Source organism: Felis catus, chromosome B1 (assembly GCF_018350175.1).
Source record: "Felis catus isolate Fca126 chromosome B1, F.catus_Fca126_mat1.0, whole genome shotgun sequence".
Classification (NCBI taxonomy): Eukaryota; Metazoa; Chordata; class Mammalia; order Carnivora; family Felidae; genus Felis; species Felis catus.
In genome coordinates, this window is record NC_058371.1 from 149,254,323 (window position 1) to 149,326,331 (window position 72,009).

The 72,009-nt window shown below is 36.5% G+C and overlaps 1 protein-coding gene across 2 annotated transcripts; it reads left to right on the forward strand.

Moving 5' to 3' along the window:
* The first annotated feature begins 11,403 nt into the window (after positions 1–11,403).
* LOC101088329 (transmembrane protease serine 11E) lies at positions 11,404–54,413 on the forward strand. 2 transcript variants are annotated; one of them, XM_019829425.2, is made up of 11 exons: positions 11,404–11,540; positions 26,669–26,793; positions 31,313–31,434; positions 34,009–34,076; positions 36,557–36,720; positions 38,547–38,591; positions 40,134–40,172; positions 42,520–42,697; positions 44,118–44,377; positions 44,967–45,109; positions 50,785–54,413. In XM_019829425.2, exons 1-11 carry the CDS (start codon positions 11,533–11,535, stop codon positions 50,944–50,946), a joined length of 1,314 nt encoding a protein of 437 aa, XP_019684984.1. In that variant the 5' UTR covers positions 11,404–11,532; the 3' UTR covers positions 50,947–54,413. The 2 variants fall into 2 exon arrangements, with proteins under 2 accessions (XP_019684984.1, XP_019684985.1); XM_019829426.2 differs by lacking the exon at positions 38,547–38,591 and having other exon boundaries at positions 11,419–11,540.
* The last annotated feature ends 17,596 nt before the right edge of the window (positions 54,414–72,009 follow it).

The following is a 72,009-nucleotide window of genomic DNA, read 5'->3' on the forward strand; positions in this document are numbered from 1 at the left end:
TTAGGCCCAAACAAACTAAGAGTCACTAATAGGTAGAAAAACATATTACTATAGTATATTAGGATTTGGGTTCGTAACAGGAAGTTGTGGCTTCCAGAGATCAAAATAGCCTTGTTTGTGACATTAAAAGGAAATCAAAAGAGTTGTTCATCTTAGGTCAGGTTTTAAACAAGTAGAACAACATATTTTATGATAATATTTCTGGTCATTCTGTAAATACTTTTGGGTGAGTCTGCTGTTCTAGGCATTATGCTAGATGCTTTGAAGAATAAAAGATGAATAAAAACAAAATTATTTCCTTAAAAGAGACTGCAATAACAGTTAGCCTTTCCATTCATTATGAACAAGATAATTTTGTAACTCCCAGAGGCATTGTGCCAAACACAACTTGCTAGAACTTATTCAGGCATCGCTAGGTTCTGCAGTCCAATTTTGATTAATTTAGCACCACTTAACCTCCTTTAACCTGGACACTTCTGGTATTAGAAATGTCAGGGGCTCCTGAGTGGCTCAGTGGTTGGGTGTCTGACTTTGGCTCAGGTCATGATCTCACGGCTCATGGGTTTGTGCTGACAGCTCAGGGCCTGGTGCCTGCTTTGAATTTTGTGTCTCCCTCTCTGCACCTCCCCCACTTGCATTCTATCTCTCTTTCTCAAAAATAAATAAAAATTAAAAAAAGTCTTTTATATTATCATACACTAAATAATTAATATTGTTAAATATTCAGTCCTATCTCTTTTTTTAGAATGAGGCATTACATAAAAATACAAGTAGGTAAGTTTAAAAAAGAAACCAACTAAGACATTGTATCTTTGACTGGATGTTGAGTAGTGATTGCCTTCCCACAGATAATTTAGATAATTTACATATATTCTTTTTCTGGTTAGCCTTATAGATTCAAAAGGGGCAGTCTTTCAGGTCTTGAGTTTAATTACTTATCAAAAATACTTTAATGCTGGAAAACCACCAATCTAGAAGTTAAAAATGCACTATTAAAGTATGGTAGCTAACAACCCAGCCTATAACCTAGAACTAGACATATTAGGCTCAAATCCCAGCTTGGACACTTACCAGTGTGTCACATAGGTTGAGTTATTTAAGTCCTGGCAAAACAAAAATGAAAAAGGGGCACCTGGAGACTCAGTCGGTTAAGCGTCCCACTCTTGATTTAGGCTCAGGTCATGATCTCACCATTAGTGAGATCAAGTCCCTCATCAGGTTCTGCACTCGCAGCACGAAGGCTGCTTAGGATTCTGTCCATGTCTCTTTCCTTCTCTCTCTCAAAATGAATAAATAAAAATATAAAAAACAAAATCAAAACCAAAACGAAAAAACAACCAAATAAACAATAAACAAGTGGGGATACCCAAACTAAAAACTTCTGCCCAGCAAAAGAAATCATCACTAGCGTCAAAAAGCAGCTTATGAAATAGGAGAAAATATTTGCAAACCACTTATCTGATATAGGGTTAATCTTCAAAATATATAAAGAACTCCTACAACTCCAGCAAAAACACTAATAACCTGATTTTTAAAATGGGCTAAGAATTTAAATAGACATTTCTCCGAAGAAGATATACAAATGCTCCCCCCCCCCCAAAAAAAAACATCCTATATCAATATCAGGGAAATGCAAATCAAAACCAAAATGAGATATCACCTCAAGCCTGTCAGGATGGTTATTATTAAAAACAAAACAAAACAAAACAAAACAAACAAACCAACAAAAAATATTGGTGAGAATGTGAAAAAAGGAAACTCTTGCACGCTGTTGGTGGGAATGCAAAATGGTGTAGCTACTATGGAAAATAGTATGGAGTTTCCTCAAAAAATTAAAAATAGAACTACCACATGATCCAGCAATCACATTTCTGGGTATTTATCCCCAAGAATTAAAATTAGGAGTTTGAAGTGATATTAGTACTCCTATTTCATTACAGCATTATTCACAATAGCTAAGACATGGAAACGAATTAAATGTCCACGAACAGATGACTGGGCAAAGAAAATGTGGTATATAAAAACAGCATTTTTCACAGAACTAGAACAAATAATTCTAAAATTTCTATAGAACTACAAAATACCCCAAATAGCCAAAACATTTTTGAGAAAGAGGAACAAAGCCGGAGGTTTAAATTCCAGATTTCAAAATACACTGCAAAGCTATACTAATCAAAAAAAAAAAAAAAAAAAAAAAAAAAAAAAAAGATGGTAGTGGCACAGAAACAGACACACAGGTCAATGAAACAGAATAGAGAGCTCATAAATAAAACCACATATATATGGTCAATTAATCTCTGACAAAGACATAAAAATATACAATGAGGAAAAGACAGTCTCTTCAACAAATGAATGGCATTGGGAAAACTAGACAGCTACATGCAAAAGAATGAATCTAGACCAATTTCCTACACTACACACAAAAATAAACTCTAATTGGGTTAAAGAGCTAAATGTGAGATCTAAAACCATAAAAATCCTAGAAGAGAACACAGGCAGTAATTTCTCTGACATGGGCAGTAGCAACTGTTTTCTAGATATGTCTCCCAAGGAAGGGAAACAAAAGCAAAATTCAACTATTGAGATTACATCTATATAAGAAGATTTTGCACAGTAAAGGAAACCATCAACAAAACAAAAAGGCAATCTACTGAATGGGAGAAGATATTTGCAAATGATATATCTGAGAAAGGGTTTGTATCCAAAATATATAAAGAACTTACACATCTCAACACCAATAATAATAATAATAATAATAATAATAATTTAAGTAAAAAATGGGTGAGGACCTGAACAGATAGTTCTCCAAAGAAGACATACAGATGGCCAACAGACACATGAAAAGATGCTCAACATCACTGGTCATTAGAGAAATACAAATCAAAACCAAATGAGACATCACCTTATACCTGTCAGAATGGCTAGAATGAAAAACATAAGAAATAACAAGTGTTTGCAAATATGTAGAGAAAAAGGAACTCTTGTGCATTGTTGGTACGAAGGTAAATTGGTGCAGCCACTGTGGAAAATAGTATAAAGATGCCTTCAAAAATTAAAAATAGAAATAGTATATCATCTAATAATTCTACTATTGGGTATTTACCAAAAGAAAATGAAACACCAGTTTGAAAAGATATGTGCATGCTATGTTTATTGTGGAATTATTTACAATAGTTAAGATATGGGAGCAATGTAAGTGTTTATCTATAGATAAATGGATAAGAAAGATTGGTACACACACTCACACATGAATACTATGCAGCCATAAAAAAAGAATGAGATCTTGCCATTTATGACAATGTGGATGGACCTAGAGGGCATTATGCTGAGTGAAAGAAGTCAGAGTGAGAAAGACAAATACCATATGATTCCATTCATATGGAGAATCTAAAAAACAAAACAAATGAATAAGCAAACAAAAAGCAGAATCAGACCTATAAATACAGAGAACAAACTCATGGTTGCCAGAGGAAAAGGGGTTGGGAGGATGGGAAAAATCAATGAAGGGCAGTAGGAGATGCAGGCTTCCAGTTATGGAATGAATAAGTCATAGGAATAAAAGGTACACATTGAGAATATAGTCAATGATGTTGTAATAGTGTTGCATGGTGACAGATGGTAGCTACATTTGTGGTGAGCATAGAATAATACACAGAGTTGCTGAATCACCAGGTTGTACCTTGGAAACTAATGTAATGTTATATGTCAACCATACTCAAAATTTTTTTACACATTAAAAACTAAAAAAATTAAAGAGGTTATACTAATACCATCCCTTTTGCTGAGATGAAATAAGTTATTCATATTTTTAAAGGTTATGGTGTAATATGTTTCCTGATGAATGTGTTTTAAATTTAGCTTAAAAAAGAGAAACTATAGTATATCAACATATTGAAATGCGATTTAGCCTTAAAAAAGGAGGGAAATCTGAAATATGTGACAACACGGATGGACCCTGAGAACATTATGCTAAGTGAAATAAGCAGTCACAGGAGGATAAATATTACATGATTCCAACATGATTCCAATTATATGAGGTATCTAAAATAGCCAAATCCGTAGAATCAAAGAGAATGGTGGCTTCCAGGGACTGAGGGGAGAAACAGGGAGTTACTAATCAATGGGCATAAAGTTTCAGTTACACACAAGTTGAATAACCTAGAGATCTGCTCTGCGATATTGTACCTATAGTCAACAATAATGTATATTCAACATTTTGTTCAAAGAGTAAGTTTCACATTAACTGTTCTTACCACAATAAAGATTTTTAAAAATTACATAAATCTTTGTACCATAGTTCCCTTCTCTGCAAGATGGACATAAAAATGATGCCTGCTTTACAGGCTTGTTGTGAAGATTGAAATATACATGAAGTGTCTTGAAGAGGATATGACACAGGTAAACATTTCATAAATGTTACCTATTATTATTTTTTACTTGAAGATAAAAACCTGCTACCTCATTATACCAATAGTCTCCTATTGGGACACAAAGAGATTGGGTACAAAGAAATGCTCAGTAAATAATTCAATCAATGAGTATTTTTGAATGCCATGTTTCAGGTGCTGTCTAGGTCATAGGATAGAGCCAAGGAAAACAATATAAAGATCTTAGTCTTAAGGGTTTTCATCCTAATGGAAGAAACTGTAAATGATTTTAACTATTAATAAATATTTTGAAGAAAAAGATGGCAGGCTAACAGGATGGAGACAGATGGGAGATATTAGTGGCACAGACTGTTTTAAATAGAATTGTCAGGACTCCCTGCAGGACATAATATTTGAGCATAGACAAGAGTGAAGTGATAGTGTAAGTTCTGGGAAAATCAATGAGAATTCTAGGAAGTGAGAACAGCCAGTGTAAAGACAATGAGGCAGAACTAAATTCCGGGGTCAAGAGCAAACAGAAGGAGTGACATGTAGCAGTTGGAGATAAGGTGGGAGTAGCCAAATAATTTTGGATTAATAGTAGATACCTTCAATGGATCAATAGAAATGATGGAACTGATTTAAAAAATACTCCAAGAAATATAAAATATTATGGAAATTAGGGACTGCAATAAGATATTTTTTTTTAATTTTTTAATGTTTATTTATTTTTGAGAGACAGAGAGACAGAGCATGAGTGGGGGAAGAGCTGAGAAATAGGGAGACACAGAATCTGAAGCAGGCTCCAGACTCTGAGCTGTCAGCACAAAGCCCAACATAGGGCTTGAACCCATGAACCATGAGATCATGACCTGAGCTGAACTGGACACTTTAAGCAACTAAGCCACCCAGGTGTCCCTACCATTAGATAAGTTTGTAAGAAAGACTTTAGGATATTGAATAGAAGGAGTTTTTCTCTTGTTCATAACTGAAAAGAAGAACTAAGTCCCACCCTTCCTATGAGAAACTGCAAAGAGATACCAAAAATTGGGGCCAGACCCCATCCCTCACCAAGAGTAGACACACTGTGGGATGAAATAACTTGTTCTCCTAACAGTACCCAGCACTCAACTCTCAACATGTATAAAGAGGAAACTAGGGAAAAGAGTGGTGAAAGTCAACAAACTCTTGGACACCACAGTATTCATAGGAAAAGGTTATTCCTCTTTCTCTTCCTGAAGCTCAATGATAAAAGCACATTGGGAGAATCACATGTAAAGATCACATGTGTGTCCACATGTGTGCAAGTGGGGAGATTGGCTTCTCTTTCCTCGGCTGGATGGATGATAAGCTATTGAACACACAAGTCTTCCTGGAGCTTCTATGGCAGAGTCGTGTGGTGAGAGTCTTCTTGGAGAATTTAAGAACTTGCCACTGAAGTTGGGGAGCCACTTGTGAACCAAACATAGCTGCTCACTTCTAGTCTTCAGATTTGAATAAGAGTTCACTGGAGTAGCTCACACTAACAGGGTAGGAAAGCACTGTGGTCCAGAATTTGTTCCTGACAGGGAATAAATAGCCTCCTCTACCTAAGGCTGTTATTCTGTGGTTTTTGAAGGTTCAAAAGGTGGTTATCAATGGTTACCATAGCTATATGCAGAGCAGCATGAAGGAAAGGAAAAGGGCAGGATAGCTTCTAAGTGAAGGGAAACTCTAGCTAGAGAAGGAATTAGGGGTAGAACTGGTGTCAGAGCCCAGAATGGACATGACCGATTCTCTCTGAGGGATTCCTCAATAGCTGAGAGAGCTAGAGAAAAGCTGAAAATCATCCAAAGAAAAACAAGCACATCACCAGCACAGAGCTCTCAATTGTAGAATCTAATAGCCATAGACAAACTGGACTGAACCAGAGAAAGACCTGGGACACTGTCCCCCACCAACAGGCCTGATTATGTAAGATTTCTTACCTCTATCTCCCCCTCTGACCCCAAAACTAGAGGAACTAAGTAGTGAGGAGAGAGGAGCCAGATCTTCCAACTTCTCTACACCAAGCAGCCAGCGTCACTGTTTAAGCTTATGTTGAGGGGAAAAAGAAGGCAAACTTATTTATATTAGATTCACAGTTGAAATTTTATACTAGACAAAAATTCTAGCAACTGAAATTAGTAGAAAATGATCACATGTGCCAAGATTTTATGAAGACTTATGAAAAGGAGATTCAATCCATCATGGTTGGAAGCTTTCACTAGAATAAAAATAAAATGATTTAGCGTTTGTGCTCCTGTTAAGACGTAACCAAGCAATAAAACATAATAATACAAAGCACGCAGGATCTACTAAGGAGGCAAATGTACTAATCTAAAATCATAATCTTGTGGAATTTTTAAAACACTGAAATGTAAATTTTCATCCAGCTCCTCAGTTTTGATAAAGCATTGATTCTGTCAACTGTCTTTTTGGTTTAACAAAGTAAATGTGAACTTCCCTCAATCAGCGACAGTAAGATGGAGCCCTGAGACAGGCTCTGCACTGATAGCTTGGAGCCTGTTTGGGATTCTCCCTCTGCTTCTCTCTCTCCCCCTCCCCTGCTCACGTGCTCTTTCTTTCTCTCAAAGTGAATAAATAAACTAAAAAAAAAAAAAGATCAAAAGTCTTCCAAGAGAAATTATATTTCAGAAATTCATCTAAGGAACATGGGTACCTCTAATCTAGGGACTTTGAGTTCTACCCTTGGGTCAAGCTAGACCAGTGGAAGTATACCCTCATTTATGAGTATACCCTCATAAATATATTTCCTATACAAATCTGTCACCAACCTTAACTTCAAAGTTATGTTCTCAGTCTTCTTTGAATTTATTATTAAAAACAGCTATAAAAAATTCTCTTCTATTTTTTGGTAAAAATATTGCTGGTATTATTCAATGCATTGCTCAGTATAGCCCCTCTCTGGGAAATGTCTTCATCAACTTAGTGGCAGAAAAAAATCTCTCTGGATGTGCTTTTTTTCTTCCAAAGATGAGAATTGTAAAACTTTCTAAGTTTCCTTTGTTTTCCCTGTTGCCAGGACGTTCAGAGCCATTTTCATCTCTATCAGAGCAAGTATGTCAAACGATATATAGAACATACATGCATTTGTACTTTTTCCTTGAATTTTATCCCTATTTTATCAATTTATTGTATGTGTGGGGGAATGTCTACTTATAGAGATTCATATCCCAGAAAGGGTTTGCTTCATATCCCAGAAAGGGTTTGTTTAGAAGACTGAAAGCTGATCTCCTAACATGAAATCAATTAACCTTAAAAATGTTTTTCAAAGACTAATTGCAAAAAATTGTTTTAAAAGAAAATGGGTCCAAAAATCTTCATTCATTCACTAGTGTAACAACACTAACTAATCTGTATTGTATATTCTAACAAATTAAACAATGAAAAGATTGTTTTTGCTTGTTATTGTGTATTAATTATAAAAACTCATGTCTTATTTTTACTATAAGCATCATTAGGCATTGTAAAGCTTAGTAAAACCTCACATCAATACCCAGAAAAATTATTCCTGGCATCATGAAGATAGTTGTACCAGATGCAGAACATCTCATGGAGGAATTTATTTTTTCATTTTATAATACTTTTTATTTGAAAGAATTTGCCTTCTTTGTGTACACTGGAATGTTATATTCTCTATGTATTTTACAGGAATAAAAAACATGTCTCATTTTAAATATTATCGCAAAAATAATTTAAGGGAGAAAAAGTTTCTGTGAAACTAAACTTTAAAAAAATCCTCTGGGTAAGCACCTCTCAAACAAAAGACTGATAATAAAATAATCTAGATTAATAAGATTTCTTGCCTACCTAACTACATGACAGGTTTCTTGTCCTTCCCCTTCCTCAAACACCTCAAAAAACATGCAGAAACCAAGCTAGAGATAAGGATTCTTCCCTGATACAGGTAATGCAAAGGGAAGGACCAGAAATTTCTTTGGCAAACGATTCCATCTCTGGCCATTTGTGTGTGGCTGCTTTAATGCCAGGAACCCCACGAAGTGCAATACTGGGTTAAAAGCCAACCCTGGGCTAGCTGATGGAGTCTTCTCTGTTGAGAAAGTAGTGGATGAGACAGGCTGAGAAACAACCATCACATAGTGACACTGGATAGGAAAGTCTTAGACGCAAAAAAGGAAGGGTTTCACAGACAGGTACAGATAGGTTAATGAAAAATCACATTTTGGTTAAGAAAATAAGACAGAAAAAAGGAGAGTCGGTGATCCAGCAGCATTTTTACATGATCTCCTTACTGAGATAGAGTCCAAAGGTTAATTATATTGATGTTCTTTGTTTTCTCAGCTTGAACAAATTAAGGTGCATGAGTAGCTTCAAAACAATACATGATAGGAGGAAATGGAAACACAACTGACAATAGCTGTGTGTATTCTGATAACTCGCTCATTCACGGGTTTAACATTAGTCAATCTGTAATGCTAACCCAATAAATTGACCAATAAAAGGATTGCTTTAGCATTACAGAGACGTAACTTAGGTATAATTTTGAGGGCTACCATAAATTAATTATATTATTATGCATAAACATCCATATATTATCAGGCATAAAAGAACTTGACTCAAGCTAGGGGATATTTAAACAGTGATAAAAATCATCCATGACTAGCCATGCTGGCACTATACTTCTTCAGCATACTCATGCTTATGGCTATTAGATGCCTCATTGCTATGACATTGCTAAGTATAGGAAGGACTATGGAAAAGTTTGTTGGCTGGTAAAAATACCTGTGGTTCAAGTTATTATTTTACTAGTTATGCAATGTAACGTATCTCTTGTGGGTTCCCAAGAGACTCAAGTTGACAAATATATTTCATCTTGACTCTGCCTCCACCTGGCACAGAAGGACACAGGGAAGACAGACTGCTCTGATCTCAGTCATGAAAAGGAGGGTAACTCATTGAATACATCTTCTTTATGCCACAGTTTAGGGCAAAAGGATCACAAAATAAAATTTATGATTTTAGGAAAACAGCAATGGAGAAAATAAATATTTGAATAAAAGACAAACTTTTGCTCTAAAATCCTTTTTCCACCCTCTTAGATATCAATTAACTTAAAAATGATTGACTTTGCTTTTGTACCCTACCTCTAAGAATAACTGTTAAGGAAATGCTTAAATACATGAAAAGCTCTATTTGGTGGATAATTTAATCTAATGTTTTATTCCTCCCTCTTTCTCTGTCATTCTTCAAATGTCTACTGAAGTATAAGCAGTATCATGAAATTTGATGACACATACAAATACTCTCTGAGTAGACTGAATGAAGGTCATTAATACAGGAAGGGTATACTTAGAATTATCTTTTGGTTGATAACCACTCATCCTCTATTCACATATCCTTAATCTCTGGTTTTCTATAATTCTAGGATTTATCCATGGGTTTTTAAAAAATCATGAAGCCCTCTTATTTTTTGCATCTACATCTTTAGATGTACATAACCCTAAGTTTACATGACCATCAGACCTTATAAAGAATTTGAGTTGGAATCTGGATTTTAGTAAAGAAAAAAGTCATGAGATTCTGTTAAAATGAGTCTGACCTGGTCTTGGCCCAAAGTTATAATAGAGAGGAAACTTTTTTCTTTTGAAAGCAAGAGTATAGTCAATATTTTCACAAAATATGAAATAAAATAGAATATAGCATTATTAAGCCAGTATTAACATTTTATTCATGAGGATTTCACTTTTTAAAGGCTGTGTAATAGGACAACTTAATCTCATAACCTGGAAGTTTTTACCTCATTATTGTTGCCTCTTTATTTTTGGCTAAATTGTACTTTCAAGTGAGTAGACAAAAACCTGATACTATAACTTCAAGTAAATATACATGCTATTCTTCAGTGTTAAGTGATCTATTGGGCTGAATAAAAAGGGTAGATATGACGGTCTCTCTAGTCCCCAGAACAGTTTGCCCCAACATAGAGGTTTCTTGGGTTATTGCTAGAGAATGATTCCAGTTCTTGGTAGCCTTACTACGGATCCCAATTTCTGCATCTGTTTAGATAAGCCAGTGGCTAAATGGATGTTTGGTAATATTAAACAGTACCAATCTGCCTTCTGTATGGTGATTTTTAGGACTGGTCACACATACCCTCTTCCTCTTTCCTTTCTGTCCTCTTTCCATGCATATTTTTGAGATCCCATACATGTTAAGAACGGGGTACTGTCTGTTAAGAATTCAGCCCAGTGGGGTTGAGATATAAGAAAACAAAAAATTCTAGCTCAATACAGTAAGTGCTATGATACCATGAAAGTTCAGATGAGATACACCTAATGTCATTTATGGGGATTAGAGAAGGCAATTTAAAGATTATACCTGACACAAATACACAGATATTTGTATATACATGTATGAAAACACATTTTTTAAATACATCACTTCCTTTGTAGAAGTAAGACAGTAATGACTGTGTTGACTGATATGCCTTTCTCCAGTATAATGAAAGACATATACTATCTCAACTGGGGGTGAATATCTATAAACTACTTGGTTTTTCTAGAAGAATGATGCCACATAATTTTAAGGTATTAATACTTTTTTAATCTCTACTATATTTTCAACAGATGACTTACAGTCAATACCAAAGGAGAATTTTCATTATATGCATGGTAGAGTGGAAAGCATGTTAGACAAATTAAAAAATATAGCTGTTACTCCTGGGTTGGTGGGTCATAAACAATGTGATTTTGACCAAATCATTTAACTTAATTAAATGATTCTTCACTGAAAACATGAGGAGGCTGAGCAATATGATTTAAAATTTCTTCCTAGATTTAAACTTCTGAACTTTACAAAACTCCTGGTGCACGTTAACACTTTTAAGGTATTATGATCTTAAGGCAATAACTTTTAAGTTTCCACTCTTAGAAAGTGCTTATAAATTATTTATGTTCTCATGCTCCCTATAAAATTGACTTAGTCCTGCTCCCCATACAAACAGTCCCCACTACACTTGCCAAGACCCGTCAGACTGGTTCTATTTACATCATTAGTGACTTCTTTCTTCACCTCAATCCAGCCCATGAAATTGCTGATATAGTCTGGATGCACACACTTGATTGCAGACCTCAGTCTCCACAGGGCTCTTGCCTGCTGGTCAGCGATGTATCGGTGAGTTCCTTTTTTCTTTGTCTTAAATTAACTTGTAGTTCAAAATGGCATAAACCACACCACAGAATGTGTAGATCTCTAATTTATTATTTGTTTAAGAAAATATTTTTGATTTTAACATAAAATTATGTCAAGAAATACATTTCTCTTCTTTCTGCATTAGTGTTCCCTGGGATGTAAGGCTTCATCCCCAAATATTTTTGTATATATTTTCAGATGGATTCAATAAATGATAAATGTAGATGGGGTTTGACAGCTGTCTTTTAGTTAACTGGTTAGTTAGTTTCAAGAATAGAATGTGTTCTTAGCTTGGGCTTTGTGTTATTGAGAAAGTATTTTTATTTTCAAAGGTATACGTGAGAAAAAATAAATCTGAAATCATGCAGTTCAAAATTACATTCATTTCTAGAAGTAAATAATTTAAATTTCAAAATTATAGATGTTTTGAAAGGAAAAAAAATAATTTAAGGAGACAGTCTGATCAAATTATTAGAGTTGGATTTAAAAAATAAATCCAGTGATATACCTGGCCACAATCACTTCTCTAACAGATAAATCATAATTATTCTGAAGTTGTTTTCATTCAAAGTTAGAAACTAAACAGTAACAAAGTTTCTATGTACTAGTTTGGACTCTGAAAAATAATTTTATCTTCAGATTAAGATTTTATTTTCTCTAAGTGATATATTGGCATGTCATTTTTTTTTTTTTTATTCTACTTTGAGAAGGAAACAGTTCGGAAAAACTTCCGGTAGAATCTTAATAGGGGCAAACACTCAGTCTCTGTCATTGATAGAAAGCTCCACATACTTATGAAAAGTTTAATACTTTTCTATACACATTGATGAAGCAACTAAGAGCTACAGACATAAATGTAGTCAGACTTCAAGGCTCCCTACCTTTTGCAAGTATTTCCCTATAATCCATGATGATTCTTCTGTCCTACACTTTTTACTACATTATCTTTAAGAATATTACTGTAAAAAAGAGTGCTTTTATTTAAACATATAATCTCTATCAAACTTAAGGTACTAAATAGATTTCAGACTTTGTCTATGCTAGATATAAGTGAGTCTAGAAATTGTGTAGAGGAGCTATAACATGGGGGTATTGGAATGCATTTTACTGAGTAGAGTCTCTAATTTGAAGGAAAAGATGTACCTATTTTTTGGTCCTACTTCAGAGAGGAGCGAAGATATCTCTCAGGGAAAAACAAAATAAACAAACAAAAAACTCCTCCCTGATCTAAAACTGTAAAAAAAGGGGAGCATATCTATGTTTGTCAGCCTAGGAGATGTTAAGAGAATGGGCTAGAGTGGAAAGGGACTAAATTTACTATGCACATTTGCACCAACAGGAAGGCTTTGAAGAAAGAGGTGTAATTGAAATACGTTCTTTCTAAGGACATTGGTTCATAGCTGGGCAAACATATAAGAAACACTGGAGGGTTTTATCAAATGTCACATTCCTTCCTCGTTAGCCAAATTTTTGAGATCCCCCTCCCTCACTGCACCTGTTCTAAATGAGAACCACTATTTTAGAATTTAAAAGTAAAAAGGAATTTGGACTAGGTAAATATTATTTTTCATACGCTACCGTTTCCCCCAAATTCTTATTTTATACTATCCTTTGAGCACGAAGAGAATAACCCATGGATTTTATAAACACACACACACAGAGCAGAAGGTTAAAGAAAAATTTACTAGGAATAAGTGCATAGGGAAGAGATTGCGAAGAGAAGAATATATTTATTAAATATATTTATTTTTGATGGGATGTATGCTAACTGTAGTTATCTGCAACCACTGATAAGAATGAAAGATAAACAGACTGAATTTATAGGCAGTATCTACACAAATTTAGATGCACAAAGGCGAAATGAGTAATATTCAAATTAAAAAAATGGACTTTAGTTTTTACTCAGTAGGGTGAGAACTACCTCTCAGTCTGTGTGTGGCCCATGGACCCTTTCCATTAGATTCAATGGGGGCTTATTAAAAATAGAAAAGCCCAATTCTCATCCTAGAAATTCTCATCAATCTCTGGTTGAGGCATGGGAATCACATTTTTTAAAAGTTACACCAGGTAACTCTTATTCACTCTAAAGTTTGAGAAGTACTGATTACAGTGTAAAGCTATAAAAAAGAAAGGAACTTGTAAGGTGGAATGGAATTAAAGCACAAATGAAATAGGTCAGCTTTTAAGAGAGCTGTAGCCCTTTGTTTTATTTAAATTGGTATAATTATATCATAATGGGAGGTAATCTCTCCCTAGTCACTTTTCCCTCCAAGGGAGAAGAGTACTCATTTATGCAATGTAGTGATGATTAAGGAAGAGAGGATAATTTCAGAAGGTATGGGAAACTGAAGGGTGGATACAGACATGATTTAGGTAGTTTGTGTCCAACAGGGAGGGTCTTAATATGGATCAAAAATATGTTTGTTTAGAGGGAAACCTTAACGTAAAACCAATCAAGCATATCCCCCTCTCCCACCCTCTAACCCAAATCAATTCAGAGATAGTGATACTGAAAGGTCACCAAATTGAGGTTTAGGCCCAGAGTTGCTATGGGATCCTGAAGAAAGAGAACTATCTGTTGAGCACCTATTATGTATTGTACATTTTCTAAAATACTATCTTATTTCATTCTGGAAATACCTTGAGAAACACTTATTGAGTGGCACCTGGGTGGCTCAGTTTGCTGAGCGTCTGACTTTGGCTCAGATCATGATCTCCCAGTTCGTGGATTTGAACCCTGCGTGGGGCTATGTGCTGACAGCTCAGAGCCTGGAGCCTGCTTCGGATTCTGTGTCTCCTTCTCTGTCTCTATCCCTCCCCACTTGCACTCTGTCTCTGTCTCTGTCTCTCTCTCTCTGTCTCTCTCTCTCTCTCTGTCTCTCTCTCGAAAGAAAAACAAACAACAACAAAAAAACCCACACAACTTCCCCCTCTCCCCAACTTATTGTGATTGCTCCTTTAAGAGTTGAAATAAGTGTGGCTCAGATTGTCCAGGGTTAGTCAATATTGAATCAGATAAGAATCTGATCTTGGCCTTCTTGGCTCTAAAGTCTATGCTGTTACTGCCATAACACATTGTCTATCATGTGCGGGGAGCTAAAAGAAGTCTTTGGAAAGTTTGCATTCTAATAGAGAAAGGGAAACCATGCACACACACACATATACAGATCTGGAGAAAATGTGCATGTATGTGTAGGCATATATGGCTATACAATGTCCTAGGCAAAGAAACAGATCGTATACAGATTGATATGAAATAATGTGCACAAATGCTGAAGGAGGAAAGGTGGTGGCATGTATTTTACTTTCATTGGTACATTTTTAGAAACATTTTAAAGAATGCATGGACTGCCCTTATTTAATTTTCTTAAAACTATCTTTGTACTAAAACAAGATGAAAATGTGACCTAACTTTTCCACACTGTTTCAAAGGTGAGCAGTGACTGAGAGTATAATACCTCAATCACATCATCACTGTTTTCTAAAAAGGATTACAACATTTGCTATTGCATGGAAATCAAGTTCAATTCGAGCGGCATATCATGGAAAGAAGTCACCTGTCTGTTGTAACTATAACTGTCTCAATGGACCTTTGTTATTTTTTCATCGTTGTTGGCTTTCCTCCAAAAATATGCCATTGTTTCAATACAAAGAGGGAATAAATAGAAACATTCAAGAAAAAAAGCAACATCGTGTGCTTCAGTATCAGCATTGAGCTTTATAAGTATGCCTGATGGCTTTAGTAATCGAGAATGGGGTGAGTTGGGTAGCTGTGGAGCAGGTCTTCTAAGACAGAAGGTGGTGAAATGGGTGCTCTGGCTGCTTTCCATGGCTTTGTCAGCATTGGGATTTAGAGGAACTGCATGAGGAACTTCATAAAGCACACTCCTTTGGGCATATTCTCATCAAAGACGGTGGGTGAGAATTAGGAAGAATGCCCTCACAACTGCAAGCATAATTTAATACATTTGAAATGAGTGGATTAGAGAATAGGAAAGTATTAAGAGGTTGAGAAAAAAAAAAATGGGTTGCAGAGATATCAAGTTATGCCAGAATCTGCAAGCCTGAACTTCTCCCACTTACTTACATGGCCTGTGTGGTTGGGCAATTTGTGAGACTTTTAGAATAGTAGCTCTGAAATAATAGAACTAAACTAGGGAAATCAGAAGTACCATACATCATCACTAAATTCTCTCTTGCAATCTTTTGTCTGAAGATGTCAGGTGATGCCTCTTTTTTGAAGCTGCAAAAGGAGATACAGAAGAATTTAGCACTTTGTTTCAAGTGAACTTGTGAGTCAGCGAAGAACAAAATAATAATTGCTATCATTTGTTTTACGTGTCCTATGTGCCAACTACCGTTTTAAAATATCATGAGTATTTAATCTTTATAACAACCTATGATTATATTATTATACCCATTTTATAGGTGAAGAAATTGAGGCTCAGTTGGTAACATTATTTGCTCAGAGGTAACACATGGCAGAACTGGGAGTTAACCTAGGTCTATCTCACTCTAAACCTATGCTATTAACCACAATGTTGTACCATCCTCCCGTCTCCTGTATCTACCACAATGGTTCTACAGCAAGGATGATTTAACTGTCCCATTGTGTCAAAAGCTATAAAAGCTATAATCATAAGCAACAGTGTTACTAATCAATGGGTAGTCTTCTCAGTTTTCCTCCTGGTAGACAGGCAGCATTGCTATCTGTGTTCAAAAAGTAGGGGATTCAATGTTCAAAGATTAGGTAATTTGCATGTGGTTACAGGAATGGGTGAGTCAGTCAATAGTAGAGAGAGGATCTGTTTTTCCTGTTCACCTGTAAACTGAATCCAATATTGTCAAGTAGAAGAGTTAAATTAACACAGGTGTCTACATTATCTAGGAAATACTACTGTTATTATTATTATTTCCATTTGAATATGTACAGAAATATATGACCTTTTAAAAATTAGTTGTTCACTTTAAAAGCTTGTCAGGTTGCATTTAGCAAAATTCAGAGAGGGTACATATAGCAGGAAAAAATACATATAGATGATTCCACCATATATTTTCTTATTTGCTGCTTATCAACTACCCTGTAAGGTAGATAATTTTAATAGTACCATGAATTTACAGGTAGGGAAACCAAAGATTAGGAAGACCGAGACTTCCAAATCTCTGAGTAAGTGATTGGTAGAGCTGGAGTTTAATTCATCAGTTGAATTTCTTTTTACACATGAGGCCTAAGCAAACTCCTGATACATGGAGCAGAGTTGCTGTGGGTGAAGTGGCACTAAGGCTTGGGAGTCTTACTTGCTTTGTCCTCTTATCCCCTTAGGCATGCATGAGGCAACTTGAGGGATTTTTCAGCCCACTTTGAAAACAAATTAATTTCTCATTATTATGCTGGAAATAATGACAAGAGCCAACAGTTGTTGAACCCTTATTATGTGCCTGGTCTGATGGCAATTGCTCTATAGGTGTTATTTTGTTTAACCCTCAGAAGAACCCTATACTTAGGTCCTATCATTAGCCCCATTTATAGGTGGGGACATGTAGACTTAGAGAGAGTAATTTCAGAGCCACTTAGCTAGTGAGAGGCAGAGCCAGGACTAAATCGAAACTCATGGATGCCAATGAGTTTGATGCCAAAGCCCAGACACGGAAATGGAAGTCCTTTGTTTAAAGTCATAGAGCATAATCAAGAGTATCTTAAAATTAGCTGCTAGAGAATATTAACTAAAAGTATTTTATCATCTTTTCCGTATACAGAAACTATAAAAAAGTTAGTAATATATTTCTTGATGTTCTCTTTTCACAAAGATAATTACATAAAAGTGGCAATTTACCTTGATTGCAATTAATCTGTTTTGCATATTTTAATAGCATTGGATTTCTCTATGTAGGAGTGACAAGAAATTTAGGGTAACAGAGGTTTATATAAAAGGGAATTAATATAAACAAGTCTGGAGGCAAACAGGTAAACCTGTGAGGAGATTAACAAAGTAATCAGGAATTTAGGCTCCTGCTGTTGTGCTGTCCCAGTAGCAATGAATATACATCCTCTAAATCACGGTCCAATATGATTGCCTGAGCTCCAACTAGCACATATGCATTCTAGCTATGAAATGCACATCAGGATTCCACCCACTGGAATAAAGACTCATTAGTCAGAAGTTACTCACACGGTGACTTCTATGGACAAGGGACACTATTCTATTTTCCAGATGGCCACGTGCTTAACCAAATATCAAAAATTCTATTAATAAGAAGAAAATATTTGGGATATACATTTACAAGTATCTACTACAGACATGTTAAGTTTGAACGATGGTAAGTGTATCCTATTGTGATGAACAGCAGGCAGTAGACATATGGGTCTGAAGTTAGCAAAGTGATCCGAGCTGCAGTTATGGATTTGGTAGCCATCAGCATATAGATATGAATTAAAGCCGTGGGTGTTGGTAACTGAAAATATTTTATTCTTTTGGATAAAAAAAACACTGCCTTTATAATTTTATGGTATTGATTTGCACAGCAAGTTCTACCTTATTCTAACATGATTCTGAGCATATTTCATTATTATCATTAAAATGCCAATATATTAGGGTATTATTAATGTAATTATATAATGATCAATTTTATAAATTCTGTGTTCCATTCAAAAGTTAAGACCCAATACTTTCATATATTACAGGTCAACAACTGGGGCAGGGGATTCATTAATCAAGAAATCTCACATCTGGAAGAATAATATAAATATTAACAGAATCAGTAATTTTCCAATTGTCCTTCATTGACAAATTAATTCAGATATTATAAACAGGAGTTTCTAGACTACTGGAGGGATTCTTCGATTGTGGCTAACAGTGTTTGCCAGGAAAACAGCAACCTGGAAGACACCATAGAGTCTTAGCATGTGTTTCAATGGATACGTTCCAATTTTAAGGGCCATTACTGTTTTATGTAAAATGGAATGTCATGGGTCTAGGGATTTTTAAAGTGGCTTAGGAGGCAAGCAGTAAAGACATTTTATGACTTCCTCTTACAAAACTTGGATCACTTGCAGTCCCTTACTTGTAATCCCTTACTTTGTTCCAGTTATCTGGCATGTGGCAACCAGAGAAAATTATGTTAAAGCTACTTGTTTGATAAATGCTGAATTTTTATTACAAAAATATTAAGCATTTTTAAGTCATGTGAGACATGGAACACTAACTTTGCTGGAAATTAAAGAGCATTTAGATCAGTTAAAGTCCCCATTGTTTTTTTAACAAATGAAGAAAATGAGAGCACGTGCAACAATGGTGCAAGTTGGAGATTAAGGGATGCTGGAATTTGTGTGATGTTGCATATGCTCTCAGGTTTTTCAGCTGAGAAACTTCAGGCTCAGATGAAAGGACTTCATCCTTAAAATTTTTTTAACGTATTTTTTTGAGAGATGGAACACTAGCGGGGGAGGGGCAGAGAGCGGGAGACACAGAATCTGAAGCAGGCTCTAGGTTCTGAGTTGTCAGCACAGAGCCCCATACGGGGCTTGAACTCACGAATCACAAGATCACCACCTGAGCTAAAGTCAGAGGCTATCCTGACTGAGCACCCAAGCGCCCCAGAAAGGACTTAATCCTTAAGCAAGAACCCTCAGGACTAAGATGCAGGTCACTGGTTTTATAGTTCAGAGCTATTTCTACTATATCATGCCAACTCTCATAGGAGGCATCTAAGCAAAGTTATGAGAAAGATTTGGTAGGAAGATATCTAACGTTACAAAAAGTTTCTGAAAGTTTATATGTTAGCCTCAGAGCAGCCCCAAACTGAGGTTTCTCAACTATTTTTCTTCTAATAACACCTGCCGCCACATACTCACACGCTTCCTGTGAATTCCTATTTTCTTTTACACTTTTAAGGGCATACAATTCCCACGACTAGTTGCAGTGGCATCCCTTGTCGACATTTCTGTGGGAAACTGGCTTTTCAAGTTCCTTACTCAGATCATGCCAATTTAACATCTTGAAGTGGAAAGAGTTTGAGAAAAAGAAAGCAAATATACCTGCGGAATTAAAGATTAAGATAGCTCAATTTATAAGTCTATAAACCCATACCTAATTTCTTAATAATATCTTTAAGTTCTGTTTCACCACATCTACCTATGATTATATATTTCTAGAGGTCAAGCTAAGTGTCAACCTGAATTTCAGTTTGTAGTTTCCTGTGCTGCACCATATCTGTCTGGGAACTTAATAAATACCTTGATGATCACACAATGGAGATCAGAGACATTCCTTCCTGTTGAGTTGCCACTAATACTTGCCACTAATATAATATGTGTATTTAACAAAGTCTAATGATCACATGTGTGATTTTCACAACTTCCATTTAAATTAGGTGCCAGAAAAGATATTATTACTTGAGTTTATGGTTGGTTAAATATAGGAATGGTTAAGCTATGGGTTTTGGCTAAGTTAACAGTTAATGAGTGGTAGGGTTTTCCGTCAACAATGTTTATTCACAATATCTATTTAAAACTTCCTACTGTACTAAGTACTGTATTTATTACTGTACTAAGTAATACTATGTTTTTGTGCCTACAATTTCAATAATCTTTAGATATTTTACAATGTGAAATCCCATTATGGAGTCATTTCAGTAATAATCAAGGAAGTGCTGTCAGATATGTTAAAAATTGTTGTAGAGCTTGGTATGAATGATTTTATACTGCTCCCCTCCCTACCCCATCATATTGCTTTTACTAGGTAGTAATTGGTGTCACCTGCCAATTTTGAAGGAAACGCTAAGAGTGTTACAAAACTAATTTTTGTTTCAATGCTAGGAATATTGTGGAGAATAGAACTTATTACATTATATACATTGTTTTTTTTGTTTGTTTGTTTTTTTGGTGAGAAAAATGTGGCGTTGCTACTGAATAATTCATCAGTATTTATTTTATGGTTGCCATGAAGAATGTACCTGAACATGGTTGGCTTGTTTGCTCTGTTTGTTTATTTTTGTTTTTGAGTTGGTTGCTGGTAAGCTACAAATTTTGTGGCCGGACTTAAGGAAATGTCTAAATGGGAATTTACATAGTTTTAGTATTACTCCCATTTTATGTTTTCACTCATGTTTTGTCTTCTCCTTGCAGAGAATTTAAATTCTCTCTAAATTTAAAACTTTTAAAAAATGCTTATATTTGAGAGAGTGGAGGAGAAAGGGCAGAGAGAGAGGGGGACAGAAGATCTAAAGCAGGCTCTACACTGACATTAGAGAGCCTTACGTGGGGCTCAACCTCACAAACCGTGAGATCAAGACCTGAGCCAAAGTCAGACACTTAACTGACTGAGCCACCCAGGTGCCCTTCGCATCTCTAAATTTAATTTAATACCATATATACTATATTATATCTATATCTATATATCTATATCTATATCTATACCTAATGTCCTTTTAAGTTACCTTAAGCCAATCTAGAACAAGATGGAATATAAATAAAAACATTTATAATAAAAACAATGAGCTTCTCACCATTTATCTTAGCTGTAAGGAGAAAATGGAAAAGGTTTTCTGGTAATTAGACTACCACCTTGTTGTAATTGTAACTTCTCTATGTGAATTTTTCATAGTTATCATTCTTGAGAATGCACACATAATTCAGTCCAAAGGCCTGACTGATGTTATTAGACACTTTGTAAATTTATGTAACAGTTGACAGGACAGAAATATGTTATTTGCAATTTTATAAGAAGTAATTTGTATTTCTTTTAAAAAAAACAGCAATGAAAATATATGATCCATGCACACATATACAAATGTTAATTCCACCCTGTATATTTTTATAGTCTTGTTCTACAAAGTATAAGAAAGATTAAAGATCTCTCCAATGCCTACTGGTATGAGTTTTCCACAGGGGAGAAAGCACCTGAGGTATTTGTGTAGATAGAACAAGCAGGCACAACTCAATAAGCTAAAGAAATAAACAAGTGCCAAAAATGTAATAAAATTTGAATAAATAGTTATTACTTGATGTTTGAAATCCTAAGTGCTGACTTAGGGGATTAGCAATGTCATAAGGTACCAGGTTGTTACTTTATTGTGGTATCTTTCTTCATGCTTTTCTTTTGATATTGTAATATACAGACCTTTAATAGCCCCAGATAACATGTTTCCTGAAATTAATGTCCCTCATTTGCATTTATCACTTTCTGTACTATGATCACACTTTACAGTGGATAGATCAAATCACAGTTGGAAAATCATATGTTTTCAGCTGAAATAGAAATATTAACCACAAAGCTTGATCATTACATAAAGTGTTTTATGGAAATCAGGTTTTACTTAATAGTAATCATTCTTCACAACTTCTGACCTGTCTTTCCTTGTGTGTAATATGCCAAGTTCTTTTCCAAGGCTAAGGCAGACTAGAAGTGCTTTGAGAGAAATTAAAACCTACACTATGGTGTTGACAAACATTCAGTTTAATTTGGTTTAGTCAATTTTAATTCATTTCCCTCTGTGAATATATCTAAGTCAGAGAATATAGATATAAGTAAGGCTCAGTCCCTATCCTCAAGGAGTTCAGAATACATACTTCAACGTGATGCTCTGATGCTTGGGTGGGGGCAGGGGGATAGACCTAACTAAGGGGACTTTTTGAACTGGCTCTTAAATACACATGAGCTTTTATGATGCAAGCAGAGCTTAAACTCTGTTACTCCACCTAGGAGGCAGCAGAAACAAAGGCGAAGAGCCTGAAAGCTCATGGGGAAAAGGGGGAATGTCAGTTTGGGTTTCTAGTAGTCTCAACTGGCTATATCACTTCTAGAAAGATAGCTTACTGAAATGGAGAGTGATCCAAAGATTGGGAGGACAGAAAAGAAAACTTGTTAAGCTACAGGAAAAATTTTAATGAGAATTCCAGAATAAGGTCAGTGACAATGGGATTGCAGACAGACTACATTAAATTTGCCATGCAGATGAGACTGGAAAATGAAAAGATTATTATAGCTTCCCAACACAATTTGCATTGACTTGTAGGTTATTGCTTAAGTAAACCATCAGTAAACTATGGCCCAAGAGCCAAATCTGGCCCACCTCCTGTTTTTGTACAGTGCTTGAGCTAAGAATGATTTTTATACTTTTGTGGTTGAAAACAAATCAAAAGCCATGACAAATGAAAATTATATGAAATTCAAATTTCAGTGTACAGAAATAAAGTTTTATTGGAACACAGCCATGCTCATTTGTTTATGTATATTGTCCATGGCTGTTTTGGGCCTACAAGGGCAGAGCTGAGTAGTTGCAACAGAAAACGTGTGGCCCAGGAAGCCTAAAATAGTTTCTATCTGAACTTTGACAGAAGAGTTTGCTGACCTGTAGCTGAAGTAGTTGATGATAATGCTTTGGAACCATCAGCTTTACAGATACTGTGCACATGTTCATTCAAAACATCTCAGCTGGACTGGTCTGGTGAAACACGCAGACTAGGAATATCAGTGCTGGTTACCATTACAGAGAATAAGCAAAGAGTTTGAGATCCACTGTTAATCAGTCTATGATGGTGGTGTGATGTGCGGGCTTGTGCTAATAAACTTTCCTTTGAAGCACTGTGAGCCCTGACTTACTCTCCAGTGCTTGCCATGAGGTTATTTGCCTTAGTGTCTTTTTTTTTTTTTTTTTTTTTTTTTTTTGCCCTTGCCTTTTTGTTGTTATCTCTGCTTTTCTTTTTTAGTACAATTCTAAATTGACACATTAGGAAATGATCATGATAATACAACTCTGGGCATATTACTTATCTTTTGGCCATTTTAGGCTTCTAAAAATGTACCCATATTTTATTTGCTGTATTCACTTGCTATATTCATTATCTAATCACACATGTCCTCAAACCGAAAAGAAAAATCACAGAAAAAAGGAAATTTGATGCCACTGAAAGTATTAGAATTTATCTAGTCTGTCTGAAGGTGTGATTTTACATGAAAAGGTTCAGAAAAGTTTCAACAGGCCACAACAATCGGACAGGATTTCTGTACAAGAGGGGTTAATTACATTAAGTGTCTATTGATAGGCACTTTATTCCTCCATTTTACCTATTTTTTTTGAGCATACTTCAACCACATGTAATTAGGAATAATTTAATATTGGATCTCTTGCTGAGAGAGCAACAAAAAAAGTAATTAAGAAACAGGGTGAATCAGTTTGAAAAACAATGCCATATAGACTGGGAAGAGAAAAGATAATGTTTCAAATGACTAACATCTCAGCAATGTGGTCATTACCATTATTATTAATAATGAAAATAACGATACTAATAACAGTCCTTGCTGACTGTTTTCTACTTGTGAACCCAGAGTAATAAAAAAAAATTTACCATTTTAATCTCTATATAGCTCATCATGTTAGGTGGGGTCTGAAATTATTATCTCTGGTTTTGACCTGAAGAAAATAAGAGAGAGAATAAGAGAATCTATTGGTACAAGATTATACAATAAATAAATTGGTGGCAGGACTCAGAATCAGACTCTCTTAATTGTTTATTCAAAGTGTTTTTGGTAGATTCCCTTTTCTCTTGTCCCATGCTGTCCCTGTTGTTCCTTCAAATTACCAAAGACAGAGCATCACCAAAATTGTTGTGAATCGTGGGGGTTAGGACAGTACCTTGGGCACAATAGTGATGGGAAATCCATAAAAAGACAGGTATAATCTTCCTTGTTAATTTTTTTTTACCTTTTTAAAAATCTCTCTCTCTCTCTTTTGTTTAGTTCAAAAGCTATTATGTTTGTGGTTTTAAAAAAATGAATGCATCATAACACAAAAAGTAAATAAAATGAAAGTCTCTCATATTTCTGCTATTCCACTTCTTGCTATTAGTAATTTTGTGTCTCTTTCTCTACATTTTGCTATGCACACATGTAGTTTCATTATTTAAAAACAACTGGAACATAGAATGCATATATTTCTGCAACATTTTTTCATTAAAATATATCATTGACTATTTGAATTTTAATACTTCTCGATTTACCCCATCAATTTAACAGCTGCATTGTTTTACTTTGCTGTCTTGATTAAAAGTCATCATAGAGCAATTAGAATTTCTGCCATATTTCACAACTCTACATAGTGATAATATATTTTTGATAATTACAGCACATTTCCAACAATTACAAATTCATATTCTTCACCTGGCATGTTTTGACATTAGTTGAGAAGCCCTTCCCTCCCCACATTCCCCCCAAAGTTTTGCTTACGTCTGCTATATCCATCTCCTTTCTTCTGCAACAGGTGAATAGCAAGCATTCAGAGATGAAGGAGCAGGGATCAGTTTTTAGGTTTCTTAGGCACATTTGCACATAAAAAATAATAACCTCCTCGTGGAGCAGTCTTTTTATATTGCAGTAATTGCCATTCTAGGATCAGGTGTTTGGAATATCACTCAAGGGAGGACTGAAGATTGAAGAGACGGGGGAGAGGAAGGTGAAGTTTCCTTGGCTATAATCCCATAGGAAAATCACAGGAACAAGGGAGGAGACCAAACAGAGTCTCTGGAGTCTTTCCCTATATCTCTGTGTTTTCAGGAGGGGCAGAATCATATCTCAATGATGATAGTATTGACTTCTGTGACAGTGTTCCCACAGAATAAAACATTGAGACAGAGCCAGGGTATGATGAGGTATGATAGGGACCAAAATGATATCACTTCCTCGTCCTCCATAACTGGAAACAGAGTCCCCTTGATTCCTGTAAGCAAAAATTATTTATTGCAAAATGCTTTCCAGTTTGCAAGAAGTTTTCACATTCATGACCTCATGCAGGATTCTGCAATCAATCATGTGCTTTAGACAGAATGGCTATCCTGTCCCTTATCAATGAATGGGCAACTTAGTTCAGAGTTTAAATGATTTTTCCAAGTTTCATACCTACTAAGGAAAGAGGTGACTCAGAGTCCTCTTTATTTTGGTTGAACTTCCCGTGTTCCTCCAGGATAGCACCACACTTTCTCACCAGTCCTCATGTACCAGACAGTGCTCTGGAGACAAGCATACGTGCCAATGATTCTACCAGTATCTCAAGACATTTAAAATAACAGAATCCTTATTTAAAATAACAGCAACTCTGACTTATTATTTTATTTTCTCCAACTTTTGAGTTTGCTTAGCAACTATTATAGCACAAGGGAACAGCAACTGTGATAATTAAACAAAAACCTGGTTGACAAACATTTTTCAGTAACATGCTTTTGAAGAAAGAACAAATGGGAGAGGTTGAGGGAATCTTACACAGAAGGGATTTCCTGCAGTGTTACTGAAATTTGGAGTCAAACAGGTTCTTTGGAAGAGAGTTCTGGGTATCTTTTATGTGTATCTTCAAAGTTTGTTTGGAGACAAATTAGAAAAATGGAAGGAGAATAGAATTAGAAATTCTATCTGGAATAGTATAGATCAAGCTGTAATGCGTTTCATGGACCATTTAAGATTCTAGAGTGGTAGAAATAGGCTTTAAACATTTTTATAACCTCTACAGTGCCTAACTCAGTATTTTGAACCTAGCCAGCTCTGTAAATCATAACTAACACTTACACAGCACTTTCTACATGCCAGGCACTGTGGTAGACACTTTACATATAGTAATTCATATAATCCTTACAAAAATCCAATGAGGGGTGCCTGGGTGGCTCAGTCGGTTAAGCGTCCGACTTCAGCTCAGGTCACGATCTCGCGGCCCGTGAGTTTGAGCCCCGCGTCGGGCTCTGGGCTGATGGCTCAGAGCCTGGAGCCTGCTTCCGATTCTGTGTCTTCCTCTCTCTCTGTCCCTCCCCCATTCATGCTCTGTCTCTCTCTGTCTCAAAAATAAATAAAAGTTAAAAAAAAATTAAAAAATCCAGTGAGATACGTACTGTCATTATCATCTTCACGTTATGGATGAGGAAACAGGCACAGAGATGTCAAATTACTTGCCTAAGGTCAGGCAACCAGAGGCCGGGATTAGCTTCAGCAGCCTGGGACCAGGGCGTGCTCTAAACCAAAACAGTACTCTACCACCTGAGTGTCCTGAATTCCCCAGAAATGTCTGCTTTAACTAAGGAATACATGTGGCACATACTGTGATATAACCCATTTATTTGCTTTCTTTCTCAGGCGAGCTGTGGTGAGGGCCAGAAAGAGAACTTGTTTGGAGCCCTGGGCTATTGGCCTCATCACTTTTATATCCCTGATTGTCCTGGCAGTGTGCATTGGACTTACTGTTCATTATGTGAGATACAGTAAGTATGGGCTGCCCTGGCATCATGTGATTTACCCCCAAATATTTCCTCTTGTGCATTCCAGTTTTGATTTGCCTCAGGCCTATTCATTCATGCCCACAACTTATTTGCATAGCTGGTACAAAGAATTCTTTACCTACCTGTCTCTTACTTAATCCTCACAAGCCAAGAAGGATTCTTTCATCTATCTTTGATGTAGCAATGCTTCCTGCTGGGAATAGCATGCTAGTTTTAATATTCGTTAATAAGCGATAATCAAATATTAAATAGGAAGACCATAGGAGAGTTAGAGTCCACTGTGTTGAGTTGTTTGAAGACATAGGACAATCACCTTGATTTAAAATTATTCCAACTTATTGAAATCCTGAGAGCCCAATAAATTAATTACATAATCAAGGATCAGAGAGAAGTAGGCTCTATTCTTTACGAGTAAGATAGAAAAATGCTCATAATGATATATTGTTGAATAAGTGCCCATTTCTGTTATTTTAAATCTAATCTCGGAATATATTACATGTGATTAAAGAGGATAGGATATGCTGAGAAGGTTAATTATAAAGAGGTTCACTCTGGTAGTCAGGTGTCTCACATCTAGGTGAACCATGAGTGTGCTATGTTATTAGAAAGGTCCCCAGGGTGCTTTAGGACTATTTTTCTATAACAACCCTTCTGAAGTTTCCCTCTACTTTGCTTGGGGTTGTAATTACTTGACTCCACTATGACCTATTGGCTTAATATCTCCCTTAGTGACTAACTAATTCTTTGATGTCAAGACACTGTAACCAAAGAAGCTAATCACTTGATTCAAATTTAATTGCAAATTTGCACAAGTTGCTTTCCTATAAAGAGACAGTATGATCAGTAAATTGGTTATCTACTTCCACTAGCAGACATAATCTCAATTCCAATCTCAAATCCAATCTCAATTTCTAAAGCAAGGTGGACCATTTCTGGGTAGTTTAAAGTAAAAATATTTAAAGTAAATACTTGTTTTGGTAGAATTTGCCCACACACAAATCTTTAAATTTGGAGTATCTATATTTTGATGATTTCTCTGGAGCATGTTTTTAACTAAAAAAAAAAAAAAAAGAATGGCTAAAATAACTTAATTCTATAGTTCTGTTATGAATATATTGAGTCTCATTATATTATAAACATCATTATTTCTCTCTACAGATGCCTAGCACTGTATGATAAAGATTAGTGAGGGGTATCTAGGTGGCTCAGTCTGTCAAGTGTCTGACTCTTGGTTTCAGCTCAGGTCATGATCTTACGGTTCGTGAGTTTGAGTCCTGGGTTGGGCTGTGCTGACAATGCAGATCTGGCCTGCTTGGGATTGTCTCTCTCCCTTTCTCTCTCTGCCCCTCTCCTGCTCATACTGTCTCTGTCTCTCTCAAAATAAATAAACTTAAAAAAAGATTAGTAAATCATATGTATGATATCTTCATGGGGGCATACTTTGGTTTGTCTGACTTCACAAGGAATTCCTAGTAATGCTAGAGGTTTCATTACTGAAGTGAGAGAAAATGTTTCTTACTATTTCTCCTTTGCTTTTTCTAAGCCATGCATTATAAGGCTTACAAATCTTACTCACATGCATAAAATGAAAACCTGGCAAGGTTTTTCCAGTAACTTGTTCCTGGATCCTATTGTCTGGATGATCAGTATGGTAATATGGAACACTCAACTTCCACTGCCCACACAGCACATCTGAATAAATAGTGATTGTTGTGATATGTGTTACTGTCTTACATGTATGACCCGCCCTCTGTTTGGAGATATAAACAAAGAACAGAGTGGATATAGCACATGAGCATTGAGGAGTTGGCACACCTAGATAACCAACTAAACCAAATAGTTACGGAAACAGACAAGTTAGGATGGAGGTAATTCACCTTGAAAAAAACATCATTTTGGCAAAAAGTCCAGGACAGCATAGAATTGTGTGGGCGGCTTCTATCCAGGGGCCTTTAGGTCTGCCTTTTTGCCCTTTTGTAAATTGTCTGACAGGAGGTGACTCTCTTATGAGCAATATCCTTATAGGTTACAGATTCAGGAACTTGTTAGAAAATTATCAGCAAGCTAGTGTTCATCCTTATTTTTCTTACTTTTCTGTTAGTATTCCTCAATAATATTTCCCAACAACTACACATGCCATATAATTTTGGCAACTGGGAATATATTTTGACTCTTGGTGACCTATTTGAGTCTCTTCAACAAAGTAAAATATTGACTACAGATAAGTTGTTCATTTGGGTGAAACATGAAATTGTCACATTTGAGCATATTTGGCTTATACAAATGGCAGTTTCAAAAAGTCAATCTAATAATTTAAAACAGAATAAGAATAATATGTATAAGTCAGTTCTTTCTACTTTTCAGTGAGGGGATAGGTACCCCACCAGTAGTATTACATGGGAGCTTGTTAGAAATGAGGATTATTATGCCCAATTTAGACCCAATGTTCAGTATTTCAATAAATTAAAAAGCTTCTTTGGGATTATGTGTATTTCCAGGGAACTTCCTGGATTTCAGGTCATTCTGGCCTTTCAGGGCAAGACCGTTCAGTGAAAGGGAGGTAAGGAAAGAGGGAACAAGGCAAAACCTCCCTAGCACCTCACTTTGGTGGCTCATTTCCAGGAGGTCCTAACATTTCAGGCTGCCATCCAACATCTTTTGCATCACTGACCATTCCTTAGCCATTCCCTAGCCTTGCCAACCCAACCAAATCCTCTGTGGGCTCGGATATTCTTTTGAAATTTACCAGTAGTTTTTTCCCAAAACTCTTATGTATGAGAGACTTCTTATACAGCTTCAGTGAGTGGGTTTGGTTTTTCCCACCCAAAAAGTGGTATGTAAAGAAAGTTTGTGTTATGAGAATTAGAACTTGACTTGAAATCCAGTTCTGTCTTTTCTGGCTATGTCATGTTAGAGTTGGGCAATTTCCTTACATTTCTGAGACTGTAGTCTTTACCTGTTAAATGTGGACATACTGCCTTCCCATGGAGAATATAGTAAACTAATGTTAGTTTCCCTTTCCTCTGGGGTTCAAGTGAAGAGGAAAAGAATGAAAAGCAAGAGAGAAGAGGAAAGAAATTGAGATTGCGTGAGGCACACTCCATTCTCCTACAATAACCACACACAACTGTCTTGATCACCATTATATTCCTAATACTCAATACAGAGTCTTTCATAGAAGAATTAATATTTGTTGAATTAATGAATCTTCTTAAGGTCCCATGCTTGCTTCAGGTATAGAAGGGTAGATGAATACTGCGTTAATTTTCAGCAGGCCCAAAATGAGGGCTGCTTAAACCGGATGAAGAAAGTGTAGACAATGGCTAAGGAAACAGGACACTCCTTATGGCTGGTGGGAGAAAATAAGTGGAGTGAGAAGGGAGTCAGGTGAAATTAAGTGTCCCTGGAAGGTTATATCAGATGGCAGCTCTAGCTCTCTACCTGAACTCCAAGCATTTTCATCTCTACCCTTATCTCCTTCTTTAGCCCCAAAACATTTTCTTACACTATGGTCCCTGTGGCCAGAATTGATATGTAGTTTCCTGAATTGGAAGAAATCTACTTCTGGAATATAATAGTAAGTTTACTAGGGGCGCCCGGGTGGCTCAGTCGGTTAAGCGTCCGACTTCAGCTCAGGTCACAGTCTCATGGTCCGTGAGTTGAAGCCCCGCCTCGGCCTCTGGGCTGATGGCTCAGAGCCTGGAGCCTGCTTCCAATTCTGTGTCTCCTCTCTCTCTGCCCCTCCCCCGTTCATGCTCTGTCTCTCTCTGTCTCAAAAAAAACCAAAAACAAACAAAAAACAAAAAAAAAACAAAAAAAAACAAGTTTACTCTTTGGAAACTTCTGAGTCCATTTTATTTTGACACTTCTTTAAAAAATTTAAATCCAAGTAAGTTAACTTATAGTGTAATGATGGTTTCAGGAGTAGAATTTAGTGATTCATCACTTATATATAACACCCAATTCTCATCCCCACAAATTCCCTCCTTAATGCCCATCACCCATTTCGCCCATTCCCCCACTCAACACCCCTGTAGCAACCCTCAGTTTGTTCTCTGTATTTAAAAGTCTCAAATGGTTTGTCTCCCTCTCTGTTTTTATCTTATTTTTCCTTCCCTTCCCCTCTGTTTATCTGTTTCATTTCTTAAATTCCACATATGAGTGAAATCATATGATGTTTATCTTTCTCTGACTGCTGAGTCCATTCTTGTTTGTACGTTCTGATGGTGTAACTTGCTGCCTCTCGTGGCTAATTCAGGAATGGGTAACAAATGACTAATCAGCCCGCAGGAACACCAAGCATTTCTTATGGCTTTTACACTCTAAATCTTATGATGATGAGTGTTGTTTTTTATTCTGAGATAACCAGGAAGCTCAGGGCAAGATAATGGAGATGACGACCTGGGGTAGGACACTCTTTCCGGTCTAAACAGGGAAATAATGATGTTTTACACACATCTGATTAAAAGTATTATGGGTTTTTTTCCCTCTCTCCTCATAGACCAAAGGAAGACCTACAATTACTATAGCACATTGTCATTTACAAGTAACAAACTATATGATGACTTTGGAAAAGAGGCTTCTAAAAATTTCACTGAAATGAGCCAGAGAATTGAATCAATGGTAAGCACTTTTTTCTCCATTTCTAGGCATTTGCAATCACTTTATATAATAAGTTTTGGTACCTAGCTTCCAAAACATCCATTCAACTGATCTTGTGTATCTTTGAAAAATGGGAAGCAGCCCTGCCTGAAAGATATAAAACAAACTGACAGTACATGACTTGGAGAGCACACCTTGCAGGGCTGAGGCGAGTGAACTGTAGACTTTCCTTCATGTCCCACCTACTTGCTCTTCCATAGCTAGTGCTACAATCTTGATGAGTGGAGTCCAGGAATTTTGGGAATGTGAGGGTGACCCAAAATATGACTGTTGTATCCTATAGAAGACACCTTGAGCAAAAGACCATGAGACTGAAACTATTCAGACACATACTTGAATGGTATTTTGGTATTCAAAACTATCTGACCTTGAGCTGGTTTTTGGTATAAGAGTCTATAGGAAATACATGGATACTCATCTCTACCTTTAAGACATCAACATTCATCCTCAGAGATGAATCAAATATTTTAAAAAGTGGAAAAATTATCAGTTTAGGCCAAGAGAGCAACAGTCTGTGTGATGATTTGAATCATTATCAGATTACTTAGAGAATAATTTGGACTTTTCCTGACAGTGTATGAGGTAATTTGTGGCATATGATGTGATGGAAAATACCCTAAACTAGAAGTTGGGACACTTAGTTTTAGAATCACCTGTTACCAATTTTCATTCTGGACAAATTTTCTTATGTGAAAATTAAGGTATTAGACTAGATAATTTTAAAATTGTCTTCCATATCCAATATCCTGAGTGAGAACATAATGGCAGTTATGTGCATAGAAACTGCCTAATAGACTAGAAGCCTGAGGATTTAAATACATTTGTAAGGAGGGGGTCAAATCCTGGTTGAATTTGTACTTATAAACAACAAATCAGGAAGATATCTGAATATACTCTCTTCTAAAACTATATTATATATATACATATACACATATATATAGACTGTATATGAATATACTCTCTTCTAAGACTACATATATATATATATATGTATATATAATAAAGAAAAGAAAATGGAACTAAAAAGGTCAAAAAAGATGCAACTATTTGCCTTGTTTTTTGTGACATTCACTAAAATAAATTTTATAAGATCCAAAATGATTTACGTATGAAGGAATATAGATAGGACTCTTGAACACTCTTAAAATTAATAATAATTTTTAAATTATTTGATTAAATATAAGCCCTTAAATAAAAATATCCAAGTGAATGTTGTCATTAGAGGACTCACTTGTACTATGCTGATCTGTCTTATAATTGAAGTAACTGCTCTTGGGCACAAAGAGGAGTCAGCAAAAGATATGAAAGAATAAAAAGGCTCATTGTTCCTGTCAGTCAATCACTAGCTTGTAGTAACTGTGTTTGGTTAATAATCACACACTTGAAACCAAGAAATACTTGACATGTTTACCTTGACTTCTAATTTAAAATTTTAATTTGGCTAGAATTCTTTTTTTTTAATTTTTTTTTCAACGTTTATTTATTTTTGGGACAGAGAGAGACAGAGCATGAACGGGGGAGGGGCAGAGAGAGAGAGAGAGACACAGAATCGGAAACAGGCTCCAGGCTCTGAGCCATCAGCCCAGAGCCCGACGCGGGGCTCGAACTCCCGGACCGCGAGATCGTGACCTGGCTGAAGTCGGACGCTTAACCGACTGCGCCACCCAGGCGCCCCTGGCTAGAATTCTTTAAAAAAATTTTTTTTTTAAATGTTTTTATTTATGTTTGAGACCGAGAGAGAGAGAGAGACAGCACGAGCTGGAGAGGGGCAGAGAGGGAGAGGGAGACATAGAATTGGAAGCAAGCTCCAAACTCCGAGCAGTCAGCACATAGTCCCACGCGGGGCTCAAACTCACGGACCATGTGATCATGACCTGCGATGAAGTCAGACACTTAACCGACTGAGCCACCCAGGAGCTCCAAGTTGGATAGAATTCTTAATTATAGTAGTAAGAAATATCTCCACAAGATACATTCTGGTATCTTATTAAAGTAAACCTTACAGAACATATTAGGCTAAGTATCCTAGTTCACATGGGCCTTTCTAAGAGCATTTTGAGTACTGAAGTGGGTGCAGATAATGCCAGGATATTTGGTAACTTCTTCACAAGGTTTAAGAACCACATGACACTGTCATACACCCACATCTATGATCCAACCATCAGTTGGCAGAACTATTCAATTTTCTTTGTTTACCTACAGTAGAAGTCTGTATCTCAGGGTATGAATATTTACTCTTTCTTTTCATAAAACAGTGTGTTTATTCCTTTTTAGTCTCTTTCTGAGTGTACACAGCAGATGTCATTCTTGGCCAACTACTGTGGTTCCCAGATAACTCCTAAGGCAGAGTTCAGTTGAAATTACTGAGTAGAATACCAGAAAAGATTCTTTGAGATTCTTCAAGTTGAGTGAATTGTGAAATGTTGATTAATGTTTCTTGTTTTGCTTTGTTTTGTTTTTAAATTTTCCATAGAGCTTTAAATTGACTTGTAGAAAATTATTCTTGCTGATGTATGTTGAATATTTTTGGAACAGGTAAAAAATGCATTTCATAAATCTCCATTGAGGGGAGAGTTTGTCAAGCCTCACATTATCAGGTTCAGGTATGTAAATCTAAAATGCTGACTTCTGAATATAATTTAAAACTAAAGCTGTTAACTTGGCTAGTAATAAATACTCTTGGAAATATTAATGATATGATATAATTCAATTAAACCAATATTCATTTGACAACTGTTCTAAGGCACGGATTATAATTTGCTTTACTCATTCTCTAAATCCATAAGAAAGCATTTGCAAGGTGAGGTAAGGGACGAGTATTATTGGTGGCTATATTATTGAATTGTTCTTTGGGAATCTAATTACAAAAATAGGGACCTAAGCCATATACCTTAGTTTAATAACCAATTTTTCCCTCTATAAAATAGCATAGTAGATGAGGTTTGTCTTACCCTCTTCATTCTCCTCTTTATGAATTTTGTTTACTTTTTTCACTCTCTGAAGGGGACTTCATGCACCCACATGACTTCATACTATCGAAATCCAAATTTCTATTTCCAATCTAAACTGTTTTTCTGATTTCTAGAGCTATCTGCTTGCCCATGCACATCTCCACATGTAGGTTCCACAGAAAATTCTCTAACTCAAGTGAAACTAATGGGAAACCTGGACATCATCCTACACTCCTCCATTTCCTGGGCCCCTCACATTTTATGAATAACCATGTTCTTCCAGTTCTACCTTCCAAATCACTTTCCAATTTGTTTACCTCTTCATCTTAGTAACATTCTTACTCATTAGTATTTTTTCTGCAATCAGTGAGAAGAAATGCAAGTTTGTACAAAAGATGAAGTTAGTCTTACAGATTTTAAGCTGAGGTACTAGGGGACATGAGCCTGAAATACGAGTCTCACTCGGGGGAGGAAAAGGGAGCTGAGTTGAAGATATGCCTTTGCCCATTCTCAATCAAAGTACTAGAGAGTGTGGATGTAACCAGAATTTTTCAGAAAAAGAGTAATTCAAGGAAAAAAATGATGATGAAGAAAGCCTGAAGAAAATAATACTTAAGGAGATGGGGAAAAAATAGGAGCCAAGGAAATAGGGAAGGAGAAAGAAAAAAGAGGTATCATGAGAAAGGCACCACTGATACAAAAGACAAAAAGTTTCAAGCATGGAATGGTCAGCATTGACAAATACTCCTGAGAGACCAAGTAATATGACCAGAAATAATTAACTGGATATGCCAGTGAGGAAGTCATTTAGTGTACAGAAAAGACTCAGTGGGATGGAAAGGGAGGAAGTAGATTGCAAGGAAGTAAATATGAGGCACAGTGTAATTTACCCTTTCAAGGAGGTTTGTTGTGATAAGGTGAGAGATAAATTGAATAGCTGGGGTAGAGAGACAGTTTTGTTTGTTTTTGTTTCTATTAGTCAACCAGTATAGGAATAGTTTAAGAGAAGGAATAAAGAATAATTGTTGTACGGTGTTGCTTAGTCAGTGAAAGGGGTGAGATACATAACAATATTCTCATTAAAGTCCTATTTGTTTTTTCAGATTACAAAAACAATATAAAATATATAAAATTCAAATAACACAATATCACATAAAATAGAAGGCAAAAACTCCCTCTCTAATAATTCCATTTGCAGAAGTAACATAGCTTCTTAACAATTGGTTGTATGGTATTTCACTACAAGTATGTGTCAGGGTTGATTTAGCCAATGCCCTTGTGATGGACACTTGGGTTGTTACATATTTTTTTCTGATTTAAAAACAAGGTTATGATAAACATTTGTATAAATCTCTTTGCACACACAAAAGTTTATTTGAAGAGAGTGTTGTATCAGAGAAATGGATCATCAAATGTATAATTGATAAACAAAACTGACCTCTAAAAATAAGGTTCTAATTTACATTCCCATTTACCGTTTATATGAGAAGTCAATACACTGTATAGTGGGGAGTAAAATTCTTTGAGAACTGATTATATCTGAAAAAAAAAGGAGGTAGAGTAGCTGACAGAAAATGAGAAAGAGAAGTCAAGGATGATTCCAAGAAGTAATTCATCCAAACAACACTAAGGCTAATTAATGCTCTATCTTGAAAATATAATCACATGAAGTAACAACAATTTGGTAAAGCTTTCTAATATCCCTAGGATTAGAAGTTGTTTAGGAAAGCATGAGTTGCTTAGGAGATTTCACTGGATTTAAGCCACTGGGAATTAAACCTGAAGGCCAAACCCAGAGTTGATTTCACATTGATCATATGGTATATTTAATAGTATTAAATGGTTGACAAGAGGGTATCTTTTTATATTAATAACTAGATATTTTGGTGTTAAGGGACACCATGAGCATACTATCTTACTATCAGGGAGGCTAAGTTGGAAGTTTTATATGTGGAAAACAATAGGAATATAGAATGAAACAAATTGGATCTTTTAAATTACATTATGGATTTGTTTTGTGTGTGTGTTTCAAATGGATGATAAAGAAAAAAATAGATTGTGATATTACCACAAATCTAATTTTGAACTTTATCTTTAAAACCATTTTTTCTGTTTTTCTTTTTGATCCACAGTCCAGAGAAACATGGAGTGTTGGCTCATATGTTGCTGATTTTTAGATTTCGCTCTACTGAGGATCCTGAAGCCATCAATAAAATTATTCAACGTGTTCTAACTGAAAAGCTGCATGATGCTGTAGGACCCCCTAAATTAGATCCTGAATCAGTTGAAATTAAAAGTAAGTTTCTTTCTGTTATTTAGCTTAATTTTCTTACATAGAACAGCTCCATGTTAGTTTTGGTCTTAGGCACTGATTTTATTTATTTATTTATTTATTTATTTATTTATTTATTTATTTATTTAAAATCCAAGTTAGGTAACATATGATTTCAGGAATAGAATTTAGTGATTAATCACTTAAATATAACACCCAGTGCTCATCCCAACAAGTTCCCTCTTAGGCACTGACTTTTAAAAATTGTTTTGGATATCCTTTAATTATGGAGTCTTGCCATCAATAGAACATTTATTTGGGACTAAATTGGTCCTAATAAAGTATTTTAATTTTATTACTACCCTAAACTTATGTCTCCTATGCACATCTCTCATTAACCCCGGATCTGTGTTCTTTCTCTGTATTGGGACTTACACCTCAGCTCTAGCATCCAATTATACATGGAGAAAGTGGCTTTGTACATTCTTCTTCTTATTGCTTCCATTTTATGTTCTGAGAGTATGATGTATGGAAAGGTTCATGCCATTCACACATTTGCCTTCAAGTTACATTGATATACCTTGTTATAGCTTCTTTCCTTAGACCATTTACCAATGAAAAATTTATAATTTATTTATACTTATTTTTTATATATTTTACAACTAATTTAAAAAGTCTGAGCTTTTTGTGTGGAGGATAGGGGAATGAAATAAGCAGGAGTATGTCCTCATTACCAGAAAGGAAGAAATATAGTAGACCCTCAGTGGAAATAAATGTTTGGTTAAGAGTTGTGTGCTATAGAACAATGCTAGTCATAGAAATACCATGTGGGCCAACCCTATGATCTTAAATTTTCTAGTATCCACATTAAAAAAGCAATAGTAAACATGTGAACTTCATTTAAATAGTTTGATATTTAACCCACTATATCAAAGTATTATTATTTCAACAAGTAGTCAATAGAAAAATTATTCATGAGATATTTTATATATTTTTTTTGTACTAAGGCTTTGAAATCTAGTGTATATTTTGTTATTTATAGCACATTTCGGTTTAGACTAGCCACATTTCAAGAGCTACTAGGCACATGTGGCTAGTGGACACAGTATTGAACATGGCAGCACTAGAAAATAGAGAAGAGGGAACAAGTAGAAAGTACGAACATAATGTGCTAACATAAAAGGTGATAGACCTAACTAGCAGCATGACCTAATGGTCACCTACCCTGTTTGCTTAGGAAGAAAGACTTGGGTAGTTAGGACCAGCTACATAATTTATGGGGCCTAGTGCCAAATGCTGGACTCTTTTCAAAAAGCAACAAAAACTTACCACTAAGAGTATTAATATATAAGATTTCTTTCTTCTACAGTCTCTCTTGACTCGTCATGGTATTTTTATTTGCTAATTAATGCCATTCTATGTGAAAAAATTAAAATTTTAAATTACTAGCATGAGATGTATCGTTCCTCTTCATGTTGTAAAATATCAATTTCAAATGCAAATGTAAAAGCATTTAAGTATGTGGAATTATGAAAATTATACAACAGTATTTCACACATGCATGAATTTGGCTCTAATCAGATCGATAGAAAAACTATACAAGACTAGCTTCACAGTTTTTTTTTTTTCCCTTGTTGATATGTGCACATTTTACCAATGTTCTCTACCTTCGGCTTAAGTAAGAAAGACCTGAAAAGTCCTTGTATGTCATTATTTTCAGCAGAAGCTGTTGGCTAATATAAAAAAGTAATGGGAGCAAGAAAGGATATAATAGGGCCCTTGGGTGGTTTGTGTCTAGTAGAATGCTGTTGCTTTCTTTCTGTGTTCTGAGCAAGTCCTGCTTCAAACAGAAAACATGGTCTCCTGGACTGTCACTGCGTCCTGGTTCCTTAATGGTAAGCATCACACACTTATTTTGTACTCACTTTGAGTTTGCTGAATGTTGTGGATCCACTGGAATTCTGAGTTCATTGGGTATCACAAATGACATATGCAAATGGGCGCCAGGAGCCCATGGACGCATATATTGTGTGTTATCTCCTCTGTGTATGTCATACCCCATTGCTCTTCAGACTTCACTTTTATTTATTTTTATTTTTAAGTTTATTCATTTATTTTGAGAGATGGGGGAGGGGCAGAGAGAGGGAGAGAGAGAGAATCCCAAGCAGGCTGTGTGCTGTCAATGCAGAGCCCAGTGCGGGGCTCTATATCACAAAGGGTGACTTCATAACCTGGGCCAAAACCAAGAGTTGGAGACTTAACTGCCTAAGCCACCCAGGCTCCCCCAGACTTCACTTTTAAAGCACAAATTATAAAATAAAAAATATTAAGAATTTCAAGACAGTGAGCATTAAACCAAGTGCACAGTCATGCTGAGTGCAGAGCCCAATGTAGATATACATCCATTAAGATGACCCTTTAAGTAGTATCAAGAGCAAAGCCAGAACTTTCTCTAGGAAAAGTCTGAGCTAGAGAAGAACAGGTTATTTGAAACAAGGAGATAAGAGGTGATGATATTTAATATCTACAGAGAATAGTCACTTCTTTATTTGAGCCATTTCCCCCCAAAATAGCCAGAATGGAGAAAGTCAGAAAGAAGCTTTCTAGAATATAGATTTCTGGCATATAAATACTATTAAAGACTAAAAGAAAAATTAACATTAACATTTTTGTATTTAGAACACTGATTCTGCCATGTTCAAAGAGAAGAGTTTTGGTCATTGGAAATCTACTGAATCAGGACATTTAACTGTGTGGAGTTTTATGTATCTGTTGTTGGCTTAATGCTTGCATAGGGTTAGAGCCTGATTGTTGAGAAATAAATAAGCTAAGGAGCCATGCGCTAAAGTTGAAAAGAGGGCAAATTGCCTTTGCAAATTTCAGCGGAAAGAAAAATTAGAGAGATAACATTCTTTTTAAGTGAGAGTGAGGATGGATTTATGGACCTGCCATTCAAAAATGTTATACAAATGGGACGATGCCTGTGAGTTTAGTGGGGAAAAAATCTGAAATAATGGTCAGTAAAAATATCATTGCATTTAGGGAATCAATACCATGGTTTAGAAAAGTATTTCCACAAAAGGGGGAAATACTGCATCTTATTTCTGGTATGAAACTCAGATTCCTGGGTTTCATCATAAAACTGAATCAGAATTACTGGGAAGAGGAACAGGAACTGACAGTATAAAGACACTCTCTCTGTGACTGTCATTCAGACTAAAGTTTAAAAACGCTGTTCAGATCTCCCTTTTCTCCAAGGTAATGAACATGCTCTACATATGATAAACTAACTGTGTTGCTTTTTTTTTTTTTTTAAACAATCTAGAGGTTCTGTCTTATAACGGAATTAACCAGCCTTTCCTATTTAAAGTACTCAAAGGCATTATGAAATCCTGATGTGCTGGCCCTGTTCTATTCACCATTTCTGTGTATTTCAGAAATCAACAAGACAGAAACAGACAACTTTCTGAACAGTTGTAAGTGTAACATATTTATTAAAATTGCATTACTTGAATGTTAACACTGGATCATTTAGGCTTACTTTGTGTGATATTATAGCGTCAGAATAAAGTTTGATTGATCTGTGCACAGCTCATGGTGCTTTATCTTATTGTTGAAGCACATTTTATTACTAAGTAATGAAAAATATTGGGAGAACTTTGGAGTGGATATATGGGTGTCTGTGGCACAGGTATAGTGGAAATGAGTTGTACACTTGTTAAAGAAGGGAAAAAAGACTCAGTGTTCTGGCTGCAGATATCTATAATAATACTTTTACAAACACTTTCTAAAGATTATATAAAAGTAAACGGCATGTTGGCATTTTTCAGCTATAGGCAGGAGCTCATTGTTACTCTAAACAAAATCTTAATGATGATTTTTATTTTATTTTATTTTTTTTTAATTTTTTTTCAACGTTTATTTATTTTTGGGACAGAGAGAGACAGAGCATGAACGGGGGAGGGGCAGAGAGAGAGGGAGACACAGAATCGGAAACAGGCTCCAGGCTCTGAGCCATCAGCCCAGAGTCTGACGTGGGGCTCGAACTCACGGACTGCAAGATCGTGACCTGGCTGAAGTCGGACGCTCAACCGACTGCGCCACCCAGGGGCCCCTTAATGATGATTAAAAAAAAAAAATTAACGTTTATTTATTATTGAGAGACAGAGAGAGACAGAGCATGAGCATGGGAGGGGCAGAGAGAGGGGGAGACAGAATCTGAAGCAGGCTCCAGGATCTGAGGTGTCAGCACAGAGCCCAATGTGGGGCTTGAACCCACGGACTTTGAGATCATGACCTGAGCCGAAATCGGATGCCCAACTGACTGAGCCACCCAGGTGCCCCTTCATGATGATTGTTAATCCCATACTATGGAAATATCAGGCAACTATGGGGTTGGGTATATATTGATAAAATTACTGAAGGCTCAGATAGTATCTTTACCCATATTTTATTTATTATTTTTTTAAGTTTATTTATTTTGAGGGAGAGAGAGAGCATGAGCAGAGGAGGGGCAAAGAGGGAGGGAGGGGGAGAGAGAGAGAGAGAGAGAGAGAGAGAATCCCAAGCAGGCTCCATGCTGTCAGTGCAGAGCCAGACGTGGGGTTGAACTGTCAAACTGTGAGATCGTGACCTGAGCTGAAATCCAGAGTTGGACGCTTAACTGACTGAGCCACCCAGGCACTCCTACCTATATTTTAAAAGTACTGACTCTAGGCCTAGTATTTCCCTTCACCTACAGCAGATTACTCCACCATGATTTAGAGGATACATTTGATAATTATGCAGTTAGTACATAATATATTTTTCTTAAATGATGGAAGGAAATGTGCTACTCACCAGCTTAGAATATCAGTTAATTCATGAGCTTGATTAAACATGAGACCAAAGAATAATCCTGTTACGTAAATGGCATGTATTCTTGCCACCGATATTTATTGTGCTAGTGATGTATTAAGCAATAGAAATATAAAATGGATGAGATACAATACCTGCGTAAAGCAGCTTTTACTCTAGTGAGACTAGATGTATCAGATTAATGCATGAACACATAATTCTGAAGTAATGGGTCTCAAGCAAAAGAAATTTTGACCCCCATGGGATCATGACCCACTGTGACTTTGGTTATCATGGTTGTGGGGGGGATGCTACTGGCATCTAATATGTATAGGCCAAGGATTCTTCTGAACATTCGATCATATACAGGATCATATACAGGATACAGTGAAGAATTATGCATCTCAAAAATGTCACTACAGCCAAGGCTGAGAAACCCTGTTGTAAACAATATATATACACATATATAATATTATATATGTATATGTATACAATTGGTGTATATATTATTAGTGTATCTATATATAATTAGCATATATAATAAACCCTGTTATAAACAATGCTTATATGTAAATAATATATATAATTAGTGTATATATGATATATAATTATATATAATTAGTACTGGTAACTATACTAGCATATATACATGTATATATAAACAGACATATATACATATATATGTATATACACAGAGAGAGAGAGAGAGAAATGATGATGATGATAGAAGTATGAAAAAAGCCGTAACTAATCCAGTTTGGGGGCAGAGGAATTGTTAGAGAAGGCATCCTAGAGGAGGTAATGAATGACTTAATCCTACAAGATGAATAGATGTTAAATTAATGAACCACTATAGTTTAAGGAAAAGTAAGGACAAGAGAAAATGTTTGGTACTATTGGAGCACAAAGTATGAAAAAAATTGAGATAGTAACGCAATTTGATACTTAGAAGCAACTGCTAAATAAGGCATTGTCTCTCTTTGGCAGGCTGTGGGACACGAAGGAATAAAACTTCAAGACAGAGTCTCAGGATCGTTGGTGGGACACCTGTAGAGGAGGGAGAATGGCCGTGGCAAGCTAGCCTGCAGTGGGATGGGATGCATCGCTGTGGAGCAACTTTAATTAATAGCACGTGGCTTGTGAGTGCCGCTCACTGCTTTAGAACGTAAGTCTTGAAACTTGTGAATGACTGGGGGTAAGCAAAGTGCACTCATGCACTCGGGCTTGGCAGGAAGGAAATGCCTTGCGAAGTTTGAAAGAGATGAGTTTAAATTTTTTTTTCTGTAATGTTTATTTATTTTTGAGAGAGATAGAGACCGAGTGCGAGTGAGGGAGGGGCAGGGAGAGAGGGAGACACAGAATCTGAAACAGGCTCCAGGCTTCCAGCCCCCAGCACAGAGCCTGATTGGGGCGGCGGGGGGGGGGTGGGGGGGGGGTGGGGGGGGCGTGCTCAAACTCACGAACCATGAGCTCATGACCGGAGCCGAAGTCGGGCGCTCAACCGACTGAGCCACCCAGGCACCCCGTGAAAGAGATGAGTTTAATATGAAGGTAACATACACATCACAAAGAGTGGAAGGCTCCTAAACCTTAGTGAGAGGTTTAATGGTCGGGAATTGGAAATGGCATCAAAATACATATAGATAAATTATCCACTGATAAAGAAATAATAATTTGTCAAAGCAAGCCGGTGTTTTAAAGAAATTTTAAAGTCATCTTTGGACTTTGAGCCTGATGTCAAAGAGCCTTATCTCTCTGCTGTGTATCTATCAGGAATGGGGACTGGGTGGATTGCAGATTTGACCTCAAAGGAGAAATTCTACATGGCAAGAAATAATTAAATATGAAGACATTTGGTAGTAACAAATTATACAACTGAAGTATTCCAAGGAATGAAGACCTTTCAACCTAATGCAAAATGACTATGTATATAGGATAGTAATGTTTTGTTAAATTTATGTGTAGCCTTTTCAGTTTTCAGAGAAATGTGTATGTTTGTGAGTAGGGAGCATGGTACATAGAATACATTTGTTCCTGCATCTGTACAAAATATGCTTTCTCTATGTCTCCTGGAGTCACTGATTCCTAGAAATGTCAAAAGGCTCTAGGATCTGGAGTAAGCGATTCAGTGCAGAGTGGCATGTATTTCCTAAAAACCACACCACTGTGGCATTTCCACCTCACCTTACTCCTGAGCCAGATTCTCAGATTGGAAAGAGTTTATTTTTATACATAGAAACTGTAATTTTATTTTTATTTTTTTAAAGGTTTTTACTTAATTTTGAGAGAGAGAGAGAGAGCAGGGGAAGGGCAGAGAGAGAGAGAGGGAGACACAGAATCCAAAGCAGGCTCCAGGCTCTGAGCTGTCAGCACAGAGCCTGACGTGGGGCGTGAACCCATGAGCCATGAGATCATGACCTGAGCCGAAGTCAGATGCTTAACCGACTGAGACACCCAGGAGCCCCAGAAACTGTAATTTTAAAAAGAAAACTTATGTTGACACCAGCAGCCTAAAATGTGTAATATAAGTCCTTACATTGGTAGCATAATAAAGTGGAATTTGCTGTTCATATTTTTTTCCTCAGGTATAAGGACCCAACCAGATGGACTGCTTCCTTTGGAGTAACAATAAAGACTCCAAAGATGAAGCAAGGCCTTCGAAGGATATTTGTCCATGAAAAATACAAGTATCCATCACATGACTATGATATTTCAGTTGCAGAGCTTTCTAGCCCGGTCCCCTACACAAATGCAGTACATAGGATTTGTCTTCCTGATGCATCTCATGAGTTCCAACCAGGGGATGAGATGTTTGTGACAGGATTTGGAGCACTGGAAAATGATGGTGAGCATCTGAAGAGAAATCAAACCATAGTAACCCAGTTTGGTATTCTAAGCCTTTTAAAGAATGGAATGTCATTATGCCAAAATATGCTGGTGCATTGGTCCTGTGGACCTGGGTAAGTCAGGCCCTGTTTGTAAATTAGGTCTTTTATAAGACACAAAGATTCCTTCATTGCTTTAGGTTACTATCAAGTGCCTCACTACTACTGTAGTCATGGTCCTTGGTAAGGTGTCTGAAATAGTAAATATGTCTGAAGTTTTTACTAGGGATTTAACTGCATAGGAGATTAGGAATCATTAATATACTCAATTGTGAAGATGAGAGAATCGTATAGCCACCATTCTCCCTACTGAAATTACATTCTAAGTTTCACAATGGAACAGAAGTCACTTAAACAACATGATGCTCTCTCATAAGTATCTAATTTTTCATTTAAACTAGTAAGGAAATCATTCTTTCCCCAAATATTACTGTACCTGAAAGAATACATATCCTAAATTGCCATCTTATCCAACAATTATGAAAGATTTTCTCAAGGTTTATAGAATATATGTATATCTACAAATATAAAGAATTTTTTTGTCTTTAGGTAGTGGTCAAAATCATCTTCGGCAAGTACAGGTGGATCTCATAGACACTAAAACCTGTAACGAACCCCGATCTTACAATGGTGCCATAACTCCTAGAATGTTATGCGCTGGCTCCTTGAAAGGAAAAAGAGATGCATGCCAGGTACGTGGTTTGACCAGTAGTATGCTGTGTAATTTTTTGTTCATCTTTTATTTTGAAATCATTATAATTTGCAGAAGGTTTACAGAGGGGTCTCATGTATTCTTCACCTCGTTTTCCCCAAACATTGCATCTCACATCCTATAATACAATATAGAATCTAGGAAATTGACATTGGTGCATATTCTATGGCATATTTTTTTACATGTGTTGTATGTTTGTGTAACCATCACTCCAGCTGAGAGATATTCCATCACCAAAGATCTCCTCTATAGTAACACTTGCTTCTCTATCACTTTCTTTTTTTATCTTTTTTCATTTAAATTCCAGTTGGTTAGCATACAGTGCAATTTTAGTTTCCAGTGTAGAATATAGTGATTCAACAGTTCCATATCACACCTGGTGCTCATCACTACAAGTGAACTCCTTAGTCCCCATCACCTATTTAACCACCCCTCCCCCACCTCCCTTCTGGTAACCATCAGTTTGTTCTCTATAGTTAAGAGTCTGCTTCTTGGTTTGCTTCCCTGTCTCTTTTTTTCCCTCTGCTCATTTGTTTTGTTTTGTTTTAAAATTTTTAATGTTTATTTTTGAGAGAGGGAGACAAACAGAGTGTGAGTGTTTTGTTTTGTTTGCTTTGTTTCTTAAACTCCACATCTGAGTGAAATCATATGGTATTTATCTTTCTCCAATTTATTTTACTTAGCATAATACTCTCTAGCTCCATCCAAGTCATTATAAACGGCAAGATTTCATTCTTTTTATGACCGAGTAATATTCCATTATATATACATTATATATATAACATATGTATATTATATGTATATAATATGTATATATGTATGTGTGTATCTATATATATACACACACACACTATGTGTATATATGTATGTGTATATATATATGTATATATATATATATATACATATATATATATATATATACACTGCATCTTCTTTATCCATTCATCTTCTTTATCCATTCATCAGTCAAAGGACATTTGGGTTGTTCCATAACTTGGCTGTTATAGATAATACTGCTATTAGGGGAACATGTATCCCTTTGATATTTGTTTGTTTATTTATTTATTTATTTATTTATGTATGTATTTATAAATTCACATCCAAGTTAGTTAGCATATAGTGTAACAATGATTTCAGGAGTAGATTCCTTAATGCCCCTTACCCATTTAGCACCCCCCTCCCAATCCCTCCAGCAACCCTCTGTTTGTTCTCTATATTTAAGAATCTCTTATGTTTTGTCCTCCTCCCTGTTTTTATATTAGTTTTGCTTTCCTTCCCCTATGTTCATCTGTTTTGTATCTTAAATTCCTCATATGACTGAAGTCATATGATATTTGTCTTTGACTGACTAATTTCGCTTAGCATAATACCCTATAGTTCCATCCAAATAGTTGCAAATGGCAAGATTTCATTTTTTTTATTGCTGAGTAATACTCCACTGTATATATATATATATATATATATATATATATATATATATATACACCATATCTTCTTTATCAATTCATCCATTGATGGATATTTGGGCTCTTTCTATACTTTGGCTATTGTTGATAGTGCTGCTATAAACATTGGTGTGCATGTGCCCCTTCAAACAGCATTCCTGTATCCCTTGGATAAATACCTAGTAGTGCAATTGCTGGGTCATAGAGTAGTTCTATTTTTAGTTTTTATTTTATTTTATTTATTTTATTTTTAGTTTTTTAAGGAAACTCCATACTGTTTACCAGAGTGGCTGCACCAGTTTGCATTCCCACCAGCAGTGCCAAAGAGATCCTCTTTCTCCGTATCCCCACAAACATCTGTTGTTGCCTGAGTTGTTGATGTTAGCCATTCTGACAGTTGTAAGGTGGTATATCTCCATGTGGTTTTGATTTGTATTTCCCTGATGATGAGTGATGTGGAGCATTTTTTCATGTGTCGGTTGGCCATCTGGATGTCTTCTTTGGAGAAGTGTCTATTCATGTCTTTTGCCCATTTCTTCACTGGATTATTTATTTTTTGGGTGTTGCGTTTGAGAAGTTCTTTATAGATTTGGATCTATGCCTTTATCTGATATGTCTACATATCTTTATCTGATATGTCTTTTGCAAATATCATCTCCCATTCTGTCAGTTACCTTTTAGTTTTTTTGGTTGTTTCCTTTGCTGTGCAGAAGGTTTTTATTTTGATGAGGTCCCAGTAGTTCATTTTTGCTTTTGTTTCCCTTGCCTCCGGAGATGTGTTGAGGAAGAAGTTGCTGCGGCCAAGGTCAAAGAGGTTTTTGCCTGCTTTCTCCTCAAGGTTTTTGATGGCTTCCTGTTGTACATTGAGGTCTTTCATCCATTTTGAGTTTATTTTTGTGTATGGTGTAAGAAAGTGGTCCAGGTTCATTCTTCTGCACGTCGCTATCCAGTTTTCCCAGCACCACTTGCTGAAGAGACTGTCTTTATTCCACTGGATAGTCTTTCCTTCTTTGTCAAATATTAGTTGGCCATACGTTTGTGGTTCCATTTCTGGGTTCTCTATTCTGTTCCATTGATCTGAGTGTCTGTTTTTGTGCCAGTACCATACTCTCTTGATGATTACAGCTTTGTAATACAGCTTGAAGTCTGGGATTGTGATGCCTCCTGCTTTGGTTTTCTTTTTCAGGATTGCTGTGGCTATTCAGGGTCTTTTCTAGTTCCATACAAATTTTAGGATTGTTTGTTCTAGCTCTGAATGCTTGAGTTATTTTGATAAGTATTGCATTGAATATGTAGATTGCTTTGGGTTGTATCAACATTTAAATAGTATTTGTTCTCCTATCCAGGAGCATAGAATATTTTTCCATTTTTTTATGTCTTCTTCAATTTCTTTCATCAGCTTTCTACAGATTTCAGTGTATAGATTTTTCACCTCTTTGGTTAGATTTATTCCTAGGTATTTTGCAGTTTTTGGTGCAATTGTTAATGGGATCGATCCTTGATTTCTCTTTCTGTTGCTTCATTGTTGGTATATAGGAAAACAATCGATTTCTGTGCATTGATTTTTTTTTAATTTTTTTTTCAACGTTTATTTTTTGGGACAGAGAGAGACAGAGCATGAACGGGGGAGGGGCAGAGAGAGAGGGAGACACAGAATCAGAAACAGGCTCCAGGCTCCGAGCCATCAGCCCAGAGCCTGACGCGGGGCTCGAACTCCCGGACCACAAGATCGCGACCTGGCTGAAGTCGGACGCTTAACCGACTGCGCCACCCAGGCGCCCCTCTGTGTATTGATTTTATATCCTGTGATTTTGCTGAATTCATTGATTGGTTCCAGCAGTTTTTTTGGTGGAATTTTTTGGGTTTTCCATATAGAGTATCATGTCATCTGCAAAGAGTGAAAGGTTGACCTCCTCCTGGCCGATTTGGATGCCTTTTATTTCTTTGTGTTGTCTTATTGCTGAGGCTAAGACTTCCAGTAGTATCTTGAATAACAGTGGCGAGAGTGGACATCCTGCCTTGTTCCTGACCTTAGGGGGAAAGCTCTCAGTTTTTCCCCATTGATAATGATATTAGCGTTGGGTGTTTCATATATGGCTTTTATGATCTCGAGGTATGATCCTTCTATCCCTACTTTCTTGAGGTTTCTATCAAGAAAGGATGCTGTATTTTGTTAAATGCTTTCTCTGCATCTATTGAGAGCATCATGTGGTTCTTGTCCTTTCTTTTATTGATGTGATGAATCACATTGATTGTTTTGCAGGTATTGAACTGGCCCTGCATCCCAGGTATAAATCCCACTTGGTCGTGGTGAATAATTTTTTAAATGTATTGTTGGATCTGGTTGGCTAATATCTTTTTGAGGATTTTTGCATCCATGTTCATCAGAATAATTGGTCTATGGTTCTCCTTTTTAGTAGGGCCTTTGTCTGGTTTTGGAATCAAGGTAATGCTGGCTTCATAGAAAGAGTTTGGAAGTTTTCCTTCCATTTCTATTTTTTGGAACAGCTTCAAGAGAATAGGTGTTAACTCTTCCTTAAATATTTGGTAGAATTCCCCTGGAAAGCCATCTGGCCCTGGACTCTTATTTTTTCGCAGATTTTTGATTACTAATTCGATTTCCTTACTGGTTATGGGTCTGCTCAAATTTTCCATTTCTTCCTGTTTCAGTTTTGGTAGTTTATATGTTTCTAGGAATGTGTCCATCCCTTCCGGATAGGGCACAGACACCTTTAAAATATTTTTTAAAAATAGAGCCCCAAAGACTTCTACCTGTGCAACAGCTCAGTTGAGAGCTTTTTTCTCTTTTTCTGAATGGCATAATTTTACTCCCATTGTTCTGGCATCCATGCCTAAGACAAAACACATATAAACCATCACAACTTCCATCTGATAATGACATAATTCCCTGATAATGTGTGAACTAATTAGTTTCAGTAGGACAGACTATCTTTCCGTTTTTGATAATTGCTGGTGGACATCACCTGATGCATCTTGTAATCTGTTAGCTATTCTGATTTTTCCATTAATTGCTTTATTCTCAGATTCATTTTTTCCCGTCTCTTAAGCAGATTTAAATTTTGTTGTCTCTGTAATGTCTATTTCTACATCCTAATCTGCTCTGCCTTCATATAGGCTTGGGTTTTAATTATCAAAATGATTTATTTGGATGCTACCTGTACTTACACTCTTTTTGTATCTCCTACCACCTATGAGGCTATACATCAACACTTATTGGTGAATTGATTTAAAAATTACTATTAGCATTAGTTAACATGTTTACATGAACAAAAGAAAATGCACAAAGAAGTTAGTATAATGCAGAGGGGAAAAGCCAAATGTCTGAGTTAGAGCACTCTGGATTCAAATTCAGTTCTGCCACTGAATACATGTGCCATCAGGCAAATTACTTAATTTCTCCAAGTTTTGATTTCCTCATTGTTAATATGGAGAAAATGAAATCTTGCTCCATGTTTTGTTGCCAGAATTAACATGAGTGAATTAGATAATATGTTAATTCAGAGCTCCATAGAGTGCTGAACACCTAATGGGTGGTCAGTACTAAAGACCCCATGATTTTGAGGCAAGATCAGCCTGTACCTTGTTTTTCTGAGCTATATAAAGAAACAGCCCTCAGGAGTTTACAAGGCATAAACAATCGGAATTTGTGGTTTTAAATATGTATTTACTAAGTTCTATTTTATGCCAGGCTCTATGCTAAGCACTTTGTATTTACTGTTTTATCTAATCTTCAAAATTATCATCAGAGGTAGGTATTATTAGGAGCATTACAAATATATAAATTAAAGGTCTTAGCCGGCTGGAAGAGCCAGACTTGAGATTTAAACCCAGGTGTCTGACTCTAGTGTCTGTCCTTTTTATCAGTAATAGACTCTCCACCCTTCTTTTGGGAGCTATGTCACACTGATAAAGAATATGAGGAATTATAGTCTCAGATGTACCAGATAAGAGTACTCTTCTCCAAAGAGATGGCTCCTTTAATCTCAGTGTACCCACCTCTGAATCTAAGCTAATGGTTCAGGTAGTGGATCTCCTCCCTTATGTGAATTACTGACACAGGGTATCACTTCTGCATCTGAGCACACTGATTTTTGAAAACTTCCCTTTCATTAAATTCAAATTAGAAAAATAACAAAAACTGCCATAATGAACTGAATTATTAGTTACCAATCTCTCTCTTCTCCTGTAGGGTGACTCTGGAGGACCACTGGTTAGTCCAGATGCTAGAGATATCTGGTATCTTGCTGGAATAGTGAGCTGGGGAGATGAATGTGGACAACCTAACAAGCCTGGTGTTTATACTAGAGTGACTGCTTTCCGAGACTGGATCCATTCCAAAACTGGTATCTAAGAGAGAAAAATCTAGTAGAATGGAACACATTTTTGTGTATAGGCCATTCTCAAAGATACAGAATTGCAGAAGTCTTGCAGGTCACTTGGATATGACCCATCTAACTAACCTGTTTGCTTGATGCACATATTTCCTTCCTACCTCTGCTCCACACTGAACGTCCTGCTTCTGTCAGATAGATTCTGTCCCAATTTGCGTTCATTTGTTTTCTAGAAGCTTTTTCATCAAAATTTTGGCTTGTTGACATAAATTTCTTATGCATATTATGCATATATATATATGTATATATATATATATATACATATATATATATAATTTGAAGCAATTCCTTCTTTCATTTTTCCAACTTCTCTCATCTCAGATCTCTGCTTTCAAGGTACAGAACAAAGGGCCAAAGGAAATGTAAAAAGGAAAGAACTATATTTTTATGTACAAAAAAGTATTAGGAATTTCTTTTTCCTTAAAGGAATGAGGAAAATGATAATATTCATTATGACAGGTCAAGCAAACAGAAAGCAGAATACAAAACACTTAATGATGGAGAAAGAATGGGAATTAAGGAAGTACAGAGAAACCAAGATATAGTTTTATTTTCATTTCTAGCTAACATCTACAGTGATAAGTGTGGGGACAATTCTGTTTTCCTGTGACCTACAATAATTATACAGATTCTATATAATGTACTTGTTCTATGTTAAAGCAAATAATATTTATTTAGTCTTGCACTACTGAAAGTATCAATATATTATAATGAAAACATCATCCATTTACTTGATATTATGATAGTCCATGAAGAAGGGGAAGATGGGAAAATATCACTACTCAATGTATTGCAAATGTTTTAAAAATCTGAGGTTATGAAAATTCATTTAAGAACAACCAGTATACCTTACGTATTAAGATTTTTTTGTGATTGACTAGACGAGAATGAAGAGAGAATTAGTATTTAACGAAAAGGAACTATCACCAAGGGCTTGTGTGCTTGTGATTAAAGCTTTTCCAGCTACAAAGCCTGGAAGGGAATAAGGTCCAGGTGTTAATGTATAGTTGTAGTCATGCAAATGGAAATGAGACCTCCATTTGGAGATGATTACACATCTTTGCCTGCTACCTGCTTTACCAGCCCGTGGCCTGAGCACTTCCCTGGGCTTGGATCAGAAGATATCCTCCCTGCTGTGTCGAGTATGGCACAGAATTGCTAACTGCTTACATACAAAACTGAAGACGGAAAGCCAAATATCAGCCATTTTCATAATTTTATTTTTGGTAATTTACTAAGCTGTGAGAGACATAACACGCAAGTGATCTAGGCCATCATGAAGTTAGAACTCATGCCATGTTAATGGTGAGATTTCACTAAAGTTTTCATTACCCTTACCTGCTCATATATAGCTATTCACCAAATTCTGTATTGGGCCATAACCACTTTGAAAACCACAATCAGTAGGAAAAATTTGACTTTTATTGACCTGAATAATATTGGCATATGAACTGGTAAAATTTAGGCACTTGGCTAAAATAAGATGAAAACTGACATGAATGGACGTGCTTGATATTTTGCACAAATTATTTTTGTTTCATTTAATATTCTGAAAAAAATAAAATTGAGGCAAGTGATGAATTTTAAACAAAGATTTAAGTACATTTCAAACTAAATTACTCTCAGTGTTCTATTCAAAATTGACCCCCTGTTTCAGGACCTTCTGTAGTTGGGCCTCTAGATGGCACCTGTAAGCTGTGGGAAGATAGAAAAAGATGTCTGGATCTTCAAGTGCTAAAAACCGTAGTAGAAATTCTGTGTTAGGGATTTTTTTATAAAAGCAAAAGAATACAATTCCTCTCTTTGAAGGCATTTAAAAATAAGTACACATAAATTGACATCATGGTCAATATTTTCCAGATTTCTGGAGGCGAGTTTCCAAACTAAAAATTTATAACATGTGATGTGAGGAATTTCTTCTGCAAGCCAACTTGAAGAGATTTAAATTAAGGAGCAATTTTAGGAGTTTAATTTCACAATGGCATCATAGTCCTCAGAGAAATACTTTTGATACTATCTTTTACAAAAGATTTGAGGAACAGAGGTTGGGTCACAGTGAAAATATGAGCAGTAGTTCAAACTTTATGTGCACAGAGAAATAGAGAATACGATCGGTCATATTTTTAAAATAACTTCTTTTGAAAAAAGATAACATGTGGAGGGTTTCAGCATTTTTGAACATGTCTATTTTAACTATGTCATTGGAGACAGTTAAGTCATGACTGGAATAACATTTATTAATTGTATAAGCGGTATGCAGTTCCTTTTATATCTTTTATCTCTCTTCCCACAGTACCTAGTAAAGTGCTTTGTATGTCATAGTCTTTCAATGTGTTGCTTTATTTTTATATTATGCAGAAAACATAGCTTTTTTATTGTTTACACATTGACTTTAAGAAGTAATCCAGATTTTACATTAACTGTGATTTAAGCCAGGTGATTAAACACTCTAAACCTCAATATACTCCCTTATTAGACAGGGATAATAATATTACCTCAAATGATTGATTGTAGAGACTACAATGAGATAACAGTTGAAAGTGCTTAGCAGAGTTCTTGGCACATAGTGGGTGCTCAAGAAATGGTAGCTATTATAATTATTACTTTAATTAAATGGCAATCTTGTTTTAAACAATTGGTACTTGATCATTAGATAATTAGATAATTAGAATAATAGAATAGGCCAATTTCTTGTTTAGTTAGGACTCCTCCTGGAAGTCTTTCTTGACTCCCTCAAGTGAATATAACATCCTCTTTTCTGAAATTCCTTACCATCTAAAAAAAACACTTTAAGATTTTCCCAGATAATCATAGATTCACATATAGTTGTAAAATATAAAACAGAGAGATCATGTGTATCATTTACTTAGTTTCCCACAATGGTAAACATCTTGCTTAGCTATAATATAATATCACAGCCAAGAAGTCAACATTGAGACAATCCATCAATCCATCAACCTTATTCAGATTTCACCAGTTTTAAAAGCATGCAGTTATGTGGGTATGTATGTGTTTAATTCTGTAATTTTATCATGTGTAGATTTATGTAATCCCCACCACAGATGAGGTACAGCATAGTTTGATCTCAAGGATCCCTCAAACTACCCATAGCCACCTGGCTCCTTCCCTATCCCTGTCCTCAGTCTTTAACTCCTGGTAACCATTAATCTCTTCTATATGCTTATGATTTTGTCAATTCAAGAATGGTAATGGAATCATACTCTATGAAACCTTTAGAGGTTAGCTTTTTCACTCAGCATACTTCCATTGGCATCAATCCAAGTTATGTGTGTCAATAGTTCATTCTTTTATTACTGAGTAGCATTCTATGGTATGGATGTACCACAATTTGTTTAACCATTCACTCACTGAAGGGCATTTGAAGTGTGTACAATTTTTGACTATCATGAATAAAGCAACTATAACATTTGTGTGTCGGTGTGTAGGTTTTGTGTGAACATTCATTCCTATGGGACTAATACCCTAGAGGGCAATAATGGTCATATGGTAAGCACATGCTTAGTTTTTACAGAAACTGTTATATTCTTTTCATCTGGTTTCTTACCATTTTTTTAAACCTCTCTGTACCTACACTCTCTCCCCATGTTTTCTAAAACTGTTTTTAAAGTTTATTTATTTTCAGAGAGAGAGAATAAGCAGGGGAGGGGCAGAGAGAGAGAGAGAGAGAATCCCAAGCAGGCTCTGTGCTGGCATCACAGAGCCTGACACAGGGCTTGATCCCATGACCCTGAGATCATGACCTGAGTTGAAATCAAGAGTTGGATGCTCAAATGACTGAGCCATCCAGGCACCCCTCCCCATGTTTTTTTAGAGATGTGTGAATAGATCTGATACAACAACTAGACCATAAGCCCTCTCAGGTGGGGACCATGGCCGTTTCATTTTTATAACCTTTATAGTTCATAGGAAAGTATAATATTTATGGCACATACTCAATAAAGATTTATGAAATAAAGATTGAAGACAGTAATAAAAGAAAGCAAATAGGAATACATGAGAAATTTTAAAAAAGGAATTACTTTGGGGAGAAAAAAATTAACAGTGTTGCCTTCATGAATGCATTATGCCATAATTTTTATAATTCTGGACTTTACCACAGTACCTCCAAGTATCTCATATTGCTTGATATATAATCTTGCTCTCTGTACTCTCCCACATGGTATAAAAATACAGACTAAAAGACATGGATTATGTGATAATCTTATCCTTGTGCCTGTTTATTTCCTGATACATAATGTCTTTGATGGTTTTCTGATGAATCTGTATCAATTTCTACACTGTATTTGTGGAGTGGATTCAAGTACAAGGATATATCTTATATCTGTGTTGGTATTAATTTTTATAACCCTGGATCTATGAGTTTTTTGTTCTAGTAATGTTTTTATTGTACAACTCTCAAGGTGGGGTGGAAGACAGAGAGGCCTGTGACATGTAATTAGATGTGCCTTAGTCGACACTGATCCATTAATCAATACTTCTTTGGCACAGCTGTAGCCAGTTTAAATAAATAACAGTGTCAATCACTATAATCACTGCCCTGCACATACCTTTGACTCCTGCTTTTCATTCTTGCTTCACCACCCTATGACATTTGCTTTTTACCACAACCCTGATAAAATCCAGATCTCCACCTACTCTTTTCCTATAGTGTGCCATTGAACATGTTTGGAGAAAAACACAAAACCACTCTGACAGGTCTGACTTCAAATTCATGATCACAAATCTCCAGTCACTCTCAGTGCTTCCCCAACATCATATGATACTTCACTGTTCACCTTCCCATTCTCCCAGATTTCTGTTTCACACCTCTTCCTCTCCTCAACTCCCCTATCACCTCCTTCTGCATCCCATTCTCCACTGATGATCTTGCTTCTCACCTCCTTCACTGAAAATCGAAGCATTCTGAAGAAACCCTCCACCACCTCTGTTCGCGTGTCAGTGGCTACTTCTGCACACTTGGCCTTCCTGCCTGTTGCCCCAGGTGCTCTGATTGAAAGCCAATTTCCCCACCTATACACTAGATCCCATATTCTCTCACCTACGTAGGTAATTCGCTCCAGCAACTCCTCCCTCCCTCTCCTACATCAAATTTTCTTTTTGTTATTTTCTCAACCTTAAAACAGACACACACACACACACACACACACACACACACACACCAAAATGATCTCCACTCAACTTTTTCTACCCGTTGCAGCTCCAAGACTTTGCAGGAAAGCTTTTTGAAAAAAATCACTCTATATTTACTACCTGTTTACTACCTCCTATAACCTCTGCTTCTGTTATTCCTTAAGCACATTTCAATCAAATTTTGGCTTCGTAATTTCTCTAAAACTGCTCTTCACAAGGGCACTAATAGTCTCCATGTTGCTAAATCTAATGGTGAGTTCTCATCTTACATGTCTCATCAATCGCATTTGGCACAGTTAATCCCTGCCTCCTCCTTGTTAGATCCTCTTCTTTTTCTTTCAGGTCACTACATATTCCTGATTTCCTGCTACTCTCAGACTTTGTACTCACAGGTAGTCTCATTTTCTGGTTGCCACCCTTGTCCTTGCGCTCCTAATGTTAGCTTACATCAGGGCTAAGACCTTATTATTCTTCCTTGGTGATCTCATTCAGTCTCATGGTTTTAAATACCATCTATATGATGACATTTCCAGATTTTTATCTCTGGCTCAGACCTCTCTTCTCAAATCCAAACTCCTATGTCCAATGGTCTATTGGTATCTCCATTACTGGTATCTCCATTAAGATGTATAGTAACCATTTCTTTAAAAAAATTCTTTTTAATGTTTATTTTTGAGAGACAGAGAGAGAGAGAGACAGAGCATGAGTAGGGAAGGGGCAGAGAGAGAGGAGACACAGACTCTGAAGCAGGCTCCAGCTCCAAGCTGTCAGCACAGATCCTGACGTGGGGCTCAAACTCACGAGCTGTGAGATCATGATCTGAGCTGAAGTTGGGTGCCTAACTGACTGAGTCACCCATGTGTCCCTCTAATAATCATTTCAAACACAATGTGTCTTGTCTCCAAACATGTTGTGCCCACTGTCTTCCCCACCTCAGTCAATGCCATTCTTCCAGTTGTTCAGGTCCTAAAACTCTTGACTTCTCTCTTTCTTTCACATCCCACATCTAGAATTTTCTAGTATAATATTCTCTAGAATTTTGCCTAAACTCAAGCTCACTTGTCAATTATTTGTAAATTTATCTTCTGTTCCCCTTTGAAAAGAATATCATTTGCTACTTTTTCCATTCTCTGAATCTCCAAAATTCCAAGTCCTGTGTCTCCCTCTCTCTTTGACTCTCCCCCACTGTGCACACTCTCTAAAGCATTTCATGAATTCTTCTGCCTCCACACTTTCATTTTTGCTGCTTTTCTACCTGGGAAGCTATTTCCCTAAATAGTCATGTGATTTTCCCCGTTCTCTTTTCATTCAAGTCTCTGCTCAGATGTTGATCCTCAGAGAAGCCTACTTTGACCATTGTATCTTGTATAATTGCTTCTGTCTCTCATTTGCCTTTTTACCATACTTTACATATCTTTATAGCAATCATTTCTACCTGACACTACACACACACACACACACACACACACACAAATACACAATGCACACGCATGCACACACACACACTGAGTATAATCCAGTATAATCTCATTTTAATTACATCTGCAAAGATTATTTTTCCAAATAAGGTCACATTCTGAAGTTCCAGTTGGGGGACAATACTCAACACAGTACAGTGCCCAAGACAGAAGCCACAGTCTTTTTGTATCCTTGGAAGTGACCTAATCTAATCTTGGAAGCAACATCCTGCAGCATTTAATTTGGTAGAAGTGAGTCAGTAAGTCCAGTCCATCCTCAGGGGAGGAGATTGCACAAGGGTGCTTGTGACCCTTGTGTGTCATACAAGGGTGATTCCAGGAGGTTGACACTATGGGGGGGCCATTTTAGAGGCTCCCTACCATGAGCATGGACTTGGAAGGGGTCTTTTGAAGTTAAGGCTCCAACCTATTGCTGTGATTGACTCTATGATCTTAGCTTTAGTTCTCCTGAAAGCAGAAGCTGAAACAATGGCTTCCATGCAGATAGTCTCCTGGAAGTGATCCTACGAATGGCGGGGTGGAGGTGTTGGGAGGAAATAGCAAGGGGAAAACCAAGACTTGGCTATGTGATTGAGTTGGAACCTCTGGGGGAATGGTTCTCCATCCCACAGGGATTTCTGAAGGGCTGTATGGAATGCTTCTCAGAATTATCCATCTGAGAAAATAAAGAAGGAACATTTCCCCTCACTGATTGAGAGCTGCCCCATGGTGAATTACCTGTTTGCGCTTCCAGGTTGTGCAAATGTCAGGGTTGATATGACTCCCATTGCTCCCATGCTGAAGTTTCTAAAGAAGTTTCTAAAGAAGTCTTACAATGCTTGAGGTGAAGTGATGTCTGAAGTCTATGCAGAACTATTTGCCATATTTGCATTTGGAATTGAGGTGAGACCAAGAAGAAATAAAGAGTGCCCAAGAGATTTATGGTAAAAGGGAGAGGTTAGGAGAAATTGGAAATTCAATGACAAAAGAATTTGCCTTTTCTAAGTCAGAAATAGTTCACCTACATAACTGTCACATGCCTTCCCTCCCATTTTAGTTCTCAAGACTAAAAACTATGGCTGTCCTCCTGTGTAAGGCCTAACTATTCTGTGCCCCAAAGTTACTGTTGATCAGATTAACCATTGACTTGCTGCTCTCACTGCTCCCATGTATTTATGTATGTAAATATTCATATACATAAATATAATAGTTTTGTTATAAAGGCATTGGTCTTAAGGTCTGGGCTATTAATTTATATCATAGTTGTGGATCTAAAAAGATAAAAATCAAATAAGCCAAAAATAAGCCAAAATAATAAAAGTGATTGCCATCTCTAGATCAGTGCTTTCTAACAGAAATATAATGTAAGCTACACATGTATTTTAATTTTCTAGTGGACACACTTAAAAAAGTAAAAAGAAACATGTGGCAGGTGGCCTCAAGATGGGCCACATTGTCATGATGATTATTTTGAATTAAAAAGCAGTTAAAACCCATTAGATTCAGGAAGAGCTCTTTACTTCCCCCCTCAACTGCCTAAAAATTTAGAAGGAGGACTTGCTCTAGGAAGAGAACTATTATCATAGTTAATTACACACTGAACTAGATATGGTAGAACCTAGCAAAGCCTTTCCCTTTTTCTCTTTAGACTTGCCCAATGTGTAACATAGTTTGCTTGTCCACAAATGCAATTCCTCTACTATTTCCTGATGAACTCATTTTGCTGGTAAAATAACCAGCCATTTTATTTTTAAGGTTGACAATACAGCCATAGTAGTTCAAAATACTGGGCTTATTTTATTATTTCTGCAGTGACATTTATTAAGGATTATTCAAAAGATTTAGTGGCTTAAAAAAACATTTTATTTCAAATTAATTTTTGACTTCTAGAAAGTTGCAAAAATAGTAAACAATGTTCTCTTATATTACTCGCCCCACCATGTCTCATGCAAACATTAACCATAGTACAATTATCAAGAACAGGAAATTAACATTACTACAGTATTATTAGTTAACCTAAGGTCCTATTTGAGTTATTAAAAAAAACTGGCGGTTGGGTGCTGAAGGGTATACTAATAATTTCTTTTAATACTTTCAGTACATGCCTAAAACTACTGGTCTCATCCTTTCAGGATTAAAACTCGTTAAAATTTTAAAGGAAATACAGTAACTTCTTTAGCTCCTAGGGTTTCTTTTTGTTATAACTCATATGAATATTCTTAGAGCAATGTTTTTCAGGCTTTGGTGTCTATAAACTTACCAGGGATATTTGTCAACAATTTATCTTGGGTTCCATCCTTACATGCATATACAGTTGGGTTGGAGAGCCTAGAATCTGTATTTTAAACAAACATTTGCGAATGGATCACTCTTTGATGAACATAGGATTAAAAGCAGATTTGGCAGAAATCAATGTGGTATTCTGAAGAGGTTTTGAAAAATCTTTCCTCAATTGTCTTTCAGACTGATTTTTTTTTTAAAGAATGACTCACTAATATCAGTTCTTATATTTTACTATTAAAACATGCATGCATTACCTGGAGGAACACATAGGTTACCTGTCTTTTTTTTTCTTGATATAAATTGTTATCCTATCTGGTAGCTACATCATGCAAGAGAGAATGGGAACAAGATACAGGGTAGAACCCCAATAGCCACAAACGTTGTAAAAGGTCTTCAAGGCAGTAAAATCAGTCCTGCAGCAACCCAGACTCTAGAGGTGGGGAAGCAAATAGCTCACACCCAAAATACTGTATTGACTCCAGTTAGCACAGCACCAAAATGTTTGTACCTTCTCATTTTTTTCCCCAATCTTACATAATCTACTATGCAAACATACATCTAACCTCCTTTGGTGCACAAATTCTACATTTACCACCGCCTCTGCTGCATTGTCCTCCTGTGTACCTACTGGCCACTTAGAAACTTTGCAGGGCCAGTCATATATCCTAATACAATAAGGCACTATATTAATAATAGAACTATTATTGTAATTAATAGCTTTTTATGTAAGCATATAGACTTTAATAATTACATTTTGTGACATTCAAGAAATTCACACATCTTCAAAGAAACAACTTGTAGCAGAAAGCTAGCACGGCAATGATGCCTTTATCAGCACTAGAATATTTCTCTCGCTAGTTCTAGCACTTCTGGAAGTGTAAATGAATAGATATTACTGATGTTCAGGTTTCTTCCTGCAAAAAGAAGCCATTTGAGAAGAAACACAGAAGCTATTTTATAGTAGATGCTAAAAGACCACATAACATCCATAAATGCAGTTCCCTCTTCTCCTGGTATTTTAGGTATTTACTTATCTTTCTGATTTAATTTCTATTTCTTAGGTTTCTAAACCATACAAAACATGGGAATAATGTACCCAAAACTTCCAGAATTTAAATAGGAAATATATTATTTGCTGAGATGTGGTGTTTCCAGCAGCATCTATCTATAAATATGTATTGTGAAACTCGTATCTGAAGGGAGTATGGAGGAGGGTAAAACTGCTGCCTAAAAATTGGGCAGAGAAGACAGCACTGGTAGAAAATGGAGAGAAGGATGCTAGGGCTTGACAATAAGAAGCAGATTCTGGAATTCAGTTTGTCAAACATGGTTCATCCCAACTTTACCTTGTAATTGGGGTGACCATCTGTGTTAGCTAATTGGCTTTATCCGGAGAAAAATGAAACTTTGCATATCATTGTGACAGGAGCTTGTTTTGCAAATAGGAGCAAGTTACCACGGAAGTCAGGCTCCTACCTTCCCAGAGAAACTGGCAGATGGGGGTGTCATCTCTTATGGTATTTACATCTCAAAGATAAGCTTCTCAGGTCTTTGAGAAAGACATTCCTGGATCATAAAGCTGGCAAAAGGCTTATCTAGTTTTCTTATGTAACTTAGGTTAAGAAATAGACTAGTAATTGCTATAATTTTTAAAAAAATAAAATAATTGGCACAGTGTCTTTTAGGCCTTTGTTGTTCTCATCTTTCCCGAATGAAGGGATGGTTTTTCTTGAGTAGATGAAAATTGTGTGGCAGTTTTTTATTTTTATTTATTTTTATTATTTTAAGTTTATTTATTTTGAGAAAGAGAAAGCACAAGTGGGAGAGGGGCAAAGAGAGAGGGGGAGAGAGAGAATCCCAAGCAGGCTCCACACTCTCAGCGCAGAGCCAGGTGCAGGGCTCCAAATCATGAACTGCGAGATCATGACCTGAGCTGAAGTCGAATGCTTAACCAACGGAGCCACCCAGGTGCCCCGTGTGGCTAGTTTTTTAAAGATCTAATGCAGAAGATTGGCTTACAATAGGTACAACGGATCTTCAGTGAGGATCAATGGGTTATCTGTGTGATGTTTGCTTTGTAATGGCCAAGAGATGGTGGTAAGTAAGAATTAAAATAACTCTTAAAAATAATGTTTCATTATGTATTTTCTTGACAATTGCTTTATCTCTTTTTCATTCTTATTAAAAACGGCACTTTAAAAATAATTTGTTAATCAATGATCAATAAGGTTAGATATCCAACATGAAAATTTCAGCTTTCAGCAATTTCATTCTTTTATCTGCTGAAACATTAGTTTAGATTACTATAATTTATTTAACCACTTCTATATTGATGGACACTTTAGCTCTTTCTCGTTTCCTCTAATTAAGAGAACACTGCAGGGAACATACTTGTATTTGTCAGGTAACACAAAACTGTTATAACATGCAGAGCAAAAATGCATAATACCTCAAGCATAATAGAATTTTATTTCTTGCTCACATGATTATCCAAGGCAGGTGGTCCAGATAATCTACTGGTCTTCTCCAGTGTTTCAGGGACCTAGGATGCTTCCACCATGGAGCTCTACCATCCATTAGGGACACTTCATTCTTTGTATTTAGTCTGCAGAGCAAGAAAGTGATCATGGAGGAGGCACACTTGCTTTTCCTAAAAGCCCTACACAAGTGGAGTACACAACAGTTCCACTCCCACACCACTGGAGAGTGGATCGGTCACACATTCATACCTAAGTACAACAGTGGCTGGAAAGCGCGCAGCTAGAAAAACAAAACCAATTTCCTGGGTAGCTATTAGTCTCTGCCACGATACTTGTAATACATTTTTTTATGGATATTTGAACATATTTATGTAGGATTGATACCTAGAAATGTTACTGCTGGGTTTTGATATATACTGTAAAATAATCTTGTAGATAGATTTTAACAACCTAAAAATGCATGATAATACTACTTTCCTTGCATCCTCTTCAACCTGACATTTTCAATACCCCATCTGATAAATAAAAAAAATCTCCTAATTGTTCTAATTTGCACTTCATTAATTGTTAAGCTTTTTCAACTCAATTAAGGCAAAATAATTCCCCAAAGATTTACTGTTCAATGTGCTTCTGTGAATTGTCTGTTTATAGTGCTTACTGTTTGTTTTTGTTTTTTTCTACTGGGTTATTTGTCTGGCTTCATATTGATGTTCTGGGTCTCTTTATATATTATAGAAGTAATCCTTTTTCTTTTACATATGCAGTAAGTCTTTTTTTCCCAGTCTGTCACTTCTCTTTTAACTTTTTAAGTTTGCCATATTGCATTTTTTAGGTTGTCAAACTCAGTTTGACACTTTTTTTTAAATGTTTATTTATTTATTTTGAGAGAGAGAGAGACAGAGAGAGAGTGAGAGAGAGCATGAGTGAGTGGGGGGAGGGACAGAGAGAGGAGAGAGAGAATTCCAAGCAGGTTCTACACTGACAACGTGGGTCTTGATCTCACAAACTTGGGGCTCTATCTTATGAAACATGAGATGATGACCTCAGCCAAAATCAAGAGTTAGATGCTTAACCAATGAAGCCACCCAGGCACCCCCTCCTTTATCATTTTTAGGCTTTGTGTTTTGCTTAGCAAGTCTTTTACATTGAAGAATGTATAAATTTTTCTACATTCTTTTTTTATTATTTTTATCATTTTATTTTTATTTACATTTACCTTGTAAAATTTACCTTGGTGTGAGTAGAGCTCAAAATTTGGCACTCAAGTGGTAAAAAAAATAATAGATTTTTGTTGTTTTTAATGAACACTACAAAAACTACCTTGGATCAAGAAAGAGAGATTATTAAAAGGTACCAGGAAGACTTGGTTAACTTGCAATAATTTTCTTGTATAACATGCAAACAAAAAACAATTCTGAAATTAAAATCTCATATTATTTTAGTTGACAAAGGGTGCCAAAATTCTTCCCTGATAGATACTACTCAGTCTAGAGAATGATAGAAAAATATGTTTAAATTTTTGCTAGAAACCTAGAAGGCTATCATTACATAAATTGAAATAAGATGTAATTGAAAAAAAATTTTAATGTTTATTTATTTTTAAGAGAGAGAGAGAGAGAGACAGAGAGAGTGAGCATGAGTGGGGGAGGAGCAGAGAGAGGAAGACACAGAATCCGAAGCAGACTCCAAGCTCTGAGCTGTCAGCACAGAGCTTGACAAGGGGCTTAAACTCACGAATGGTGAGATCATAACCTGAAGTCAGATGCTTAACGAACTAAGCCACTCAGGTGCCCTGAAATAAGGTGTAATTTCTAAACTACCTAAGAAATGATAAAAGATAAATATGCTCAATCCATTATAAAGCAGAAATAATTAAAGCAAATTAAGCATAGCAAAACCATAAAATTGGCAGAAACAACCTTAAACACGTAATTGTAAAAAATATAAATAAGTTAAATTCTTTTAAAAGCTAGAGATTCTGTCTCATAAGTTCCCAGAAAACAGACTCTCTGACAGAGATTTATGTATATGTGTTTATTGGACACTGCTCACTGAAATAGTGTCTCTAAGACAGTAAGAGATACAGTACTGGGAAGAGGGAGAAGTTGCAACAAGGTTTCAATCAATGCCACACAGAGTTCTGAAGCTGACATATCCCCTTAGACATATCCTGGCTTCTCTGACATGTCCTAGATTGAAGCAAAGATACTAGGGCTTTTAAAACAACTTCCTCCTCACTCATTGGCCAATTGTTGTAGACCCTTTGGGCTGCTATACCAAAATATCATAGACTGGATAGTCTGTAACAATAGATATTTATTTCTCACAGCTCTGGGGGCTAGGGAGCCCAAGATCAAGGTGCCAGTAGATTTGGTACCTGGTGGGAACTTTCTTGCTGGTTCAATGACTGCGATCTTCTCATTATGTCATCACATGGTAGAAGGGACAAGGGAGGTCTTCAATGTCTCTTTTATAAAAAGGCATTAATACCATTCATGAGGGCTGTGCCCTCATGACCAAGTGACCAACCTGGACTTCTATAAATACTTTGTAACACAGTTCTCTACATCCTCTCTTACTGGCTTCCACACAACAGCCCTTCTCTAGGCAAGGTGATCTCTCTAAAACACAAAATTGATTGGATCATTCCCCACTTTAAAATAGCCAATAACAGTATCTTGGTTTCAGAATGAACAAATCCTTAACATGGCCTATCAAGCCTAACAGGATCTGGTCCCTGACTATATCTCAGTTTTATTTCAGGCCTTTGTCCCTCACTCTTAATGCTAAAAGCCACACTAGCCTTCCTTCAGAGGCTCTAGGGCAGAATCCACTCCCTTTTTTTTCTAGTTTCTTGTGGCTACCACACACCTTGGTTTGTGGTCACATCTCTGTCTCCATCTTCACATGCCTTTCTCCTCTTCTGTGTGTCCAGTTTCCCTCTGCCTCTCTCTTATAAGAACACTTGCAGTTAGATTCACAGTCCCCTTAACTTATCAAGGATGATCTCCCCATGTCAGGGTCCTTAACTTACATCTACAAATACAGTTTTTCTTGATAAGGTAACATTTCTAGGTTCCATGGATTAGGACCTGGTATCTATTGGTGGCCACTATTCAGCCTACCATACCTTCCATAGGAATCCAAAATATATCCCATGCAAATTGTAGCATACAATTTGATTTTGGGGAGCAGGGAGGGACACTGTTTGGAATTGGCAATGAGGAACAAGGAAATATCCTTTCTACCTATATGGACAATGGTAAAAGGGGTAGGAGAGAAAGAATAGCCACCACCTGAAATGGTGGCAAAGAAATCTTTATGCTGGAGTTGTCAAGTTCCAGTTAGAACATGAAGATGATGTTTGGAGAAGAATTAAAAATTAAGAAAGATTTTATATAATAAAATAGAATAAAATGAAATAAAGAAATAAAGAAAATGAAATAGAATAAAAAATTTAAAAATTAAAAAGTGAAAAAAATTTTAAATTTTAAAATTAAAAATTAAAAAAAAGAAAAGAAAAATAAAATTTTCTCTTTCTGTATCCAAGAAAAAAAAAGAAAAAAAAGAAAAGAAACCAATTTTAACAAAATTGGAAGCAAAAAAACAAAAAAAAAAACTAGAAATGAACCAGAAAACAGAATGAAACCCAAATGAAGTTACATCCAGTTTCCCCTAGAACTAAAACTATGAAGCACTCTATAGTCCGTACACTAAGCAGGTGGAGGGAGTTGTGCTGTTCTTTTAGGGGATGTGCTTGGAGGGCACAGTTGGGTGGGGCTTGGTGTAATGGCTCTGTTCTACATTAGTTGGCCCTGCTTAGCTTACTGGGGTGGATTGGTGTGGTGAGCATGCGCTTGTGCATGCGTGTGGGTGCGCAGGAGAGGTGGGGTTGGTTTCACCCAGCTCTCCAATCTCTCGTATGGGAGCTTTGTGCTCTCACGACCCCCAATCACTCCCCCACTACCCCTCCCCTCCTTTGTCTCACACCTCCATCCACTCCCTGCCTATACCCTGTGTGTCCAAGCTGTGAGCCTGGCAGGTGGCACCTCCCTCCAGAGTTCTATCTATGATGGGGTTGTGTTTCAAAACCCCATACTTCAGAGACTCCTGTGGCCTGGACCTGTGCTGACTCTCTAGGGGAGGGTTTTGCTGAGCAAAGGCAGGGTGCTAGCTTGCCCCAGAAAACGTTGGTGAAGTTGTGTAGTGGCAGTGGTTCAGAGATTATGGCAAATCACAATACACAGCTGGTGCCAGATTTCACCACACTCCAATGTTTCTGTCCCAATATCAGCAAACATGGCTGTTCTCTGGGGTCCACTGGGACCTTTACCTGTGGGGAGGCCATATGGCTTCTACCAAATGAACTCCAAGCAGGGGAACCACTTCTCCCCATGTGGCAAGCGGACCATTCAGACCCTGTTGCCTGCTCCCGGGGATTCACCCTACTGTCTCATCAGAGCACTGCCAGGCACTGGGCTCTGGAACTTCAGACTCTGTGCTCCACTGTTTATAGAATCTGGGTGGTATTGAAACCCTCTCCTTTCTTCCCATCAGTGATTTGGGGGAACAGATTTCTTGTTCAGTCCCCTGCAAGTGCTTTTACTCTTTCTCTTTCTCTCCAGCTACTTTCAGGCGAGTGTTTTTCCTGCACTCTCCCCCTCTGTCCTTTCTCTGCAGAAACAGTTCCTTACCCTCCATGGCTTTCCTCTCCACCTGTTCACTTCTCTGCACCATGTATCTTCTGAGTTCTGTGGCTCAAGTTATGCAGATTGTTGTGTTAATCCTCGGATCAATTTCCAAGGTATGCAAAATGGTTTCCAAGGTATGCAAAATGGTGCTCATCTAGCTGCGTTTCAGGCACAAGGCAAGCTGAGGGTTTCCATGCTACTAGTCCATCTTGATCGCCACACTGCCCTAATCTTCTAATCTAAAGGGGATATAAGGTGAATCTGACAACACACAGGCTTCAAGTAACAATTGTTTCCAATTTTTAGATTTGCCCAAGCCATAATTTTAATAATTTATTCTGGATTTTTTTGACCTAAAATTGGTGTCAGACTCATGATTTTAAATATCAACTTTATTCATGTAAAAAATAAATTGTATTATCTCTGTCCTTGTATGTCTTTCATTTTATGATATATCAAAATTCCACAGACATTAGTTATAACACTGCCACAGTTTCTCTTGTAAGTACTATTAGTAATTCATCTTACAAGAAGACTGAAACTCATTGAACAGCAATTTGGTCTCATAATCTTTTTATTAATGTTGGGCTTCACTTCATGCTGGCAAGGCATGTCAATCCCCCTTTAATTTTCCTGTGGAGGAACAGATTATATAATCAAGTTGTATTTTTAGCAATTAGAATTACCAATGCACAGGAAATTACGTTTAACTCTAGAGGACTTACAGGAAGTAGGCAGTCAAGCATCAGAATATTTGGTTTTGATGCATATACATCGCTTATTAAGTAACAGGCCTATTGGCTAGGTTGTACAGTTTCCTTGAGAATATGAAGCTAATTTCCTAGTTATGGATTTTATACACAGGGAATAGGGTAGCTCCCATTCTTTTTTTTTTTTTTTATGAAATTTATTGACAAATTGGTTTCCATACAACACCCAGTGCGCATCCCAAAAGGTGCCCTCCTCAATACCCATCACCCACCCTCTCCTCCCTCCCACCCACTCAGTTTGTTCTCAGTTTTTAACAGTCTCTTATGCTTTGGCTCTCTCCCACTCTAACCTCTTTTTTTTTTTTTTTCCTTCCCCTCCCCCATGGATGTCTGTTAAGTTTCTCAGGATCCACATGAGAGTGAAACCATATGGTATCTGTCTTTCTCTGTATGGCTTATTTTACTTAGCATCACACTCTCCAGTTCCATCCACGTTGCTACAAAAGGCCATATTTCATTTTTTCTCATTGCCATGTAGAATTCCATTGTGTATATAAACCACAATTTCTTTATCCATTCATCAGTTGATGGACATTTAGGCTCTTTCTATAATTTGGCTATTGTTGAGAGTGCTGCTATGAACATTGGGGTACAAGTGGCCCTATGCATCAGTACTCCTGTATCCCTTGGATAAATTCCTAGCAGTGCTATTGCTGGGTCATAGGGTAGGTCTATTTTTAATTTTCTGAGGAACCTCCACACTGCTTTCCAGAGCGGCTGCACCAATTTGCATTCCCACCAACAGTGCAAGAGGGTTCCCGTTTCTCCACATCCTCTCCAGCATCTATAGTCTCCTGATTTGTTCATTTTGGCCACTCTGACTGGCGTGAGGTGATACCTGAGTGTGGTTTTGATTTGTATTTCCCTGATAAGGAGCGACGCTGAACATCTTCTCATGTGCCTGTTGGCCATCCGGATGTCTTCTTTAGAGAAGTGTCTATTCATGTTTTCTGCCCATTTCCTCACTGGGTTATTTGTTTTTCGGGTGTGGAGTTTGGTGAGCTCTTTATAGATTTTGGATACTAGGCCTTTGTCCGATATGTCATTTGCAAATATCTTTTCCCATTCCGTTGGTTGCCTTTTAGTTTTGTTGGTTGTTTCCTTTGCTGTGCAGAAGCTTTTTATCTTCATAAGGTCCCAGTAATTCACTTTTGCTTTTAATTCCCTTGCCTTTGGGGATGTGTCGAGTAAGAGATTGCTACGGCTGAGGTCAGAGAGGTCTTTTCCTGCTTTCTCCTCTAAGGTTTTGATGGTTTTCTGTCTCACATTTAGGTCCTTTATCCATTTGGAGTTTATTTTTGTGAATGGTGTGAGAAAGTGGTCTAGTTTCAACCTTCTGTATGTTGCTGTCCAGTTCTCCCAGCACCATTTGTTAAAGAGGCTGTCTTTTTTCCATTGGATGTTCTTTCCTGCTTTGTCAAAGATGAGTTGGCCATACGTTTGTGGGTCTAGTTCTGGGGTTTCTATTCTATTCCATTGGTCTATGTGTCTGTTTTTGTGCCAATACCATGCTGTCTTGATGATGACAGCTTTGTAGTAGAGGCTAAAGTCTGGGATTGTGATGCCTCCTGCTTTGGTCTTCTTCTTCAAAATTACTTTGGCTATTCGGGGCCTTTTGTGGTTCCATATGAATTTTAGGATTGCTTGTTCTAGTTTCGAGAAGAATGCTGGTGCAATTTTGATTGGGATTGCATTGAATGTGTAGATAGCTTTGGGTCGTATTGACATTTTGACAATATTTATTTTTCCAATCCATGAGCAGGGAATGTCTTTCCATTTCTTTAAATCTTCTTCAATTACCTTCATAAGCTTTCTATAGTTTTCAGCATACAGATCCTTTACATCTTTGGTTAGATTTATTCCTAGGTATTTTATGCTTCTTGGTGCAATTGCGAATGGAATCAGTTTCTTTATTTGTCTTTCTGTTGCTTCATTGTTAGTGTATAAGAATGCAACTGATTTCTGTACATTGATTTTGTATCCTGCAACTTTGCTGAATTCCTGTATCAGTTCTAGCAGACTTTTGGTGGAGTCTATCGGATTTTCCATGTATAATATCATGTCATCTGCAAAAAGCGAAAGCTTGACTTCATCTTTGCCAATTTTGATACCTTTGATTTCCTTTTGTTGTCTGATGGCTGATGCTAGAACTTCCAGTACTATGTTAAACAACAGCGGTGAGAGTGGGCATCCCTGTCGTGTTCCTGATCTCAGGGAAAAAGCTCTCAGTTTTTCCCCATTGAGGATGATGTTAGCTGTGGGTAGCTCCCATTCTAAGTTAACTAAATGACATCTTGGTCAGATAAATATGTCTTATGAGTTTGATAAATAGAAACAATTTCCTACAGCTGGGTCATACGGGCTTTACTGAGCTTCAATTTAGCTGTAATTAAAAAGGTCTCTGTTAGTTCTCTACCTAAGCTAACCCAAAATATTACTGCAAATACAGAAGAAAATAGTACTAAGAAGAACCAAATACTATGTAGGAAGAAACAACCAATAGAAAGAAAAGAGAAGAGGTGCTTGCTTCCTGTTCCACGTTGTAAGAATTAGACAACTCATAAGTGTTTATTAAGAATCTGGAATGTATAGAAAATTAGTATAAGTCATAAACCCTATACTTCAGGATTTTGTCATCTACTTGGGGAAATAAACACGGAACAAATAGAATAGTAAGTAATAATTAGTTGCTATGAAGTACATGAAATTTTATCAGAAAAAATGAAATTAATGTGGGCCAGAGTTTTTCTGGAAGGTTTTGTAATAAGTTTTAAGATAGTCTTGAAGGATTTTGAAAATAAATGGATATAGATGCAAATACCAGGATAAAACTTTGGGGGAAAATATAAACCCAGGAAGAGGAAGTGCTGTCATGGGGTGGATAATTCCAGTGGCTGAAAAGCATTTGAATAATTCTTATCCAAGTTGACATTGAGACTTCATGGCTGCATTGAAGCTAGAACATGATGTCTGTGGGAGTGTCCTTGGAATAAAGGTACATTCTGTAAATCACTCATTAAAAAAAATTTTTTTTAACGTTTATTTATTTTTGAGACAGAGAGAGACAGAGCATGAACGGAGGAGGGTCAGAGAGAGGGAGACACAGAATCTGAAACAGGCTCCAGGCTCTGAGCTGTCAGCACAGAGCCTGACGCGGGGCTCGAACTCATGGACCGCGAGATCATGACCTGAGCCGAAGTCGGCCACTTAACCGACTGAGCCACCCAGGCGCCTCTGTAAATCATCCATTTAAAGAATGATGATTCAATAAGACCACAAGTATAACGTATGTACTTTTTCTTTATAACTGACAGGACTTCTGTGATTATGGGGCTAAGAGGAGAAAAATGGCATGAGTACTGAAAGTTTAGGCTTTGTTCAAAATGGAAGAAAGATTTGTCTTGTTTCAGCAGCAACACTGTCCAGTGGTGGAGAACCACAGTTTCTATTTCTAATACTAGAAGCAAATCAAAAGCAAGAAGAGATGCATATGAAAAGAGTTATATCTAATATAAATACTTTCAAATGTTTAAGTTTTGTTTTAAAAATATAAATTGACAGTAAATATTATACAGCATTTATATTTGCTATAGATGATATTTCTATTAGCTGTTTCAAGAGATAAATTACTGAATCTCAGTGAGTTGGTAAAACGGAAAGTTTATTTTAAGATTATGCAAAGTCCAAAATGTGATATACTTCAAAGGGCAGGTAACAATTCTTATAGTGGTGATTATGTCAGTTTTGGCACCCTAAGTTTCTTTTGTAGGAATTTGTTTACTTCATATAAATTTTTAAATTTATTTGCAATAAAATAGATATTTCCCAACTTGTTTTATAAGGCCAACATAACTTTGATTACAAACTTAACAATGACATTAAAAGATAGGAAAATTGCGCCATTATCTCTCAGAAGCATGAATGCAAAAATCCTGAACAAAATAGTGTATGAAACCCAGTGATACCTAAAATGTATAATAAATTGCAATCAAGTTGAAGTTATTCCAGAAATATGAAGTCGGTTTAACATGTAAATATCAGTCAATGTGACTTACAACATTGATCAAACACAGGTAGAAAAGAAGTATCATTATCTCAATTATGCAAAAAACCACACTTGATCAAATTTGAAATTCATTTAATATAAAACATTTCAAACTAAAAACAGAAGATAACTTCCTTAATCTGATA

Bases quoted from the DNA above. Each gene is read 5' to 3' on its own strand.
- LOC101088329 (XM_019829425.2), top strand. The intron at 42,698-44,117 runs GTAAGTCTTGAA...TTTTTTCCTCAG, and splicing joins GCCGCTCACTGCTTTAGAAC to GTATAAGGACCCAACCAGAT. The intron at 45,110-50,784 runs GTACGTGGTTTG...CTTCTCCTGTAG, and splicing joins GAAAAAGAGATGCATGCCAG to GGTGACTCTGGAGGACCACT.